This window comes from Salmo salar, chromosome ssa09, assembly GCF_905237065.1.
Source record: "Salmo salar chromosome ssa09, Ssal_v3.1, whole genome shotgun sequence".
In the NCBI taxonomy this organism is placed as follows: domain Eukaryota; kingdom Metazoa; phylum Chordata; class Actinopteri; order Salmoniformes; family Salmonidae; genus Salmo; species Salmo salar.
Window position 1 is genome coordinate 107,832,935 of NC_059450.1, and position 63,895 is coordinate 107,896,829.

The 63,895-nt window shown below is 44.3% G+C and overlaps 1 protein-coding gene and 1 pseudogene across 1 annotated transcript; one reads left to right on the forward strand and one right to left on the reverse strand.

Moving 5' to 3' along the window:
• The first annotated feature begins 8,813 nt into the window (after positions 1 to 8,813).
• On the forward strand, positions 8,814 to 22,375 carry LOC106612333 (phytanoyl-CoA dioxygenase domain-containing protein 1). The gene is made up of 7 exons (XM_014213382.2): positions 8,814 to 8,956; positions 9,779 to 9,978; positions 10,727 to 11,024; positions 19,198 to 19,289; positions 19,756 to 19,895; positions 20,325 to 20,429; positions 20,915 to 22,375. The coding sequence occupies exons 2-7, from the start codon at positions 9,849 to 9,851 to the stop codon at positions 20,996 to 20,998; spliced, it is 849 nt and encodes a 282-aa protein (XP_014068857.1). The 5' UTR covers positions 8,814 to 8,956; positions 9,779 to 9,848; the 3' UTR covers positions 20,999 to 22,375.
• A 9,536-nt stretch (positions 22,376 to 31,911) lies between these two features.
• Positions 31,912 to 59,942, reverse strand: LOC106612331 (glutamine amidotransferase-like class 1 domain-containing protein 3, mitochondrial; annotated as a pseudogene).
• Between the last annotated feature and the right edge of the window lie 3,953 nt (positions 59,943 to 63,895).

A 63,895-nucleotide genomic window follows, 5' to 3' on the forward strand; every position in this document is an offset into this window, starting at 1 on the left:
GGTCCTGTATTTGGCTCCATCCATCTTCCCATCAATTTTAACCATCTTCCCTGCCCCTGCTGAAGAAAAGCAGGCCCAAACCATGATGCTGCCACCACCATGTTTGACAGTGGGGATGGTGTGTTCAGGGTGATGCGCTGTGTTGCTTTTATGCCAAACATAACATTTTGCATTGTTGGCAAAAAGTTTGATTTTGGTTTCATCTGACCAGAGCACCTTCTTCCACATGTTTGGTGTGTCTCCCAGGTGGCTAGTGGCAAACTTGAAACAACACTTTTTATGGATATCTTTAAGAAATGGCTTTCTTCTTGCCACTCTTCCATAAAGGCCAGATTTGTGCAGTATACGACTGATTGTTGTCCTATGGACAGAGGCTCCCACCTCAGCTGTAGGTCTATGCAGTTCATCCAGAGTGATCATGGCCTCTTGGATGCATCTCTGATCAGTCTTCTCCTTGTATGAGCTGAAAGTTTAGAGGGACGGCCGGGTCTTCGTAGATTTGCAGTGGTCTGATACTCCGTCCATTTCAATATTATCACTTGCACAGTGCTCCTTGGGATGTTTAAAGCTTGGGAAATCTTGTTGTATCCAAATCCGGCTTTAAACTTCTCCACAACAGTATCTCGGACCTGCCTGGTGTGTTCCTTGTTCTTCATGATGCTCTCAGCGCTTTAAACGGACATCTGAGACTATCACAGAGCAGGTGCATTTATACGGAGACTTGATTACACACAGGTGGATTCTATTTATCATCATTAGTCATTTAGGTCAACATTGGATCATTCAGAGATCCTCACTGAACTTCTGGAGAGAGTTTGCTGCACTGAAAGTAAAGGGGCTGAATAATTTTGCCCGCCCAATTTTTCAGTTTTTTATTTGTTAAAAAAGTTTGAAATATCCAATAAATTTCGTTCCACTTCATAATTGTGTCCCACTTGTTGTTGATTCTTCACAAAAAATTACAGTTTTATATCTTTATGTTTGAAGCCTGAAATGTGGCAAAAGGTTGAAAAAAGTTCAAGGGGGCCGAATACTTTCGCAAGGCACTGTACCTGTTCTCTCTTCGAAACGTTTGAACTATTGAGGACACGGTTGATCTCCCAATATTCGGCTGCACCCTTCGACCCGCCTCAGCCATTGTAAGGCCATGATTGACAACATGGTCTACAATAGTGGCCCTCATGTCATCAGATATGCGCCTATGTCCTCTTCTGCCTCTTCCTCTGTTTTGCCTTCCACCACGCATCCTTGCTCCTCTTCTTCCTCCTCTTGGCTGTTGACCCTGTTTGTTTCCTGGTCCATCCATTTTTGGAAAATTTCAACTCTGTGTTGTGGTCTGTCTATATATGCTTGCCAATTGATTCTTCATGAGATGCACCTTTGAGCAATTTAGACAACTGGTTGATTGTTGGTTGAACTAACACTTTACATTCCTTCATGAGTGAGGGTCAATTTCACCTGCACCATTCATCAATTCACGTTTTTGTACAAAAGGTCTAATAGAAATGTGTAAAACTATGCTTGACAGTTTATGACAAATAGTTCAACAATTTTGCATGTAATGGCTTATGCAAGGAACTAATGCCTAGATGTTTTGAGGGGTAAGACTATTCAACAGAGAACCATCTACTATATTTTGATCAACATGACATGAGCAATTAAAAATGTGGAAAAAAGCTGACACTTGTACATTATCAATTGCAATATGTACAATTGCAATTTGTTCAAAGGAATAAGAAATTGCTTTAATGATGTGCACAAGTGACTAGATGATTTGGAATTTGTACAAGTAGTATCAAGAATGGCACTTTTGATCTAAGAAATGCACCAAAGCGACTGAGAAAAACTGTAATAATAACATCTTTATCTTTCAGGACCGTATTTTTAAACAGGTCAAAGGATGTGCCATGGGAGCTTGCTACAGCCCTTCCTACGCTGGTTTGTACTTGGGTAAATGGGAAAATGACTTCCTTTTGGATCCTTATAATAACCATTTCTTTGACCGGATTATATGGGGGGGACGCTATATTGATGATATTTGCCTGTTTTGGTCCGGCTCAGAAGATTAACTTATTTCCTTCCACCAATACCTTAACAGCATTAACTCTAACATCAAACTAACTATGGAGTACAACAAGGATAACATTCATTTTTTAGATCTAGTATTGTGTTTAGTCTATACTAATATATATATATAGTATTGTGTTTAGTCTGTACTAATAGATATAGTATTGTGTTTTGTCTTTAATAGTCGTCTAAGAAGTATGATGTTTCAATGCCTTCTTGTCCAGCTATTTTAGACATCAGTTAGCAATTTGTGAGTTTGTTTTACTTGCTTTTTTATAACTTGACTGCAGTACTGCTAAAGGCACTTGAAGGCTGAGTGTGGCGTTCCACTTGTTGATGGTCAGCTAACTAGCTGCTAACACACGTTGACAGTAATGAGTTCTCGTGATAATAACATGATGAACCATTTCTCAGAAGTCAGAACACTCGAGAGACAATGCACAGCTACACGCCGACATTGAACTTTTTTAATCAGGTAACGTTACATTTTCTTACCTCCACACCAGTCAGGAAATAGTGCTTTGTCCTGAAAACAAATCCCATATTGAAAACAATGATTTGCAACATTTGTCATTAGCTGGCTAGCCAGATCACCATTTCAGGATATTATTAAAACTGAGCTTCATAAATGACACATTACTGTGATAAGAATGCCTTGATGTCATCTCTCAGCTAGTTACACAACGATTATCCCAATGAATGGAGAAAGCTGCCTCTCATCTGAAGCCATGTCTTTGTGGATTGTAATACAACGACAGGTGAAAGATTTGTCTCAAAATTCAGTAAGCACATAATACAGATCAACAAGCACAGATGCACATTCCACAGTTGGAAATGTTAGAGATTGCTCAACATCTGCTCACAAATCATTCTACATTTGTTCACATTTTTGTTTGGCGTGTGAGCTATATTGAATAAATGTACAGATCATGGAATTATCTTGGATTTATGGTGAATATTTGTAGATTAGTTTTACATATTCACAGATCATAGTTTTAATTTAGCCCTTGATCATGACTCTCAGTTCTATTAGATGAAACACACCTTGATAAGGATACACGGAACCCAAACCGGCTGAGCGCATGCGCCATTGTGCGGCATCGTGCATTAATTTATTTTGTCCCCCCACACCAAACGTGAACTGCGTCAGAAATAGAACTGATTTCTATTTTAGCCCTTGGCAACGCTGATGCTCGTTGGCGTGCGCGAGCAGATTGGGTGCAATAATTGAATAACATAGATTTCTACATTTATTTTGCAACACTAGCGCACGCGTTGCGAGCGGTGTGGTCAGCCTGTTAGTGTTCCATGTTACAGCGCTTGTTTAAGACAACAGACGGACGACAAGAGGTGACCACCTCTTTAGGCTGGGTTACTGTACAGCACTTTTGAGATATCAGCTGATGTAAGAAGGGCTTTATAAATACATTTGATTTGACCACCTGTGCTAAATAGCTATCGAGCGTGCTCCAAACATCTGTGTAAGCGTAACTCGGGAAGTGTAAGCATAATTCTTTGAATGGAGGCACCCATAGCTGTATGGATCTGTGCAAAACTGCTACTGTAAGTTTATCTTTTATATTTGAAGGATTCTTTCTCGCTGATGAAAGATAAGGGCCATATGTTTCTAAAGCCCTATCATGAGCGATGATTATTGAGTTTCCTCGCACTCACGCCATCGTGCGCCATCATGCATACATTTATTTTGTCCCCCCACACCAAACACGATCACGACACGCAGGTTAAAATATCAAAACAAACTCTGAACCAATGACATTCATTTGGTGACAGGTCAAAAAGCATTAAACCGTTATGGCAATTTAGCTAGTTAGCTTAACACTTGCTAGCTAATTTGTCCTATTTAGCTAGCTTGCTGTTGCTAGCTAATTCGTCCTGGGATATAAACATTAGGTTGTTATTTTACCTGAAATGCACAAGGTCCTCTACTCCGACAATTAATCCACACATAAAACGGCCAATCCGAATCGTTTCTAGTCATCTCTCCTCCTTTCAGGCTTTTTCATCTTTGAACTTATATGGTGATTGGCATCTAAACTTTCATAGTATTACCACGACAACCAGCAACACATTTCATCATTCAATCACCCACGTGGGTATAACCAATGAGGAGATGACACGTGGGTACCTGCTTCTATAAAACAAAGAGGAGATGGGAGAGGCAGGACTTGCAGCGGGATCTGCGTCAGAAATAGAAAGGACTTCTATTTTAGCCCTTGGCAACGCAGACGCCCGTTGGCGCACGCGAGCAGTGTGGGTGCAATAGTTGAATAATATAGATTTCTAAATGTATTTTGCAACGCTAGCGCACGGGACGTGAGCGATGTAGTCAGCCTGTAAACATTAAAACACTGCGCCTGGATTGTAGTTCACATGAGGTAGTCGTGGTCGATGCTAATGGATTGCAAACTGTACGGAGAAGGCAGAATGCCGCATACAGTTTTGGAGCACTATGTTTTATTTGTGAGTTATGCTGAATATCCATATGGATCCTAGTTTTCCACCAGTTGGTTCAGATCCATGTTGGAGAGGGTGCACTGGGAGGGCTTACCACTGATTCTTGTGGCTCCCTGTTGGCCCAGGCAGCCTTGGATCGCGGAGATCATTTGAAACTCCCGTTGCGCAGAGACCTGTTGTACCAGGCTCAGGGGTAAGTTTGGAACGTGAAGGCCAGAGATTTGGTTCCTATGGACCTGGCCACTGCAAGTGCCCATCAGATGGCTAGTTTACCTCCAAATGATATTGCTACTATTCAATCTGTAAGGGCGCCCTCCTCGAGAGGGTTGTATGAGTATAAGTGGCAAGTGTTTGAGCTCTGGTGCCAACATAAAGGACTGGTTCCATTCAGGGCGCTGTGAGGGACATCCTTATGTTTCCTACAGGAGCTTTTCAAGCATTCTCCACTTTTAAATGTGTCAACATGTCATGTGGATGGATGGTCTCTGTCTCAGCGTGTCATGTGGATGGATGGTCTCTGTCTCAGCGTGACATGTGGGTGGATGGTGTCTGTCTCAGCATGTCATGTGGATGGATGGCCTCTGTCTCAGTGTGTCATATGGGAATTGACGGAAACTCACCGGGGGCTCACAGATCCTGAAAGGTGTACACCGTCTCAGACCGGTCTCTAAACCTATTGCGCCCACATGGGACTTGGCACTGGTTTTGAGGTCACTTTGTGTGGCCCTCTTTGAACCTAAGGCGTCTGTGGATCAGAAGATCCTCTCCTACAAAACCTCCCTCCTCATGGCTTTGGCCTCGGCTAAACATGTTGGTGGCCTCCAAGCGTTATCCGTACAGCCTTCCTTTACTCAGTTCACTCTAAGGTGACGTTGAGTCCAAGTGCGGCCTTCGCCCCAAAAGTCATTGCTATGTCCTACAGATCCTTAGATTTCAGCTATTTCCCTTGTCATCTCCTCCGTTTCCTTCCGACGAACAACACAGGTTACATGCCCTGTGTCCGGTGAGAGCTTTGCGCACGTACATTGAATGGATCCAGGAAATCCAGCTAGCAGCAGGGCTTTATTGTGGGAGCTATCCCACTAGCGTATAACCCCCTCCACCAGGGGTCTAGCAGCATCTTATTTATTACATTTTTTGGTTGTTGTTATTTTTACCTTTTTTCTCCCCAATTTTGTGATATCCAATTGGTAGTTACAGTCTTGTCCCATCACTGCAACTCCCGTGAGGACTCGGGAGAGGCGAACGTCCAGAACCATGCTTCCTTCGAAACACGACCCTGCCAAGCCACACTGTCTTGCTGCATCTTGGCCATTGTTTAAAGGGTTTACTATAGGAGCTACAATGAAAGTATGTGGACACCTGCTCGTCGAACATCTCTTTCCAAAAGCATGGGCATTAGTATGGAGTTGGTCCCCACTTTGCTGCTATAACAGCCTCCACTCTTCTGGGAAGGCTTTCCACAAGATGTTGGAACATTGCTGCAGGAACTTGCTTCCAATCAATTAGGCCTGGCTCACAGACAGCGTTCCAATTAATCCCAAAGGTGTTCAATGGGGTTGAGGTCAGGGCTCTATGCAGGCCAGTCAAGTTCTTTCACATGGATCTTGATAAACCATTTCTGTAACGAACCTCACTTTGTGGGAAGGGGCATTGTCATGCTGAAACAGGAAAGGGCCTTCCCCAAACTGTGGCCTCAAAGTTGGAAGCACAGAATCTGTAGCGTTAAGATTTCCCTTCACTGGAGCTAAAGGCCTAGCCTGAACCATGAAAAACAGCCACATACCATCTTTCCTCCTCCATCAAACTTTACAGTTGGCACTATGCATTGGGGCAGGTAGCATTCTCTTGGCATCTGCTAAACCCACATTCGTCTGCCATATGGTGAAGGGTGATTCATCACTCCAGAGAACGTGTTTCCACTGCTAAAGATTCCAATGACGGCGAGCTTTACACCACTCCAGCCGACACTTGGCATTGCGCAGGGTGATCTTAAGTTTGTATGCGGCTGCTCGGCCATGGAAACGAACAGTTCTTGTGCTGACGTTGCTTCCAGTGGCAGGTTGGAACTCCGTAGTGAGTGTTACCGAGGACAGACTATTTTTATGCACTATGCACTTCAGCACTTGGAACTCCCGTTCTGTGAGCTTGTGTGGCCTACCACTTCGCCGCTGAGCCGTTGTTGCTCCTAGATGTTTCCAATTCACAATAACAGCACTGACAGTTGACCGGGGCAGCTCAAACAGGGCAGAAATTTTACAAATTGATTTGTTGGAAAGGTGTCATCCTGTATCGGAGACTGCACGCCTGTGTGCTCAAGTTTTATACAGCTGTCAGAAACTTATGTGATGGTTTTATCACTTGGATGTCACTGCTCCCAGTGTAACCCACAGGTTGCTAATGGCTGGGACAGGGTTAAGTCCCTAGACAGCGCACCGTGTGCACAACACCAGACTGCCATATCTAGCAGGGTTAGGTCTGGGTGGTTTGCTTAATTTAGTATCCATAGGGGTCAGCTTTGGGCAGAAAGGATAAGTTTGGCACATTGGTTTCCAAGTGTCTGTGTACGTTCCAAACCTTACTGCATCTTAAAACCTGTTACGGCTAGACGTTCCGCTACCCCTCGACAACATCCGGTGAAATAGCAGAGCGCCAAATTCAAATTAAATTACCATAAATATAAAACGTTCATGAAATCACAAGTTCAATACATCAAATTAAAGCTTAACTTGTTGTTAATCCAGTCGCCGTGTAAGATTTCAAAAAGACTTTACGGCAAAAGCAAACCATGCAATTATCTGAGGACAGCGCCCCATCATACAAATGCATAACAAATCATTTTCAACCAGGGAGGTGCGACACGAAAGTCAGAAATAGCGATATAAAAAATGCCTTACCTTTGATGATCTTCTTCTGTTGGCACTCCAAAAGGTCCCAGTTACATCACAAATGGTCCTTTTGTTCGATAATGTCCATCTTTACATCCATAAAAACTCAGTTTAGCTGGCACGCTTCAGTCAGAAAATCCACTCACTTTCCCTCCGTCAAGATACATACAAGGAAACACTACAAGCCAAAATGGGAGCCACCTAGAAAAACTACAATTTCTGGGACATTTTTCCAAAAACCAACATGAAACTCTTTCTAAAGACTCTTGACATCTAGTGGAAGCCCTAGGAACTGCAATTTGGGAGGACAGGGGCTTATAATTATAGTACTAGACATTGAAAATAGAGGTAAGCTGAAATCTTTTTAGTTTTGGGATGGTTTGTCCTCGGGGTTTCGCCTGCCATATCAGTTCTGTTATACTCACAGACATCATTTTAACAGTTTCAGAAACTTTAGCGTGTTTTCTATCCAAATCTACCAATTATATGCATTTCCTAGCTTATGGGCCTGAGTAACAGGCAGTTTACTTTGGGCATGCTTTTCATCTGGACGTGAAAATACTGCCCCCTAGCCCAAAGAGGTTAAGAATGTCACATGACTGTCACCTGATGAGAGGAGCCACATGATGAACTCTACACCTGTACAGTCTTCCTTGATATTATGAAGTGTTTGTCTCAACACCTCCTCCTTTAAAATCTCTCCTTATTGTATTGTCACATCACTCACCTGATGGGAGCGGAAATTCACAGCGTTTTGTTTATTTTCCAGGTAAAAGGGAAATGTCATTCATTCATGGATGTGTCACCTTCTTAATTAACAATGTTCCTTTTTTAAGAACCAAGTTCAGGAGGAAGCAGAATAAACAATAAGATTGTGATGATGGGAAATACTACACTGAGTTGGTATTTATCAACAACCCTTCCTTATAAATGTGAAAGTTGCCCTGACAACAGTGAGTTCACTTCACACAGACTCCCAGAGCATCACCGTGTGATAATGAAGTGATGAGATGTGTTTAGATGAGTGTCTGTCTCTGAAATCCACTGACCAGTAGATGGGCTATAGCAGGAGAAGCCAGTATCCAGCTCTGTGTACCATCTACAGTAAAGTACGCTGTATGTTTTGGACAAAGTGTCTTTGTGTACGTTTCACACACGACTGTGTCTTAAGAATGTCAGATTACTGTCAACTGATCAGAGGTGGAAATTCAAAGAGTTTGTACTTCCTGCTAATGAACTGGGTCTGAATGATGATGAATATGACCTAGGGAATGTCACCATGGCTCAGCCTTTCACCTGTACTGTCATTCTGGATGATAAACATCTGTAGTTTCCACTTGTGGCTCAGCCCTCCTGGCAGGACCATATATAAGACATCACACAGGTTGAGGACTCCACATCACCAAGACTTCTACTACCACAGTTTCATACTGACCTACAGAGCCTCTGCTGTGACCACCATCCACACATCAGACCACCGTCCAGACAGACGGAGACCTCTGAGACTCCGGCAGAAGCAGACAGAGGTATGGAGGAGAGCAAATCATTATTTAAGACTTTGGTATGCTTTTATGGGCTTTAACCTCTCTCTCTCTCTCATTTTCTCATAAATATGAACATGTTAAAACACATTTAACCAGGTTGTTTAACTTGTCTATCTGTGGTGAGATGGTAATTCCATGATGACTGCAGTAATAACATGTACCTTCCTTGACAAACACTGGAACCTGGACACACAAACAAGACAATTACAGTTCACTCACACTGAGGGCAGCACAGGGCAGAGGAGGTGTGTGTGTGTGTGTGTGTGTGTGTGTGTGTGTGTGTGTGTGTGTGTGTGTGTGTGTGTGTGTGTGTGTGTGTGTGTGTGTGTGTGTGTGTGTGTGTGTGTGTGTGTGTGTGTGTTTAAGACAGGGACTAACAGAGCCATCAGATAAATGCTCATCCTATTCTCTGGTTAACATGAGACCCCCTGTCTCATGTAATGACTAACTCAGCCACCAGAATGTGGTTTTCCCATTAAGCTGAAAAAGCTGATCAAGCAGCACCTCTTCTGACAGAGGTACGGCCGGACTCCATAAACAACCCAAAATACATGTGACGGGAATACCAGAAGGAGGAGAGAGAGAGAGAGAGAGAGAGAGAGAGAGAGAGAAGCAATGGAGAGAGAGAGAGAGAGAGAGAGAGAGAGAGAGAGAGAGAAGCAATGGAGAGAGAGAAGCTGAGGTTTAAGAGGATAAACAGAAATACCTATGTTAGGACGACTGTTTAAGGCCTGGGCACAACTCAAAGACACACTCGCTTTGTCTCTCTATTCTCTCTCTCACCCACTCTCTCTTTCTTTCCAGGTTATAAAACAGCCTTCATCCAGTGGAGTTGACACAGTAAGGACTGGTGTGTACAGCAGCCAACCCAGAGATGAGTGTGTCAACGTGTCAGATGAAGGAACGTTACAACCAGCAGGGATTCCTCTCTGCTGTACCGGTCCTAGACGACACAGAGCTGAGGGAGGCCAGACAGGCCTTCAACCACCTGGAGAGAGAGTTCGGTGAGTGGAGGGGGAGGGAGGGAGGGAGGGAGGGAGGGAGGGAGGGAGGGAGGGAGGGAGGGAGGGAGGGAGGGAGGGTGAGGGGGGGTTAGGTTAGAGGTCAAAACGTCTGTAATATCACCATGATAATATCTTTATTTTATTTTACCTTTATTTAACTAGGCAAGTCAGTTAAGAACAAATTCTAAATTTACAACGACGGCCTAGAAACAGAGGCTTAACTGCCTTGTTCAGGGGCAGATAACCTTTATAAGGTTAAAAATGTACTTAATATGGAATCTATTGAATGTAATCTTCATCTGTCTACCTGAATTGAATGATATCTACCTGTATTGAATGATATCTAACTCTGTCTACCTGTATTGAATGATATCTACTTGTATTGAATGATATCTACATGTGTCTACCTGTATTGAATGATATATATCTGTATCTACCTGTATTGAATGATATCTATCTGTATATACCTCATTAGAATGATATCTACCTGTATTGAATGAAACCTACCTGTATTGAATGATATACTACCTGTATCTACCTGTATTGAATGATATCTACCTCTATCTACCTGTATTGAATGATATCTACCTGTATTGAATGATACCTACCTGTATCTACCTGTATTGAATGATATCTACCTGTATTGAATGATATCTACCTGTATTGAATGATATCTACCTGTATATACCAGTATTGAATGATATCTACCTGTATTGAATGATATCTACCTGTGTCTACCTGACTTCAGGTGAGGAGTACACCCAGTACAGTCTCCACAACGTGCACCTGCAGTACCCCTGGGTGATGGGCCTGGCCAAACACCCCCACATCCTACAGGTGGTACAGTCCATCCTGGGCTCTGATGTCATCTTGCTAGACTCACGCTTCATCTGCAAGTACCCAACATCCCCCACACCCCACCCCACAGCCACACAGGCAGGAAATGATGCCATCACTCTGACCAGTGAGGAGGAAGTGAGGTCATTAGAGACGGACCAACAGAATGAGACTGGGCTGCCCTTCGTGGCCTGGCACCAGGATATGAGGTGAGTATATTACTAATACTTCTACAGCTACAATAGTATTACAATACTAATACTACTGTCAGTTACAAAGCACCTCAAAAATAGTAAAATACTACTACAGTACTGCTACCGCTAACAATACCGCTTGTAGTACTGTCACTACAACTACTACAGTAGTACTACAATGCTACTACTACTACTACCACTACTACTCCTACTACTCCTACTACTACTCCTACTGCTACTACTATCACAATACGACTCCTACTCCTGCTACTACTACTCCTACTACTACTACTACTCCTACTACTACTACTCCTACTTCTACTACTACTACTGCTGCTACTACTACTCCTACTACTACTACTACTACTACTTTTACTACTACTACTCCTACTACTACTACTACTACTTCTCCTACTACCACTCCTACTACTACTACTCCTACTACTACTACTACTCCTACTACTACTATCACAATACCACTCCTACTACTACTACTCCTAAGACTACTCCTGCTACTACTACTCCTCCTACTACTACTCCTACTATCACAATACCACTCCTACAACTATGACTGCTACTACTCCTCCTACTACTACTACTACTACTACTACTCCTACTACTACTACTACTACTACTACTACTCCTACTACTACTACTACTACTACTCCTGCTACTACTACTCCTACTACTCCTACTACTACTACTATGACTCCTAATACTCCTCCTACTACTACTACTACTCCTACTCCTGCTACTACTCCTACTACTCCTACTACTACTACTCCTACTACTACTACTCCTACTACTACTACTACTACTACTACGACTACTATTACTACTACTCCTGTTACTACTGCTCCTACTACTCCTACTACTACTCCTACTACTACCACTACTCCTACTACTACTCCTACTCCTGCTACTACTACTCCTACTACTACTACTACTACTACTACTACTACTACTCTTACTACTGCTATTACTACTAATCCTACTCCTACTACTCCTACTAATTAAATTTCAAATCCAATCAAATTTATTTATATAGCCCTTCTTACATCAGCTGATATCTCAAAGTGCTGTACAGAAACCCAGCCTAAAACCCCAAACAGCAAGCAATGCAGGTGTAGAAGCACGGTGGCTAGGAAAAACTCCCTAGAAAACCTAGGAAGAAACCTAGAGAGGAACCAGGCTATGAGGGGTGGCCAGTCCTCTTCTGGCTGTGCCGGGTGGAGATTATAACAGCACATGGCCTAGATGTTCAAATGTTCATAAATGACCAGCATTGTCAAATAATGATAATCATAGTAGTTGTCGAGGGTGCAACAAGTCAGTAACACAAGAGTAAGTGTCAGTTGGCTTTTTCATAACTGATCTATGAGAGTATCTCTACCGCTCCTGCTGTCTCTATAGAGTTGAAAACAGCTGGTCTGGGACAGGTAGCACGTCCGGTGAATAGGTCAGGGTTCCAGCAGGTCTGGGACAACAGGTCTGGGACAGGTAGCACGTCCGGTGAACAGGTCAGGGTTCCATAGCTGCAGGCAGAACAGTTGGAACTGGAGCAGCAGCACGGCCAGGTGCACTGGGGACAGCAAGGAGTCATCAAGCCAGGTAGTCCTGAGGCATGGTCCTAGGGCTCAGGTCCTCCGAGAGAGAGAAAGAAAGAAAGAGAAAGAGAGAATTAGAGAGAGCATATTTAAATTCACACAGGACACCGGAAAAGACAAGAGAAATAATCCAGATGTGACAGACTGACCCTAGCCCCCCGACACATAAACTACTGCAGCATAAATACTGGAGGCTGAGACAGGAGGGGTCAGGAGACACTGTGGCCCCATCCGATGAAACCCCCAGACAGGGCCAAACAGGTAGGATATAACCCCACCCACTTTGCCAAAGCACAGCCTCCACACCACTGGAGGGATATCTCCAACCACCAACATACCATCCCGGGTAAAGGCCGAGTATAGCCCACAAAGATCTCCACCACGACACAGCCCAAGGGGGGGCGCCAACCCAGACAGGAAGACCACGTCAGTGACTCAACCCACTCAAGTGACGCACCCCTCCCAGGGACGGCATGGAAGAACACCAGTAAGCCAGTAACTCAGCCCCCGTAATAGGGCTAAAGGCAGAGAATCCCAGTGGAAAGAGGGGAACCGGCCAGGCAGAGACAGCAAGGGCGGTTCGTTGCTCCAGCCTTTCCATTCACCTTCACACCCCTGGGCCAGACTACACTTAATCATAGGACCTACTGAAGAGATGTGTCTTCAGTAAAGACTTAAAGGTTGAGACTGAGTCTGCGTCTCTCACATGGGTAGGCAGACTATTCCATAAAAATTTAGCTCTATAGGAGAAAGCCCTGCCTCCAGCTGTTTGCTTAGAAATTCTAGGAACAATTAGGAGGCCCGCGTCTTGTGACCGTAGCGTACGTGTAGGTATGTATGGCAGGACCAAATCGGAAAGATAGGTAGGAGCAAGCCCATGTAATGCTTTGTAGGTTAGCAGTAAAACCTTGAAATCAGCCCTTGCCTTAACAGGAAGCCAGTGTAGGGAGGCTAGCACTGGAGTAATATGATCAAATGTTTTGGTTCCAGTCAGGATTCTAGCAGCCGTATTTAGCACTAACTGAAGTTTATTTAGTGCTTTATCCGGGTAGCCGGAAAGTAGAGCATTGCAGTAGTCCAACCTAGAAGTAACAAAGGCATGGATTAATTTTTCTGCGTCATTTTTGGGCAGAAAGTTTCTGATTTTTGCAATGTTACGTAGATGGAAAAAAGCTGTCCTTGAAACAGTCTTGATATGTTCTTCAAAAGAGAGATCAGGGTCCAGAGTAACGCCGAGGTCCTTCACAGTTTTATTTGAGACGACTGTACAACCATCCAGATTAATTGTCAGATTCAACAGAAGATCTCTTTGTTTCTTGGGACCTAGAACAAGCATCTCTGTTTTGTCCGAGTTTAAGAGTAGAAAGTTTGCAGCCATCCACTTCCTTATGTCTGAAACACAGGCTTCTAGCGAGGGCAATTTTGGGGCTTCACCATGTTTCATTGAAATGTACAGCTGTGTGTCATCCGCATAGCAGTGAAATTTAATATTATGTTTTCGAATGACATCCCCAAGAGATAAAATATATAGTGAAAACAATAGTGGTCCTAAAACGGAACCTTGAGGAACACCGAAATTTACAGTTGATTGTCAGAGGACAAACCATTCACAGAGACAAACTGATATCTTTCCGACAGATAAGACCTAAACCAGGCCAGAACTTGTCCATGTTGACCAAATTGGGTTTCCAATCTCTCCAAAAGAATGTGGTGATCGATGGTATGAAAAGCAGCACTAAGATCTAGGAGCATGAGGACAGACGCAGAACCTCGGTCTGATGTCATTAAAAGGTCATTTACCACCTTCACAAGTGCAGTCTCAGTGCTATGATGGGGTCTAAAACCAGACTGAAGCGTTTCGTGTACATTGTTTGTCTTCAGGAAGGCAGTGAGTTGCTGCGCAACAGCTTTTTCAAATTTTTTGGAGAGGAATGGAAGATTCGATATAGGCCGATAGTTTTTTATAATTTCTGGGTCAAGATTTGGCTTTTTCAAGAGAGGCTTTAATACTGCCACTTTTAGTGAGTTTGGTACACATACGGTGGATAGAGAGCCGTTTATTATGTTCAACATAGGAGGGCCAAGCACAGAAAGCAGCTCTTTCAGTAGTTTAGTTTGAATAGGGTCCAGTATGCAGCTTGAAGGTTTAGAGGCCATGATTATTTTCATCATTGTGTCAAGAGATATAGTACTAAAACACTTTAGTGTCTCCCTTGATCCTAGGTCCTGGCAGGGTTGTGCAGACTCAGGACAACGGAGCTTTGGAGGAATACGCAGATTTAAAGAGGAGTCCGTAATTTGCTTTGTAATGATCATGATCTTTTCCTCAAAGAAGTTCATGAATTCATCACTGCTGAAGTGAGAGCCATCCTCTCTTGGGGAATGCTGCTTTTTAGTTAACTTTGCGACAGTATCAAAAAGAAATTTCGGATTGTTCTTATTTTCCTCAATTAAGTTGGAAAAATAGGATGATCGAGCAGCAGTGAGGGCTCTTCGATACTGCACGGTACTGTCTTTCCAAGCTAGTCGGACACTTCCAGTTTTGTGTGGCGCCATTTCCATTCCAATTTTCTGGAAGCTTGCTTCAGAGCTCATGTATTTTCTGTATACCAGGGAGCTAGTTTCTTCTGACAAATGTTTTTAGTTTTTAAGGGTGCAACTGCATCTAGGGTATTGCGCAAGGTTAAATTGAGTTCCTTGGTTAGGTGGTTAACTGATTATTGTCCTCTGACGTCCTTGGGTAGGCAGAGGGAGTCTGGAAGGGCATCAAGGAATCTTTGGGTTGTCTGAGAATTTATAGCACGACTTTTAATGCTTCTTGGTTGGGGTCTGAGCAGATTATTTGTTGCGATTGCGAACGTAATAAAATGGTGGTCTGATAGTCCAAGATTATGAGGAAAAACATTAAGATCCACAACATTTATTCCATGGGACAAAACTAGGTCCAGAGTATGACTGTGGCGGTGAGTAGGTCCAGAGACATGTTGGACAAAACCCACTGAGTCGATGATGGCTCCGAAAGCCTTTTGGAGTGGGTCTGTGGCCTTTTCCATTTGAATATTAAAGTCACCAAAAATGTGAATATTATCTGCGATGATTACAAGGTCCGATAGAAATTCAGGTTAACTCAGTGAGGAACGCTGCATATGGCCCAGGAGGCCTGTAAACAGTAGCTATAAAAAGTGATTGAGTAGGCTGCATTATTTTCATGACTAGAAGCTCAAAAGACGAAAACGTTGTTGTTGTTTTTTTTGTTGGTAAATTTAAATTTGCTATCATAAATGTTAGCAACACCTCCGCCTTTGCGGGATGCGCGGGGGATATGGTCACTAGTGTAACCAGGGGGTGAGGCCTCATTTAACACAGTAAATTCATCAGGCTTAAGCCATGTTTCAGTCAGGCCAATCACATCAAGATTATGATCAGTGATTAGTTAATTGACTATAACTGCCTTTGAAGTGAGTAATCCTATTTTGAGATGTGAGGTATCACAATCTCTTTCAATAATGGCAGGGATGGAGGAGGTCTTTATACTAGTTAGATTGCTAAAGCGAACACCGCCATCTTTAATTTTGCCCAACCTAGATCGAGGCACAGACACAGGCTCAATGGGGAAAGCTGAGCTGACTACGCTGACTGTGCTAGTGGCAGACACCACTAAGCTGGCAGGCTGGCTAACAGCCTGGTGCCTGGCCTGCACCCTATTTCATTGTGGAGCTAGAGGAGTTAGAGCCCTGTCTATGTTCGTAGATAAGATGAGAGCACCCCTCCAGCTAGGATGGAGTCCGTCACTCCTCAACAGGCCAGGCTTGGTCCTGTTTGTGGGTGAGTCCCAGAAAGAGGGCAAATTATCTACAAATTCTATCTTTTTGGAGGGGCAGAAAACAGTTTTCAACCAGCGATTGAGTTGTGAGACTGCTGTGGAGCTCATCACTCCCCCTAACTGGGAGGGGGCCAGAGACAATTCATCGATGCCGACACATCATTCTAGCTGATTTACACGCTGAAGCTATGTTGCGCTTGGTGACCTCTGTTTCATCCTAACAATACCGCTTGTAGTACTGTCACTACAACTACTACAGTAGTACTACAATGCTACTACTACTACTACCACTACTACTACTACTACTACTACTACTACTACTACTACTACTCCTACTACTCCTAATACTACTACTCCTACTACTACTACTATCACAATAACACTCCTACTACTACTACTACTCCTACGACTACTACTACTACTACTGCTCCTACTACTCCTACTACTACTATTACTACTACTACTGCTACTACTACACCTACTAATCCTACTACTACTATTCCTACTACTACTACTACTACTACTACTACTACTCCCTACTCCTACTATGACTACGACTCCTACTACTACTACTACTACTACTACTACTACTACTCCTGCTACTATAACCACTACTACTACTACTCCTTCTACTACTACTGCTACTCCTACTACTACTACTCCTACTACTACTACTCCTACTCCTACTACTCCTACTACTACTACTCCTACTACTACTACTACTCCTACTATTCCTACTACTACTACTACTACTCCTGCTACTACTACACCAACTAATCCTACTACTACTATACCTACTACTACTACTACTACTACTACAACTATTACTACTACTACACCTACTCCTACTACTACTCCTGCTACTATAACCACTACTTCTACTACTCCGACTACTACTCCTGCTACTACTACTCCTACTACTCCTACTACTGCTTCTCCTACTACTCCTAATAATACTACTCATAGTATTACTACTACTACTACTATCACAATACCACTCCAACTATAACTACTACTACTACTCCTTCTACTACTCCTACTACTACTACTCCTACTACTACTACTCCTAATACTACCACTACTACAATCACAATATCACTCCTACTACTACTACTACTCCTATGACTACTACTACTACTACTCCTACTACTACTACTACTACTACTCCTATTCCTACTCCTACCACTAATACTACAATTCCTACTACTACTACTATCACAATACCACTCCTACTACTACTACTACTACTACTCCTTCTACCACTCCTACTACTACTACTCCTACTATCACAATACCACTCCTACTACTACTACTACTACTACTCCTACTACTCCTACTACTACTACTCCTACTACTACTCCTACCACTACTACTACTACTACTAGTACTACTCCTCCTCCTCCTACTACTACTACTACTACTACTACTACTCTTACTACTTCTCGAACTGCTACTACTACTACTACTCCTGCTACTACTACTACACCTTCTATTACTACTACTACTGCTCCTACTACTCCTACTACTACTACTACTACTACTGCTACTACTACTCCTACTAATCCTGCTACTACTACTCCTACTACTCCTACTACTACTACTCCTACTGCTTCTCCTACTACTCCTAATACTACTACTCCTGCTACTACTACTACAACTCCTACTATTACTACTACTACTACTCCTTCTACTAGTACTACTACTATTACTACTCCTACTTCTACTACTCCTACTACTCCTACTCCTACTACTCCTACTCCTACTCCTCCTACTACTCCTACTACTATTCCGACTACTACTACTACAATACTACAGCTACTACTACTACTACTCCTACTACTCTTACTACTCCCTACTACTACTACTACTACTACTACTACTACTACTGCTACTACTACTCCTACTAATCCTACTACTACTATTCCTACTACTACTACTACTACTACTACTACTACTACTACTACTACTACTACGACTCCTCACACTACTACTACTACTACTACTACTACGACTCCTCCTACTACTACTACTACTACTCCTACTCCTACTACTACTACTACTCCTGCTACTATAACCACTACTACTACCACTCCTACTACTACTACTGCTACAACTACTATTCCTACTCCAACTCCTACTCCAACTACTCCTACTCCTACTACTACTACTCCTACTACCACTACTTCTACTAATACAACTACTACTACCACTCCTGCTACTACTACTCCTAATACTCCTGCTACTACTACTACTACTACTCCTACCACTACTACTCCTACTGCTTCTCCTACTACTCCTAATACTACTACTCCTACTACTACTACTACTACTACTCCTGCTACTACTACTACAACTCCTACTCTTACTACTACTACTACTCCTAATACTCTTACTACTCCTACTACTACTACTACTGCTACTACTACTACTGCTACTACTACTACCACTACTACTCCTACTACTCCTACTCCTACTACTCCTACTACTCCTACTCCTACTACTCCTACTACTACAATGCTACAGCTACTACTACTACTACTACTGCTACTATCACAATACCACTCATACTACTACAGTACTACTACTACTACCACTACTACTACTGCTCCTACTACTACTATCACAATACCACTCCAACTACTACAGTACTACAGTGCTCCTCCTACTATGACTACAACTACTACTTCTACAGTCAGTTATGCAGTAAGCGTTTTGAGTAATAACAAGTATTTACTCACCAGCTGTCTGATTCATCCAGGTACTGGGGAATAGCTGGGGGTCCAGTCCTGTCTGTGTGGCTGGCTCTAGACGACTCACTGGCAGAAAGCGGAGCCCTGAAGGTCATCCCAGGTACTGTAGCTCCCCTGACCACCTAAAATTCACCAAATCATTTAGTTTACAGAAACGGACAGTTCAGTTCTAATTGGTGCCACAGCTAGATAAATAAGTACTTAAATGTCTCCTCAAAATACTTAGCTGCATTTAGCCAGGTTCAGTTAATGTTCTGAAAACCTCTTTCTGTCATTCTAGCATTACATGACTGCAGTAAGTGGCTGTAATAAGGTGTCCTTTCATAGACATAAAGAAGACTAGAGTCTGTGTGGTTAGTAAAGTGTTCCCTCTCCTCTCCTCTCCTCTCCTCTCCTCTCCTCTCCTCTCCTCTCCTCTCCTCTCCTCTCCTCTCCTCTCCTCTCCTCTCCTCTCCTCTCCTCTCCTCTCCTCTCTCCTTCCTCTCTCTTCACCACTCCTCTCCTCTCCTCACCTCGCCTCGCCTCTCTCCTCCTCTCCCCTCCCCTCTCCCTCCCTCCTCCTCCAGGAAGCCACTGCTCTGGCCTGCTGCCCCACCAACTCGCCTCCCGCCCCGGCAACATGCTGTCAGTCAACCAGGAGATCCCTGAGGAGCTGGTGCAAACGGACAGCGCTCTACTCTGCCCCCTGCTGGCTGGGCAGATGTCTGTAAGTCACACTTACTTAGTCCTTCTGGACGTTCTGTATTACTGGGAGCTCCTCATCCCAAGTCCTACTGGACATTCTGTATTACAGGGAGCTCCCCATCCCAAGTCCAACTGGACATTCCGTATTACAGGGAGCTCCCCATCCCAAGTCCTGCTGGACATTCTGTATTACAGGGAGCTCCAAACCCAAGTCCTACTGTACATTCTGTATTACAGGAAGCTCCCCATCCCAAGTCCTACTGGACATTCTGTATTACTGGGAGCTCCCCACCCCAAGTCCTACTGGACATTCTGAATTACTGGGAAATACACTGGGCTTTCTCTATTCTTCTACAACTATATTATGTTTCTCACTAATAGTGCTGTACAAAGAATAAGAATTAAGGTTCCATTTGGGATTGTGACTTGATGTTGATGTTAACCAAATCAGATCCATGATGGGTTCCTGGTCCACGCCAGCGACCCCAACACATCCCAGAAGAGACGCTGTGGCTTCGTGATCCGATACATCCCTACCTGTGCCTACCCTGTACAGGTGAGAACTACTGTAGATATGGCTCTACCTGTGTGTACTCTATACAGGTGAGAACTACTGTAGATATGTCTCTACCTGTGTCTACCCTATACAGGTGAGAACTACTGTAGATATGTCTCTACCTGTATCTACCCTATACAGGTGAGAACTACTGTAGATATGTCTTTACCTGTATCTACCCTATACAGGTGAGAACTACTGTAGATATGTCTCTACCTGTGTCTACCCTATACAGGTGAGAACTATTGTAGATATGTCTCTACCAGTATCTACCCTATACATGTGAGAACTACTGTAGATATGTCTCTACCTGTGTCTACTGTAGTGACCTCTCTTTTTCTGAAGGTTATCTGTCGAATTGGAGGCCTGTTGCCTTATTATGCCTTTGGAAATAGATGGAAACTCATTTCCAGTGCTTTTGCAGAGACCAGGATCAAATCATACCTGACCACTGTGTTTCTCTCTCTCTCTCTCTCTCTCTGCAGGACCCAGACCGTCCCAGGCATTTCCATGCTACTGTGATGGCCAGTGGATCAGACCAGTTCAATCACTTCTCCACCTTGCTGTGATGAGCCTTACACCACAACTACAACCATATCCATACTGATCGCATTACTGTATTACTGTCTGCTACCTAGAGGAACCTAATGATGCTGTATTCACCTTGATGACTTACTGCTGTGTTCACCTTGATGACTTACTGCTGTATTCACCTTGATGACTTACTGCTGTATTCACCTTGATGACTTACTGCTGTATTCACTTTGATGACTTACTGCTGTGTTCACCTGTATGACTTACTGCTGTGTTCACCTGTATGACTTACTGCTGTGTTCACCTTGATGACTTACTGCTGTATTCACCTTGACGACTTACTGCTGTGTTCACCTGTATGACTTACTGCTGTGTTCACCTGTATGACTTACTGCTGTGTTCACCTGTATGACTTACTGCTGTGTTCACCTGTATGACTTACTGCTATATTCACCTTGATGACTTACTGCTGTATTCACCTTGATGAATTACTGCTGTATTCACCTTGATGACTTTGATACAAAATGCTAACCTCCCCTGTTATTGTAATGGTGAGAGGTTAGCATGTCTTGGGGGTATGATTTAAAATGCTAACCTCCCCTGTTATTGTAATGGTGAGAGGTTAGCATGTCTTGGGGGTATGATATACAATGCTAACCTCCCCTATTATTGTAATGGTGAGAGGTTAGCATGTCTTGGGGTATGATATCAAATGCTAACCTCCCCTGTTATTGTAATGGTGAGAGGTTAGCATGTTTTCGCTGTATGATTTGTGCATCTAACTTTCTCCCTCATCATGATTCCCTATTCATTCAGGACTATATGTAGTCATGGTAACATCCATGTAGAAGTGTGATGAACCATACATTCAAAATGCTGGAGTACAGAGCCAGAACAACACAGCATGTGTCACTGTCCCAATACTGGTGGAGCTCACTGTATCTGGGTCAGTCTGGGTTGGACTGGGTTGGACTGGAGTCCATCTCCTGTTTCTGTAGGATCAACCAGAACGGCCCTTAGGGCAGGAGTCCATCTCCTGTTTCTGTAGAGTGAACCAGAATGGCCCATAGGGCAGGAGTCCATCTCCTGTTTCTGTAGAGTGAACCAGAACGGCCCATAGGGCAGGAGTCCATCTCCTGTTTCTGTAGAGTGAACCAGAACGGCCCATAGGGCAGGAGTCCATCTCCTGTTTCTGTAGAGTGAACAAAAAGGCAAGCCACTCTGAACCTGACCTGAGCTGACCTGTTATTTTAGTGCATTGATAATGATAATAATAACATGTATAAAATGTGAATGGAGGACAAATGAAATGCTGTATCAACATGTAACCTAATGTATCTGGGACGTCATGCTTTATCAGATCTTAATGTGTCTTATTGTGATTTACGTGTTGAATAAACCTTCTCACTATACATTGGCATCTATATCTGTGGAACATGGTGGGCCTTACTTTGTAAGTCACAACAATCTATTTTTCCATTTGTAAAAAGTTCTGGGATTGGGATTTTAACCAGTTGAATGAAAGGGCAAAATGTAGATTTCCGCCTAAATAAACATACCCAAACATCATTATTTTTCATGAGGAGGCTACAAACAATAACGGGTAATGCTGCATAGCTTTAGAAAGGTCTGGAAGTCCCCTTTCTGGTAAAAATAGTAAGAAAATTGCTGATTTACATTGTACATTGTCCCGTGAGGCTCAGTTGGTAGAGCATGGTGTTTGCAACGCCAGGGTTGTGGGTTCGATTCCCACGGGGGACCAGTACGAAAAGAAAAAAACAATTATGAAATGTATGCATTCACTACTGTAAGTCGCTCTGGATAAGAGCGTCTGCTAAATGACTAAAATGTAAATGTACAAATATTATGAAAATCATAGATTTTTTTCAGATTCAACAAAACTGGGGCAATAGGGCATGAAATGTTGGAAATTATTTCTAAATATAGTAACAATCAAATGGTAAACGACGTACTAAAGTTTTCACATTTCTTAGAACTAAAATAAATATGATCAAACTTAGTGACAGTGCAATATTAGCGCACAACAAACTCTTCAGTTTTAAATCAACGGGCTCCCGAGTGACGCATTGGTCTAAGGCACTGCTGTATCACAACCAGTTGTGATTGGGAGTCCTATAGGGCGGCGCACAATTGGCCCAGCATCGTCTGGGTTTGGCCGGTGTAGGCCGTCATTGTAAATAAGAATTTGTTCTTAACTGACTTGCCTAGTTAAATAAAGGTTAAATTAAAAATAAAATGTCTCAAGACTTAAAAATCCTTCTTTAACCTGTCTCCTCTCTTTCATCTACACTGATTGAAGTGTATTTAACAAGTGGCATCAATAAGGGATCCTACATTTCACCTGGATTCACCTGATCAGTCTGGGTCTCGACCGAGCCCTGTGAAACTGGGTCCTGGACTTTCTGACGGGGCGGGGTATTCGATGCAGCAACCTTTCGGTTACTGGCCCAATGCTCTAACCACTAGGCTACCTGCTGGTTACTGGCCCAACACTCTAACCACTAGGCTACCTGCTGGTTACTAGTCCAACGCTCTAACCACTAGGCTACTGGCCCAACACTCTAACCACTAGGCTACCTGATGGTTACTCGTCCAACGCTCTAACCACTAGGCTACCTGCTGGTTACTAGTCCAATGCTCTAACCACTAGGCTACCTGCTGGTTACTGGCCCAACACTCTAACCACTAGGCTACCTGCTTGTTACTGGCCCAACACTCTAACCACTAGGCTACCTGCTGGTTACTGGCCCAACACTCTAACCACTAGGCTACCTGCTGGTTAATGGCCCAACGCTCTAACCACTAGGCTACCTGCTGGTTACTGGCCCAACACTCTAATCACTAGGCTACCTGTCGCCCCAAAAAGATGAAATGAACACCTGTAGTGTTATAGTAAATAATTTAGTGGTGTTGTTCTGCACTCTAATTATCAATTTGTCTCCCTCTGCCATATGGATGCATTGTATGATAGACCTGATCCCAGACTGACCCCAGACTGGATCCATTGTATGATAAACCTGACCCCAGATTGACCCCAGACTGGATCCATTGTATGATAAACCTGACCCCAGACTGACCCCAGACTGGATGCATTGTATGATAAACCGAGAGCAACTGGCAGCAAAAGAGCTGAGCACAGAACTCTGAGATTTACTGCAGCAGGTAACTTTGATTGTAAACTACATCAAACCATATCCAGTGTGCTCACGCCTGTTGGCAAAACTATGTGGAGATATGAGATCAGAGCAGTGGCAATTTTAGCATGTATATCTTGGTGCACCCCCCGCCAAACAAATTGGGATGCATGCCAGCAAAGCCTCTACACCACACAACACTAAACAATACAAGAATTGCACTATAACGGTGACAAACAGTGCCCACAAACTGTTAGGGCCTACATAAAGTCCCAACAGCAGAGTCCCAACACCTTACCACTGCTACATGTGGCTTTCAGCGGAGCCTTGTCTGGCAGCCAAACACTTAATTCAGCCTTATTTACTGCCTTTTAAAAAACATAGCTGATATGTCTGACTTGCTTAAACAAATGTGGTTTCTACTGACAATTGAGATGTACACACTATGGCATAAGGGGACGACAAGCGGATAAGAGGCAATCCGAAATTTCGATTAAGACATTAATGAGCGAGCGACGACGGACGTAGTCAATATAACTATTTGTTCAGCACTTTTGAAATGTACAGCGACATAATTCAGAACATGGGCCATTCTTACAGTGTAAGAATGGCCCAACAAGTCAGAACCGTAGAATAAATAAAGGGGGCATATAAACAGAAAATGAATGCTCTTACAATATTCAATGATTACATTTCTCTAAAACAGGTTATAGGCTACATGTGCACTACCAAGTTAGAACAGAATGCGAAATTAAGAGGTGAAAATAGACTAAATTATTAAGGTGAGGCACATTGAATGCTGTTTAATTTGACATGTCAAATAACACAGTTGTCACGGTTGTCGAAAGGAGGAGCGGACCAAAGTGCAGCATGTTTGTCTTCCACATTTTATTTTCACTGTGAAACTATGCAGTACATATAAATAAACTGAATAACAAAACAACAAACTGTGACGCAGCGGTAAAACATACACTGACTCAAAAACAATCTCCCACAAACCCAGGTGGAAAAAAACCCTACTTAAGTTTGATCTCCAATTAGAGACAACGAGGACCAGCTGCCTCTAATTGGAGATCACCCCAAACAAAACCCCAACAAAGAAATACAAAACTAGAACCTGACAACATAGAAATAGAAAACACAGAAAAAAAACTGTCACGCCCTGACCTACTCTACCATAGAAAATAACATCTTTCTATGGTCAGGACGTGACAACAATTCTATTATAGAATGTTGTGTGTGCTGAATTTGCACGTGCCAAGCGCCACCACTACTATCAGTAGCACTGTCAAAGCTGTACAAAGAAAGTTGGCAAACAAGCACACACCGGCCACGAACGATGTGTTTACAATACCGTGTTGGTTAAAATAGACCAAATTATTAGGGTGAGGCACACGGGCTACTAACAGCTTACTAAAACAACATACACTTAGTATTACTTTCTTAGCTACGGTATACATATCTCCCTGGCATATTACATCATAAAATACATTTTGGACTCACCTTGTGAAGGTGGTACGGCGGTCCCTTGTGGCCACATTTTGTCATGAAACCTTGTCATTAAAGTCTGTCATTCTCTGGATTTATGGTGGGAACTCGGGAAAAAAAACACACAGCCACTCCATTGAATAGCACGCTAACGTTAGTGGTTGCTTTGCAACACTTGCAGTTAGCCAATGATTCCTTCAAAATGACTCATTGTTGAATTTGCGATTTCCAACTTGTTGTGTTTATGTCCAATGGCCGATGAGCACCGATACGTTTTATCTATAATTTCTCTTCATTATTTCTCTTCATATGACAAGGATTTAAAAGGATTTGCCAGTTGAATGTCGACTTGATTCATGATGATGACTGCTAGCTAAGACTTTGAAAGTATGATGTTGACATGATCAGTCCAATCAAAGCTAATGTACATTTAACGTGATTTGACGTAATTTTATCTGTGGCCAATGACCTTCTTGGAAGGGCCCCTGTAATTTAACTCTATGGCAGGACCCAAAGGGCTGAAATGTTGGATGTCCATCGTTACTAAGGACTTAAACTTAAACTTGTCCACGAGTGACAGAACACTGAGCCAATCACGGCGCAATGCTCCTATTTTCTGCTGGCTTGCCCCACCACCACAGAAAGCACTGAGCTAGGTTGAAACACCTACATTTTGGAGCTGCCTTACTCAAGAAAACAAGAAAGAGACCATGTATGTATGCAGCTTTATTCACTGATTTATATTTATATTTATTTACATTGTTTGCAAACTGATATGTGACACGTATTCAGTGCTCTCATCTGCATTAATGTAAATGTAAATGTAATGTAAATGCATTAAAACCACATTTCCATCCAGGTTGGATGTGACAGAAGAGATGAGGTGCTCACTGTCGACCCCCTGACTTTGAGAATCTCCGACGCGACATGCATTCATTTTTATTTTATTTTATTTCACCTTTATTTAACCAGGTAGGCCAGTTGAGAACAAGTTGTCATTTACAATTGCGACCTGGCCAAGATAAAGCAAAGCAGTTCCACACATACAACAACACAGAGTTACACATGGAGTAAAACAAACATACAGTCAATAATACAGTAGAAAAATAAGTCTATATACAATGTGAGCAAATGAGGTGAGATAAGGGAGGTAAAGGCAAGAAAGGCCATGGTGGCAAAGTAAATACAATATAGCAAGTAAAACACTGGAATGGTAGATTTGCAGTGGAAGAAAGTGCAAAGTAGAAATAGAAATAATGGGGTGCAAAGGAGCTAAATAAATAAATAAATACAGTAGAGGAAGAGGAAGTTGTTTGGGCTAAATTATAGATGGGCTATGTACAGGTGCAGTGATCTGTGAGCTGCTCTGACAGCTGGTGCTTAAAGCTAGTGAGGGAGATAATTGTTTCCAGTTTCAGAGATTTTTGTAGTTTGTTCCAGTCATTGGCAGCAGAGAACTGGAAGGAGAGACGGCCAAAGGAGGAATTGGCTTTGGGGGTGACCAGAGAGATATACCTGCTGGAGCACGTGCTACAGGTGGGTGCTGCTATGGTGACCAGTGAGCGGAGATAAGGGGGGACTTTACCTAGCAGGGTCTTGTAGATGACCTGGAGCCAGTCGGTTTGGTGACAAGTATGAAGCGAGGGACAGCCAACGAGAGCGTACAGGTCGCACTGGTGGGTAGTATATGGGGCTTTGGTGACAAAACGGATGGCACTGTGATAGACTGCATCCAGTTTATTGAGTAGGGTATTGGAGGCTATTTTGTAAATGACATCGCCGAAGTCGAGGATCGGTACTATGGTCAGTTTTACGAGGGTATGTTTGGCAGCATGAGTGAAGGATGCTTTTGTTGCAAAATAGGAAGCCAATTCTAGATTTAACTTTGGATTGGAGATGTTTGATGTGAGTCTGAAAGGAGAGCTTACAGTCTAACCAGACACCTAGGTATTTGTAGTTGTCCACATGTTCTAAGTCAGAACCGTCCAGAGTAGTGATGCTGGACGGGCGGGCAGGTGCGGGCAGCGATCAGTTGAAGAGCATGCATTTAGTTTTACTTGTATTTAAGTGCAGTTGGAGGCCACGGAAGGAGGGTTGTATGGCATTGAAGCTCGTCTGGAGGGTAGTTAACACAGTGTCCAAAGAAGGGCCAGAAGTATACAGAATGGTGTCGTCTGCGTAAAGGTGGATCAGAAACTCACCAGCAGCAAGAGCGACATCATTGATGTATACAGAGAAAAGAGTTGGCCCAATAATTTAACCCTGTTGCACCCCCATAGAGACTACCAGAGGACTCTATCAGAGAAGTAGTTGGTGAACCAGGCGAGGCAATCATTTGAGAAACCAAGGCTATTGAGTTTGCCGATGAGGATGTGGTGATTGACAGAGTCGAAAGCCTTGGCCAGGCCAATGAATACGGCAGCACAGTATTGTTTCTTATCGATGGCAGTTACGATATCGTTTAGGACCTTGAGCGTGGCTGAGGTGCACCCATGACCAGCTCTGAAACCAGATTGCATAGCGGAGAAGGTGGTTTGAAACGGTCGGTAATCTGTTTGTTGACTTGGCTTTCGAAGACCATAGAAAGGCAGGGTAGGATAGATATAGGTCTGTAGCAGTTTGGGTCAAATGGGGAAGGCTTGGGCAAGTAGCTGTGGAGGGGTGCAGTGCTGTTGACTGCGGTAGAGGTAGCCAGGTGGAAAGCATGGCCAGCCGTAGAAAAATGCTTATTGAAATTCTCAATTATAGTGGATTTATCAGAGGTGACAGAGTTTCCTATCCTCAGTGCAGTAGGCAGCTGGGAGGAGGTGTTCTTATTCTCCATGGACTTTATAGTGTCCCAGAACTTTTTTGAATTTGTGATGCAGGAAGCTAATTTCTGCTTTATAATCTAGCCTTGGCTTTTCTAACTGCCTGTGTATATTGGTTTCTAACTTCCCTGAAAAGTTGCATATCACGGGGGCTGTTCGATGCTAATGCAGAACGCCACAGGATGTTTTTGTGTTGGTTAAGGGCAGTCAGGTCTGGAGAGAACCAAGGGCTATATCTGTTCCTGGTTCTAAATTTCTTGAATGGCGCATGCTTATTTAAGATGGTGAGGAAGGCATTTAAAAAAAATAACCAGGCATCCTCTACTGATGGGATGAGGTCAATATCCTTCCAGGATACCTGGGCCAGGTTGATTAGAAAGGCTTGCTCACTGAAATGTTTCAGGGAGCGTTTGTCAGTGATGAGTGGAGGTCGTTTGACCGCAGACCCATTACGGATGCAGACAATGAGTGATCACTGAGATCTTGGTTGAAAACAGCAGAGGTGTATTTAGAGGGCAAGTTGGTTAGGATGATATCTATGAGGGTGCCCGTGTTTACGGCTTTGGGGTGGTACCTGGTAGGTTCATTGATAATTTGTGTGAGATTGAGGGCATCAAGCTTAATTAAGCCACACCCATCTCATTAGTGGTGGTGAGATAAGAGGCATTATGTCAGACTAGTTTGTAATTGACTGTCATAGCCCCACATTAAAAGTATGTGATGGTGAGTTGAGAATACAATCATAAATACTGTTAGGATGTTTTACAATTGACTGCTGTAGTCCCAAATAAAAAAGTAAACATTGGCTGTTAACTACAACCTTTTATTCATGTGGTTGTAGTCATGAACATTTTCAGATATCAAAATGGGGTTATGGGCCAAAAAAGTTTGCGAAACCCTGCTGTGTGGTGTAAAGCATCATTTGCATATTTCCCAGGGTGCATTGTCTTTCTGAGTGAATTGTAGAGTTACTATCATTTAAATGAATCTCCATCACAATACAATACACATATCATAAGGCCTTACTTTGATGGCCTAGTTTTACCCTAACACAGTGGTGTTAGGAAACTCCTGGTATACAAGCCACATCAGGCCAGCAAGTCACATTATGCTGGTTTACAAAACAATGTGTAATTCCTATCAGAATCCACCCAGAGTCAGTAAACCTACCCAGAGTTAGGACAACCACCCAGAGTTAGGATATCCACCCAGAGTTAGAATATTCACCCAGAGGACAACCACCCAGAGTTAGGACATTCACCCAGAGTTAGAATATCCACCCAGAGAACAACCACCCAGAGTTAGAATATTCACCCAGGGGACAACTACTCAGATTTAGGACAACCACCCAGAGCAAGGATATCCAACAGTTCAGAGTTGTATTCAGCTGCATTCAGATGACTATCATGATTTGGATACTTTATTTGAAGAAAAGGAAATTACAAACTAAACTATTTAAACTGGAACAATCATTTCAGTAACGGGTGCAATAAATCTAACTGCCTGATTAGATTAGTTTAGAAAAATATATGTTATTTATCTTTGTGTAGCATAACATGTATCAATCAATTAATGCATGTAAAAACACAAGTATTAAAAACAATCCTAATAAAAAAATCATCCTGCTGTAGAGCATGCTGGGAAATATGCTAATGTAGGGTATTGTTTTGATTGGACTGTTTACTCTCCAAGTGTAGTTTTTATTTATTTTTCTATTTATTTAACCAACAAATTCTTATTTACATTGACTGCCTACCAAAAGGCAAAAGGCCTCCTGCAGGGATGGGGGTTAGGATAAAAATATATATATATATATATATATATATATATTGGACAACACACATCACGACAAGAAAGACACCACAACACTACATAAAGAGAGACCTAAGACAACAACATAGCAAGGCAGCAACACATGACAACACAGCATGATAGCAACACAACATGGCAACAGCACAAAACATGGTACAAACATTATTGGGCACAGACAACAGCACAAAGGGCAAGAAGATAGAGACAACAATACATCACGCAAAGCAGCCACAACTGTCATTAACCTTTCTGGCGCAGGGGTCCTGCTAGGGACCCACCTCGACAACATCCGGTGAAATTGCAGAGCGCCAAATTCAAAATACAGAAAATGTCATATTTAACCTTCATGATAATACAAGTGTCATACATGATTCTTTATCTTAGAACCTTGGCAATCTAACTATATTGTCAGATTTCAAAAAGGCTTTACGGCGAAAGCATTTGATTATCTGAGGTCAGCGCCCCACAACAACATATTATCCAAACAAGCACGGGCATCACAAAATGCCAAATAGTGACAAAATAAGTCACTTACCTTTGAAGATCTTCCTTTGATCGCAATCACAAGAGTCCCGGGAACACAATGAATGGACGTTTTGTTCAATAAAGTTCCATCTTTATATGCCAAATAGTCCATTTAGTAGGCGTCATTGTGTTCAGTAATCCACCCGTTCAGAATGCAGACATAGGAGTTCCAAAACTTACCAGTAATGTTTATCCAAACAAATCAAACAACGTTTCTAACTCATTATTAGGTACTCTAATGTTTAAATAAACGATAATATACGGAGCGAACAATTTTCAATAGGAAAGGAAAAGAACGCAGCGCTCCCTCGGTCACTCCTCAATGAGACTAGTTTTGCCATGGGACTTCCTCAGGATAAACAACTATTCCTCGTTGGTTTTTCAGAATAAAAGCCTGAAACCATGTATAAAGAATGTTGACATCGAGTGGAAGCCATAGGAAGTGCAATTTGGGAGGCGGAAGTCTTTGTATTCAATAGGTTAAGCTTGGAATTGGCTGGCAGGTCAACAGAAAAAAATTGGTCCTAGGGTTTTCGCCTGCCAAATCAGTTCTGTTATACTCACAGACATAATTTTAACAGTTTTAGAAACTTTAGAGTGTTTTCTACCAATTATATGCATATCCTAGCTTCTGGGCCTGAGTAACAGGCAGTTTACTTTGGGCACCTCAGTCATCCAATATTCCGAATACTGCCCCCTATCCCTATTAAGAGTGTCTACGATTGAGTCTTTGAAAGAAGAGACTTGAGGTAAAACTGTCCAGTTTGAGTGTGCAGCAAACTTGCTGCAGTGAACTGAAAAGACGAGCAACCCAGGGGGTTATTTTACAAAGTGAATTTAATTCCTGAATCAACACTATAAATGTTACACTGAAAAATCAACACTGGACAATTTGCTGTGGAGAGAGAAAACTGCATAAAAGTGAATTCCATTCTATTTACCCGCTTAACTCGGGTGGGAATTCCCTGCTATGTGCCTACAGGATGTATTCTGTCAATCTAACCTGTATGCTAAATGCACGGAGAAAGAACGAGCTGTTCATAGCCCCATATGACCATAATATACCATATCAAAACCTAGTGGTCAGCTTAAAAACTAATCAAATGAAAAGTCGTTCATTCCAGAATTTCGTTTTACTTTTAAAAACACAAGTCATCCCACAGTCAGACAAATGGATGATGCAACAGAAACACTATCTTCTTCTGTTTCTTCTGTTGTTCTGTGTGTCCATTTCATTCCGATCAGGACGGTGTCCAGGTAAACAAACAACAAAAACCGAAACAACAAACATGATTGTAAGGTCGCTTCCCAAATGGCTCCCTATTCCCATCTTTTGACAAGGTCACATCAGCACTATAAAGGGAAAAGTGTGCCTTTTGGGAAGCACAGCTAATCAGCATTCTGAATCTCAGACGTGACCTAGGCCAGTTTGAGCAGTTCTGTAACCATGACGCCCACCCGGTCAAACACCTCATGTATTGGAGCGTTACACATGAAGGCAGATGTGACCAGCTTGTTCTTCACATCGATGTGGACCTCCCCCACTTTCTTATTCACGTGTTTACAGCCCAGCTCCTTCATGGAAGTTGCCGTCTTGGCATAGGGCCATCTAGTGACAGGAGGGAGAAGAAAAGCAGCTGGGTTAAAAACATACTGCTTTGTTCTGTTAACCCCTGCGAAAAATCATATCGCCATTAGCATAACACAATTTAATAATTAAAAAAATTATAATAATAATTCAAATTATATCGTTTTATAGATACACCTCTCCTGAATCGAACCACGTTGTCCGATTTCAAAAAGGCTTTACAGCAAAACAAAACATTAGATTATGTTAGAGGAGTATATCGTAAAAGTAGCCACATAGCCATTTTCCGACCAACCACATGCATCACAAATAACCAAAAAACAGCTAAATGCAGCACTAACCTTTGACAATCTTCATCAGATGACACACCTAGGACATCATGTTACACAATACATGCATTCTTTTGTTCGATAAAGTTCATATTTATATATAAAAACAGCATTTTACATCGGTGCGTAACGTTGACTAACTATTTTCCCTCAAATGCATCCGATGAAACAGAGCTACAATTTACTATTCGAAAACATTTTTAACCTGTTAGGGCTAGGGGGCAGTATTGACACGGCTGGATAAAAAACGTACCCGATTTAATCTGGTTACTACTCCTGCCCAGTAACTAGAATATGCATATAATTATTGGCTTTGGATAGAAAACACCCTAAAGTTTCTAAAACTGATTGAATGGTGTCTGTGAGTATAACAGAACTCATATGGCAGGCCAAAACCTGAGAAGATTCCACGCAGGAAGTGGCCTGTCTGACAATTTCTTGCCCTTCTTGATTATCTCTATCCATTACAGAGGATCTCTGCTGTTACGTGACACTTCCTACGGCTCCCATGGGCTCTCAGAAGGCGGCAAAAAGCTGAATCGTGGCTTTGCAGGCTCTGGCTGAAAAAAAGGAGCGCGTTTGGGTAGTGGCTGGTTACAGTACTGTGAGACTCAGGCTCGTGCCCGCGTCGACCGAATGCTTTGTTTTCTTTCCTCTGTTTACCTAAACGCAGATTGACGGTCAGAATATTATAACTTTTTTACGAGAAAAATGGCATAAAAATGGATTTTAAACAGCGGTTGACATGCTTCGAAGTACGGTAATGGAATATTTAGAATTTTTTTGTCACGAATTGTGCCATGCTCGTGACCCTTATTTACACTTCGGATAGTGTCTTGAACGCACGAACAAAACGCCGCTATTTGGATATAACGATGGATTATTTTGGACCAAACCAACATTTGTTATTGAAGTAGCAGTCCTGGGAGTGCATTCTGACGAAGAACATCAAAGGTAATCAAACTTTTGTAATAGTAAATCGGAGTTTGGTCAGGGCTAAACTTGGTGGGTGTCTAAATAGCTAGCCGTGATGGCTGGGCTATGTACTCAGAATATTGCAAAATGTGCTTTCACCGAAAAGCTATTTTAAAATCGGACACCTCGATTGCACAAAGGAGTTCTGTATCTATAATTTAAAAATAATTGTTATGTTTTTTGTGAACGTTTATCGTGAGTAATTTAGTAAATTCACCGGAGGTTTTCGATGGGTATGCTAGTTCTGAACGTCACATGCTAATGTAAAAAGCTGGTTTTTGATATAAATATGAACTTGATTGAACAAAACATGCATGTATTGTATAACATAATGTCCTAGGTGTGTCATCTGATGAAGATCAAAGGTTAGCGCTGCATTTAGCTGTCTTCTGGGTTTTTGTGACATTATATGCTAGCTTGAAAAATGGGTGTCTGATTATTTCTGGCTGGGTACTCTGCTGACATAATCTAATGTTTTGCTTTCGTTGTAAAGCCTTTTTGAAATCGGACAGTGTGGTTAGATTAACGAGAGTCTTGTCTTTAAAATGGTGTAAAATAGTCATATGTTTGAGAAATTGAAGTAATAGCATTTCTAAGGTATTTGAAAATCGCGCCACGGGATTACACTGGCTGTTGCGTAGGTGGGACGATTTCGTCCCGCCTAGCCCAGAGAGGTTAAAATGTAATATTGTCATTCTAAGATTTATAGATGAATATCTCTTGAAAGCACCTGTAATGCCAGATTTAAAAATAACTTTACTGGGTAATCACACTTTGCGATAAAAGGGGATGCGATACTCAGAACAATAGGCTAGTAATAGCAATAGGCTAGCCATCTTGGAACAATCGCATATCACATCTACTCTTGTATACTATTGTCAATAATCCCTTACCTTTGGTTGTCTTCATCAGAAAGCACTTCCAGGGATTCCAGGTCCACAACAAATGTATTTTAGTTCGAAAAAATGACTCCTTTATGTTCCAAGAGCTTGTTCTTGTTAGCGCGTCTGAAGGCTGATCCAAATGCTTCGTCGGCCACGGGACAGCCATTTCGAGAAAATGCATTTTTTTCCCCATTTAGGTTCGTTCAAACATGTCAAACGTTGTATAACATAAATCTTCAGGGCGTTTTTCAACAAGAGAGCCAATAAGATTCGAGGGGGACGATTGCATTGTGTTTCAAAACGTTTCGAAAGGGGAGGGTAACCAGGGGCGCCGGCGTCATAATGGTGATTGCCCTCTCCGTGTGACCACGTTCCACAGCGTCTCATTCATTCAATTTTAACAGTAGAAGGCTCAAACCAATTTGTGAAGACTAGGGACATCTAGTGGAAGCAATAGGAAGTGCTCAATGAACCATAGCTCACGGTGTGATTAATAGGCAACGTGATGAAGTTGAGTTCGCAATTCAGAATTCCACTTCCTGTTTCCATCTGTCTCGGGGTTTTGACTGCCATATGAGTTCTGTTATACTCACAGACACCGTTCAAACAGTTTTAGAAACTTTAGGGTGTTTTCTATCCACTAGTATTAATTATATGCATATCCTAGCTTCTGAGTTTGAGTAGGAGGCCGTTTAAAATGGGCACGAATTTTTTTCTAAAATCGCTTTAGCGCCCCCTATCCTAGGGGAACGCCAAGAGGTTAAAACAGAGACATATCAGCACACTCTCTCTCTCTCTCTCTCTCTCTCTCTCTCTTTCTCTCTCTCTCTCACACACACACAAATACGTTGCCCTGTTCACACACACCTGTGACATTGTAACCCACCTCTCACACTCCTTGTCCTGTCCCACGGTGATCTCACACCCCGGCAGGGCCTTAGCAGCTAGGACAGGGGAGATGCAGCACATTACCTGCAGCGTGGAACCACTTAATCAGCTTCTCTACTTGGGGTTGAACTGTTTAAAGGAGTGGTGACATTGTAACAGAGATAGAGAATAAAGGAGTGGTGATATAGTGTCACGCTCGTCATACGAACTGGAAGCATACTCGGACCAACGTGCAGCATGATCTGGGTTCCACATATTTCATTTAAGTGAAACGCACAAAACAATAAAGAATAATTGATACGTGAAGCTCAAGCAGTGCTCACAGGCAAGTACACAGAAACAAGATCCCACAAAACACTGTGGGGAAATGGCTGCCTAAATATGATCCCCAATCAGAGACAACGATAAACAGCTGCCTCTGACTGGGAACCATACCAGGTCAACATAGGAACAGAGGTTCCGGACTGGAATGTACGCCGCACCCGGACTGGGCACCGGAACCGAGAAAGGCTCCTGCCATGGAGCTGAGTTGGCCGCCATGCCTGGACTGGGCATCGGCGCAGAGGAAGGCTCCGGCCTTGGAGCGGGAATGGACGCCGTGCCTGGACTAGGCACCGGCGCAGAGAAAGGCTCTGGCCTTGGAGCTGGACTAGACGCCGTGCCTGGACTGGGCACCGGCGCAGAGGAGGGCTCTGGCCTGTGGACCGTCATAGGAGGTTCCGGACTGTGGGCCGTCGTAGGAGGTTCCGGACTGTGAGCCGTCGTAGGAGGTTCCGGACTGTGAACCGTCGCCGGAAGCTCTGGACTGTGAACCGTCGCCGGAAGCTCTGGACTGCGGACCGAACTGTCGCCGGAAGCTCTGGACTGGGGACCGTCGCCGGAGGCTCTGGACTGGGGACCGTCGCCGAACTGGGGAGGCGCACTGGAGGCCTGATGCGTGGGGCCGGCACAGGTTGCACCGAACTGGTGACACGCACTTCAGGGCGAGTGCGAGGAGCAGGCACAGGACGTACCGGACTGGGGAGGCACACTGGAGGCCTGATGCGTGGGGCCGGTAAAGGTTGCACCAGACTGGTGACACGCTCTTCAGGGCGAGTGCGAGGAGCAGGCACAGGACGTTCCGGACTGTGGAGGTGTACTGGAGGTCTTGTGCGTAGAGCCGGCATAAATTGTCCCGGACAGATGACACACTCCGCACGGCCAGTGCGGTGAGCTGGCACAGAATGTACTGGGCTGTGGAGGCGCACTGGAGACCTGGTGTGTAGAACTGGCACAAATTGTACCGGAACGGTGACACACACCTCAGGGCGAGTGCGTGGAGGAGACACAGGACGTACTGGACTGGGGAGGCGCACTGGAGGCCAGATGCATGAAACCGGTGCAGATGACACTGGACTGGTGTCACGCTCCTCAGTACGCCTACGCTGCAGCACTCTCATTGCCACCACCTCTCGCCGGAATCTTTCATCGAGTTCCTCCTTCGACTTCCTGAAAAAAAACAATTCTGGGCTGTCTTTTGGGCTTTCCTTGTGGCCGCAAACCCCGGCGTCATCGCTGTCCTCCCTTCTCTTCCTGCGTCTGCTTCCACAGAAGGCTTTCATGTCCTGACAAGATTTCCTCCCAAGTCCAGGATATTTTCTCCTCGATCTCCTCCCTAGCCCAGGATGCCATCTCCTCCTGGGCACGCTGCTTGGTCCTGGTGTGGTGGGATCTTCTGTCACGCTCGTCGTACGAACTGGATGCATACTCGGACCAACGTGCAGCATGATCTGGGTTCCACATATTTCATTTAATTAAGTGAAACGCACAAAACAATAAAGAATAAACAATATGTGACGCTCAAGCAGTGCTCACAGGCAACTACACAGAAACAAGATCCCACAAAACACAGTGGGGAAATGGCTGCCTAAATATGATCCCCAATCAGAGACAACGATTAACAGCTGCCTCTGATTGGGAACCATACCAGGTCCACATAGAAACAGAACAACCTAGATACCCACCCTAGTCACAACCCGACCTAACCAACATAGAGAAAAAACAGGCTCTCTATGGTCAGGGCGTGACATATAGTAACAGATATAGAATAAAGGAGTGGTGATATATTAGAGAGATAGAGAATAAAGGAGTGTTGATGTAGTAACAGAGATAGAGAATAAAGGAGTGGTGATATAGTAACAGAGATAGAGTATAAAGTAGTGGTGACATAGTAACAGAGATAGAGAATAAAGGAGTGGTGATATAATGTCATATTGATAACAGATAAAGACAGGAGTGTGTTAGTCAGTTCCAGCATCATATAATCAATGTGCTGGTTCTAGATGAAGGAGTAATGCTCACCTGGGATAACGAGGGCGTCGAAGGCGGTGACCTCTAGCTTGGCAAGGTCAGACACATCGCCGCGGGCGATACGAGCACTCTCCTCCAGGACGTTGCGTTTCTCAGCAATGGGTTTCCCCTCACAGTGGTTCACTACATGCATTTGGTCCACGTTGGGGGCAAACATCTGGACCTGGGAGAGGGAAGCGGAAAGGAAGGGGAGGAGAAGAGAGGAGAGGGGAGAGGAGGGGGAGGAGGGGGGAGGAGAGGAAGTGAGAGGAGTGGGGAGGAGGGGGAGGAGGTGGGAGGGGAGGAGGGAGAGACTATTATCTTCTCTTATCCCCAGCCCTAACCCTAATGTAGACTAACCCTACCTTATCCCCAGCCCTAACCCTAATGTAGACTAACCCTACCTTATCCCCAGCCCTAACCCTAATGTAGACTAACCCTACCTTAGCTCCAGCCCTAACCCTAATGTGGACTACCCTACCTTATCCCCAGCCCTAACCCTAACGTAGACTAACCCTACCTTAGCCCCAGCCCTAACCTTAATGTAGACTGGATAGGCAGATAATATAATAACCGTAGTCTGGTAGCCTACCTACTGTTTATTACCCATAATAACCCTACTCTGGTAGCCTACCTGCTGTTTATTACTCATAATAACCCTACTCTAGTAGCCTACCTACTGTTTATTACTCATAATAACCCTACTCTGGTAGGCTACCTACTGTTTATTACCCATAATAACCCTACTCTGGTAGACTACCTACTGTATATTACCCATAATAACCCTACTCTGGTAGACTACCTACTGTTTATTACCCATAATAACCCTACTCTGGTATTCTACCTGCTTTTAATTACTCATAATAACCCTATTCTGGTAGACTACCAACTGGTCAATTAACCTGTTGAGGACAGACGTTCCGCTAGCGGAACCCCGTTCCGTCTGCGGAACCCCTAGCCAACAGCCAATGGCATCGCACGGCGAGAAATACAAAACCAACTAAAATACCACAATTCAATTTTCTCAAACAATGAACTATTTTACACCATTTTAAAGATAAGACTCTCGTTAATCTAACCACATTGTCCGATTTCAAAAAGGCTTTACAGCGAAAGCAAAACATTAGATTATGTTAGGAGAGTACATAGACACAAATAATCATACAGCCATTTTCAAAGCAAGCATATATGTCACATAAACCCAAACCACAGCTAAATGCAGCACTAACCTTTGATGATCTTCATCAGATGACACTCCTAGGACATTATGTTATACAATACATGCATGTTTTGTTCAATAACGATCATATTTATATCAAAAACCAGCTTTTTACATTAGCATGTGATGTTCAGAACTAGCATACCCATCGAAAACTTCCGGTGAATTTACTAAATTACTCATGATAAACGTTGACAAAATACATAACAATTATTTTATGAATTATAGATACAGAACTCCTTTATGCAATCGCGGTGTCAGATTTTAAAATAGCTTTTCTGCGAAAGCATTTTGAAATATTCTGATTACATAGCTCGGCCATCACGGCTAGCTATTTTGTCACCCACCATGTTTGGGGCTCACTAAACTCAGAATTACTATTAGAAAAATTGGATTACCTTTGCTGTTCTTCGTCAGAATGCACTCCCAGGACTTCTACTTGTCACACTCTTCGTCGTCTGATAATGAGAAATCACTGTCGAACAAATACGCAGCGGGTTGCGTGCTCAACATCATATTTATTAAATACGTTGAACACGAAAAAAACAAGAAATGCAGAAAACACGACAGGAGACAGTTTTGCAGGCTATGACAACTAGCAGTGCAAAAATCAACTACCCACAAAACCCCAGGTGAAAACAAGCTCCTAATATATGACTCTCAATCAGGAACAACGAAGTACAGCTGTTCCTGATCGAGAGCCACACAGACAAAGAAATACACAAACCAGAAAACCCCTAGACAACCAAAAACCAGAACATACACCCAAACCCCGGAACACATAAATATAACACCCCTTTAACCTACACATAACCCCCGGACCACATAGAACAAATACCCTCTGCCACGTCCTGACCAAACTACAATTACAAATAATCCCTAATACTGGTCAGGACGTGACACTACTTCAACAACAAATGTTGTTTTGGTTCCAAATAATCCCTAGTTATATTCAAATAGCTCCGTTTTGTTCGTGCGTTCAGGTCACTATCTGAAGGGTGACGCGCGAGCACATTTCGTGACAAAAAAAATCAAAATATTCCATTACCGTACTTAGAATCATGTCAAACGCTGTTTAAAATAAATGTTTATGCTATTTTTCTCGTAAAATAGCGATAATATTCCAACTGTTGTATTCATTCAAAGGCTGAAAGAAAAAAATGGAGTAGTCTCGTGACCGCACATCTCCAGTCTCACTGTCCCCAGGCTGACCACTTACAAATTCTGCTGCTGTTCTTTGCCCAGAGACAGCAGACACCCCATTCCACTTTCTGGCGGCTTTAGAGAGCCAATGGAAGCCTTAGAAAATGTCACGTTACAGCACAGATGCTGTATTTTCGATAGAGATGCAACGGAAGGACAACAAATTGTCAGACAGGGCACTTCCTGTATGGAATCTTCTCAGGTTTTGGCCTGCCATATGAGTTCTGTTATACTCACAGACACCATTCAAACAGTTTTAGAAACTTTAGAGTGTTTTCTATCCAAATCTACTAATAATATGCATATTCTAGTTTCTGGGCAGGAGTAGTAACCAGATTAAATCGGGTACGTTTTTTATCCGGCAGTGAAAATACTGCCCCCTAGCCATAACAGGTTAACAACTTGACGAAGAATTCTAACAAGGCACCCCGACCCCCGACCTCATGTATTTCCGTCTTTTCCTCACGCCAATGATGGGGATTTGGGTCTGGCCCATCGTCTCTCCAGCTAAATCAACTTACTGTTCTACTCAGCCCTTATGTTCCTTCACTACCTCCGAGCGAGAGGAGTGAGAGAGGGGTGAGAGGGGAGTGACAGAGGGGTGAAAGAGGGGTGAAAGGAGTGAGAGAGGGGTGAGAGAGGATTGAGAGGAGGGAGAGAGGACTGAGAGAGGGGTGAAAGAGGGGTGACAGAGGGGTGAGAGGACTGAGAGAGGACTGAAAGAGGGGTGAGAGAGGAGGTGAGAAGTGAGAGGGGTGAAGAGGAGTGAGAGGGGCGAGAGAGGAGCGAGAGAGGGGTGAGAGAGGGCCGAGAGAGGGGTGAGAGAGGGGGGAGAGAGGGGTGATAGAGGCTCATTGGATGGTATTGTCATGTAAAACCTACATAACCCTTTTTTTATGAGCATTCTTGATGCTCCAGATAGAGGAATGAGAGCGCCACATTTACCGGCACCACTCTGTGTCACTCTCTGTCACTCTCTGTCACTCTCTGTCACTCTTCATCATTCTTGATGCTCCAGACAGAGGAAGTAGAGCTTGTCCTTCTAGGAAGATTCACAGTGTCATTGTGAAATGGTTGACAATGTCACCATTGTGAACACTAGTGAGGTGTGTATGAGAATGTGTTTGAGCAACTTCTGAGTAAAAACAATCAGATGATAAAGAGGAATGAGGAAGAGAAGAGAAGAGAAAACACTAATGTGAATATTCAGACAACACAACAATGTCCTCCTCTACGTTGTTCTCAGGCTCCTCCTGATGAGGTTCACCTGAAGGAAGCAAAAATAAACTAAATGTCACCTGTCAATATTAGATGCCTCAGTTTTGACTCACACCAGGTAGCTTCACAGCAGAATGTCCTGAATCACCCCACATTGAGTTCTGTCATGAAGTTATGAGAGGTAGGCTAACTTCCTTGACCCCTCTCCAAGAGAAACACACAGCATTACATCACAATGTCCTAAATCACAACGTTGATGTCAAAGTGCATTACGCCATGCATAGCTGCCCTCACGGAATGACATGTAGAACAACTTGTTTGACCCCTCTCAAAGATAGACTAAAACACTATAAAGGTGTCTTCTGTTAGCCCTGGTTGGACATTTCCCAGATCAACCTCTAACCCTCTCCTGGGTACCTTCACAACCGTTTCCTTACTGCTTTTATCTTATCTTGTTTATATCTTTCTCATTAACCTAAAACATGTTGATAAGTAGGCTAATTTGGATGTGAGGAATTTTGGTACCTGCAAAGAGTGATGACTGCACAGTACAGTATGTTTCACTGGTAGGAAGTAATCTAAAGATGAGACAATGGAGCTGTTGTTCACCCAACACCTGTTCTCTCTCACCAGAGACATTGTTTAGTTAGTGTTTAATTAACAGGTTCTTTCTTCTGGGGTTAGTTTATTCTGGTGTGTCACCTCGATGCTTTTTGACAGATCTCTGTCTTCCTTCAGGTGGATCTCATCTGGAGATGCCTCAGTCTTGACTCACACCACGTAGTTTCACACTAGAATTTCCTGAATTAAGCCACAATGAGTTCTGTATTACTCTTCCTGGGGTCAGGCATAATTAAGGCAGTTATACAATTTTAAAAACATTACAATACATTCACAACAGACTTCACAGCACACTGGGGGTGTGCCCTCAGGCCTATACTCCACGACCACATATCTACAATGCAAAATGCATGTGTGCGTGCCTCCTCCGCTTTGAGCCATGAGAGATTGACACGCATATCATTATTGTTAGCTCTCCGTGTACTTTCAAGGGCCAGCCGTGCTGTCCTGTTCTGAGACAACTGCAATTTTCCCAAGTCCCTCTTTGTGGCACCTGGCCAAACTACTGAACAGTATTCCAGGTGCGACAAAAACAGGGCCTGTAGGACCTGCCTTGTTGATAGTGTTGTTAAGAAGGCAGAGCTGCACTTTATTATGGACAGACTTCTCCCCATCTTAGCTACTGTTGCATCAATATGTTTTGACCATGACAGTTTACAATCCAGGGTTACTCCAAGCAGTTTAGTCACCTCAACTTGCTCAATTTAAACATTATTCATTACGAGATGTAGTTGAGGTTTAGGGTTTAGTGAATGATTTATCCCAAATACAATGCTTTTAGTTTTGGAAATATTTAGGACTAACTTTTCCATATTACCCATTCCGAAACAAACTGCAGCTCTTTATTAAGTGTTGCAGTCATTTCAGTGGCTGTAGTAGCTGACGTGTATAGTGTTGAGTCATCCTCATACATAGACACACTGGCTTTACTCAAATCCAGTAGCATGTCGTTAGTAAAGATTGAGAAAAGCAAGGGGCCTAAACAGCTACCCTGGGGAATTCCTGATTCTACCTGGATTATGTTTGAGAGGCTTCCATTAAAGAACACCGTCTGTGTTCTGTTAGACAGGTAACTCTTTATCCACAACATAGCAGGGGGTGTAAAGCCATAACACATATGTTTTTTTTTTCCAGCAGCAGACTATGATCCATACTGTCAAAAGCTGCACTGAAGTCTAACAAGACAGCCCCCACAATCATTTGATCATCAATTTCTCTCAGCCAATCATCAGGCATTTGTGTGAGTGCAGTGCTTGTTGAGTGTCCTTCTCTATAATATGCTGAAAGTTTAAGCGTCTTGATCATCAATATTTGCGCTGATATCGCCTTGTTGGTGTTGTTCCTACGACATCATAATTAATGTTGCTCCAGGACCATCATTGCAACTGACCAGTAGTTAGTTGGTTATGAATAATGACATCACAACAGTCTAATCTTAACTTCTATGGGTGAGCGTCCCACCCTAGTCAACAGCCAGTGGAATGGCGTGGCGCGAAATACAAATACCTCAAAAATGCTATAACTTCAATTTCTCAAACATATGACTATTTTACACCATTTTAACCTGTTGGGGATAGGGGGCAGTATTTGCACGGCTGGATAAAAAACGTACCCGATTTAATCTGGTTACTACTCCTGCCCAGTAACTAGAATATGCATATAATTGTTTGATTTGGTTAGAAAACACCATTCAAACAGTTTTAGAAACTTTAGGGTGTTTTCTATCCAAATCAAACAATTATACCAAAACAGGGGATCTCTGGCATAACGTGACATTTTCTAACGCTCCCATAGTCTCTCAGAAGGCGCCAGAACAATGAATGGTGGCTTTGCAGGCCATGGCTGAAAAACATTAGCGCATTTGGATAGTGGTTGATCTGAGGACAATGAGACTGGAGGCGCGTGCACGAGCCGACACCATGTTTACTTTCTCTCTCTTTGAACGAAAACAACGACTCACGGTCGGAATATTATCGCTTTTTTACGAGAAAAATAGCATAAAAATTGATTTTAAACAGCGGTTGACATGCTTCGAAGCACGGTAATGGAATATTTAGAATTTTTTTGTAACGAAACGCGTCGGGCGCGTCACCCTTCTTTACCCTTCGGATAGTGTCTTGAACGCACGAACAAAACGCCGCTATTTGGATATAACTATGGATTATTTGGAACCAAACCAACATTTGTTATTGAAGTAGAAGTCCTGGGAGTGCATTCTGACGAAGAACAGCAAAGGTAATCAAACTTTTCTAATAGTAAATCGGAGTTTGGTGAGTACCACACTTGGTGGGTGTCAAAATAGCTAGCCGGAGCCGGAGCCAATAAAGGAGTCAAGCGTTGAGTTCGACACGAGATTCCGGGAAATGGTACTGGCAGAAAGAGCACTGAGGAGCGGGTGTGCAGAGGGGCAAGAAATGCATTACGGGGTGATGCGCACTATCTCGCCCATCCGCACACACAGTCCGGTGCGGTCGGTACGGGCTCCGCTGCGTTGCCATGCGAGAGTTGGCCGGCAGCCAGGAAGAAGTGCGCCGGCTCAACGCATCTGGCCTCCAGTGCGTCTCCTTGGCCCAGTTTATCCTGCGCCTGCTCTACGCACGGCAGCCTTCATTCCCCAGCACAGCCCAGTACGCCCTGTGCCAGTGCTCCGCCCGTGCCGGGCTACAGTGACCATCCAGCCAGGACAGGGTGTGCCAGCCCTGAGCCCCAGACCTCCGGTGCGCCTCCACGGCCCAGTGTGCCCCATGCCTGCTATGCGCACCCAGTCTCCTGTAAGTCTCCCCAGTCCGGGGAGACCGGTCCCACCTCCACGCAGGAGGCCTCCAGTGACGCTCCTCAGCCCGGAGCCTCCAGTGACGCCCCTCAGCCCGGAGCCTCCAGCGATGCCCCTCAGCCCGGAGCCTCCAGCGATGCCCCTCAGCCCGGAGCCTCCAGGGACACCCCTCAGCACAGAGCCTCCAGCGACGCCCCTCAGCCCGGAGCCCCTAGCGATGCCCCTCAACCCGGGGCCTCCAGCGATGCCTCTCAGCCCGGTGCCTCCAGCGACGCCCCTCAGTCCGGAGCCTCCAGCGACGCCCCTCAGCCCGGGGCCTCCAGCAACACTCCTCAGCCCGGGGCCTCCAGCGACACTCCTCAGCCCGGGGCCTCCAGCGACACCCTTCAGCCCGGGGCCTCCAGCAATACGCCTCTCAGCCCGGGGCCTCCAGCGACGGCTCTCAGCCCGGGGCCTCCAGCGACGCCCCTCAGCCCGGTGCCTCCAGCTACGCCTCTCAGCCCGGCACACCTAGCGACGGTCTGCAGCCCAGAGTCTTCAGCGACGGTCTGCAGCCCAGAGTCTTCAGCGACGGTCTGCAGCCCGGAGCCGCCAGCGGTGGTCGGCAGCGCAGAACGGGAGCTATGCCCGGAGCCAGAGCCACCTCCATAGCTGGAGGATTGGCGGAAGGGCTTGGGGTGTAGCACAGGAACCATCGTAGATGGTGGCCACCCTCCCTTCCCTCCCTTTAGGTTTGGGGTTGATTTTGTGGTTTTTTTGTTTAGGGTGCAGTCGGGGTCTGCACCTTTGGGGGGAGTACTGTCACGTCCTGACGAGTGAAAGGGTCATTTTGCCATAGTAGAATGGTCAGAGCATGGCAGGGGGGTTGTTTTGTGTGTTTTGGGGTTGGTTTGTTTCTAGGGTAATTTGTTCTAGTTTTCTGTTTCTATGTTTCATTTTCCATGTGTGGCCGGGTATGGTTTCCAATCAGAGGCAGGTGTTTTTCGTTGTCTCTGATTGGAAGCCATACTTAGGCAGCCTGTTTCCTTTTGGGTTTTGTGGGTGGTTGTTTTCTGTTTAGGATACCTGACAGAACTGTTTGGCTTTCGTTTTCTTTGTGAAGTGCTTTTTCATAAAAAACAATAAAAGATGAGCACTCAACACGCTGCGCCTTGGTCTGTTCAATACGACGCCTGTGACAACAACAGTCTTATTGTTTGGGGTTCTAGTCAAGATGCTAAAAACCGCTGCTAGAATCCTTACTAGAACAAAAACACTGTTCATATTACTCCAGTGCTAGCCTCTCTACACTGGCTTCCTGTTAAGGGTAGGACTGATTTCAAGGTTTTACTGCTAACCTACAAAGCATTACATGGGCTTGCTCCTACCTATCTTTCCAATTTGGTCCTGCCGTACATACCTACATGTACGCTACGGTCACAAGACGCAGGCCTCCTTACTGTCCCTGGATTTTCTAAGCAAACAGCTGGAGGCAGGGCTTTCTCCTATTGAGCTCCATTTTTATGGAATGGTCTGCCTATCCATGTGAGAGACGCAGACTCGATTTTGACCTTTAAGTCTTTATTGAAGACTAATCTCTTCAGTGGGTCCTATGATTGAGTGTAGTCTGGCCCAGGGGTGTGAAGGTGAATGGAAAGGCACTGAAGCGATGAACCACCCTTGCTGTCTCTGCCTGGCCGGTTCCCCTCTCCCCAGTGGGATTCTCTGCCTCTAACCCTATTACGGGGGCTGAGTCACTGGCTTACTAGAGATCTTCCTGGCCTATACTCGGCCTTGTCTCAGGGTAGTAAGTTGGTGGTTGAAGATATCCCTCTAATGGTTAGGGGCTGTGCTTTGGCAAAGTGGGTGGGGTTATATCCTGCCTGGTTGGCCCTGTCCGGGAGTATAGTCGGACGGGTCCACAGTGTCTCCCGACCCCTCCTGTCTCAGCCTCAAGTAATTATTCTGCAATAGTTTATGTGTCGGGGGGCTAGGGTCAGTCTGTTATATCTGGAGTATTTCTCCAGTCTTATCCGGTGTCCTGTGTGAATTTAAGTAAGCTCCCTCAAATTCTCTCTCTCTCTTTCTCCTTCTCTTTCTCTCTTTCTCCTTCTCTTTCTCTTTCTCTTGCTCTTTCTCGATCTGTCTCTTTCTCTGTTTGTCTCTTTCTCTTCTCTCAGAGGACCTGAGCCGTAGGGCCATGCCTCAGGACAACCTGGCCTGATGACTCCTTGCTGTCCCCAGTCCACCTGGTCGTGCTGCTGCTCCAGTTTCAACTGTTCTGCCTGTGGCTAAGGAACCCTAACCTGTTCACCCGTTTGTTTTTGACTCTCTCTCTCTACCGCACCTGCTGTCTCTAACTCTGAATGATCGGCTATTAAAAGCCAACTGACATTTACTCCTGAGGTGCTGACCTGTTGCACCCTCTACAACCACTGTGATTATTATTATTTGACCCTGCTGGTCATCTATGAACGTTTGAACATCTTGGCCATGTACTGTTATAATCTCCACCCGGCACAGCCAGAAGGCCACCCCTCAGAGCCTGGGTCCTCTCTAGGTTTCTTCCTAGGTTCCTGCCATTCTAGGGAGTTTTCCTAGCCACCGTGCTTCTATACCTGCATTGCTTGCTGTTTGGGGTTTTAGGCTGGATTTCTGTCTAGCACTTTGTGACAACGGCTGATGTAAAAAGGGCATTATAAATACATTTCATATAAATTTGATTGACTAATTCGTCCCACCTACGTAACAGCCACTTGAAGCCTGTGGCGCGATTTTCAAAACCTTAAAAATCCTATTACTTCAATTTCTCAAACATATGACTATTTTACAGCTATTTAAAGACAAGACTCTCGTTAATCTAACCACACTGTCCGATTTCAAAAAGGCTTTACAACGAAAGCAAAACATTAGATTATGTCAGCAGAGTACCAAGCCAGAAATAATCAGACACCCATTTTTCAAGCTAGCATATAATGTCACAAAAACCCAGAAGACAGCTAAATGCAGCACTCACCTTTGATGATCTTCATCAGATGACAACCCTAGGACATTATGTTATACAATACATGCATGTTTTGTTCAATCAAGTTCATATTTATATCAAAAACCAGCTTTTTACATTAGCATGTGACGTTCAGAACTAGCATACCCCCGCAAACTTCCGGGGCATTCGCTAACATTTTACTAAATTACTCACGATAAACGTTCACAAAAAGCATAACAATTATTTTAAGAATTATAGATACAGACCTCCTCTATGCACTCGATATGTCCGATTTTAAAATAGCTTTTTGGTGAAAGCACATTTTGCAATATTCTAAGTACATAGCCCAGGCATCACGGGCTAGCTATTTAGACACCCGGCAAGTTTAGCACTCACCATAATCAGATTTACTATTATAAAAGTTTGATTACCTTTTGTTGTCTTCGTCAGAATGCACTCCCAGGACTGCTACTTCAATAACAAATGTTGGTTTGGTCCAAAATAATCCATCGTTATATCCGAATAGCGGCGTTTTGTTCGTGCGTTCCAGACACTATCCGAAATGGTAAAGAAGGGTCGTGCGCATGGCGCAATTCGTGACAAAAAAATTCTAAATATTCCATTACCGTACTTCGAAGCATGTCAACCGCTGTTTAAAATCAATTTTTACGCCATTTTTCTCGTAGAAAAGCGATAATATTCCGACAGGGAATCTCCTTTTCGGCAAACAGAGGAAAAAATCACAAAGGCGGGGGCGGTCGGGTCACGCGCCTAAGCCCAGAGTCCCTTGATCGGCCACTTGAGAAAGGCGATAATGTGTTTCAGCCTGGGGCTGGGATGACGACATTCAGGTTTTTCCCGGGCTCTGAGCGCCTATGGACGACGTAGGAAGTGTCACGTTAGAGCAGAGATCCTTAGTAAAAGATAGAGATGGAAAAGAAGTTCAAGAAATGGTCAGACAGGCCACTTCCTGTAAAGGAATCTCTCAGGTTTTGACCTGCCATTTGAGTTCTGTTATACTCACAGACACCATTCAAACAGTTTTAGAAACTTTAGGGTGTTTTCTATCCATATGTAATAAGTATATGCATATTCTAGTTACTGGGTAGGAGTGGTAACCAGATTAAATCGGGTATGTTTTTTATCCAGCCGTGTCAATACTGCCCCCTAGCCCTAACAGGTTAAGATGAGATAGTCCTCTAAGTATGGCTTTTCATGTGTATTTCAGATAATACAATCAAGCAGGGAGAGAGAGTTGGAGACAATGACAGACAGAGAGAGAGAAGACAGGCAGGCGAAGATGAAGGTGCAGGAGAGGGAAGGGGGAGCTTGGACCTCGCCCAAATCAGCCAAATGTGAATGTCATACCTAATCAATCCCTATCAAATAGGACACTCTACTAGGATACCCTACTTTCAGGATTAATGGTTTAAATATTATACTTGGCTCCATTACAGCCCCTCCTTAAAGGGGGTCCTCTGTTTCTATTGTACTTTGCAACACAAAAGTCTAAGCTTGCATCATCCATGAGTCAAACAAGGATGAAATAAGTGGACATGTGGCACGTGCACTAGGAGAAACTGGACAGACTGGACCTTGAAGGAATATGCCAGTCTTTTATCGGTGTCAACCATAAGCGCAAAAAGGCCTTTGGATCCTTTGCTTGAAGAATGGCAAGTCAAAACACATGTCATTGCCTGGAGAGGAGATGAGAGGATAGGAGAGGAGAGCAGAGGAAAGGAGAAGAGATGACTGGAGAGGAGAAGAGAATATAGGACGAGAGGAGAGAAGGAGAGAGGGCTGGAGAGGAGAAGATAGTACGAGAGGAGAGAAGGAGAGAGGGCTGGAGAGGAGAAGAGAATATACGATTTCAAAAAGGCTTTACAGCGAAAACAAAACATTAGATTATGTCAGGAGAGTACCCTCCCAAAAATAATCACACAGCCATTTTCCAAGCAAGCATATATGTCACAAAAACCAAAACCACAGCTAAATGCAGCACTAACCTTTGATGATCTTCATCAGATGACACTCCTAGGACATTATGTTATACAATACATGCATGTTTTGTTCAATCAAGTTCATATTTATATCAAAAACCAGCTTTTTACATTAGCATATGGTGCTCAGAACTAGCATACCCACCAAAAACTTCCGGTGAATTTACTAAATTACTCACGATAAACGTTGACAAAAAACATAACAATTATTTTAAGAATTATAGATACAGAACTCCTTTATGCAATCGCGGTGTCCGATTTTAAAATAGCTTTTCGGTGAAAGCACATTTTGCAATATTCTGAGTACATAGCCCGGCCATCACGGCTAGCTATTTTGACACCCACCAAGTTTGGCACTCACCAAACTCAGATTTACTATAAGAAAAATTGGATTACCTTTGCTGTTCTTCATCAGAATGCACTCCCAGGACTTCTACTTCAACAACAAATGTTGTTTTGGTTCGAAATAATCCATAGTTATATTCAAATAGCTCCATTTTGTTCGTGCGTTCAGGTAACTATCCGAAGGGTGACGCACCGGCGCATTTCGTGACAAAAAATTACAAAATATTCCATTACCGTACTTCGAAGCATGTCAAACGCTGTTTAAAATACATTTTTATGCGATTTTTCTCATAAAATAGCGATAATATTCCAACCGGGAGACGTTCTACCCATTCAAACAGTGAAAGAAAAAAATGGACTAGTGCGCCAGTGTCATTGTCCTCAGAAGGACCACTCACAAAAACTCCTGCTGTTTTTCGCCCAGAGACTGGAGAGCTATCATTCCACTTTCTGGCGCCTTCCTAGAGCCAATGGAAGCCTTAGAAATTGTCACGTTACAGCAGAGATGCTGTATTTTTTATAGAGAGGCTACAGAAGGCCAAGAAATGGTCAGACAGGGCACTTCCTGTAAGGAATCTTCTCAGGTTTTGGCCAGCCATATGAGTTCTGTTATACTCACAGACACCATTGAAACAGTTTTAGAAACTTTAGAGTGGTTTCTATCCAAATCTACTAATCATATGCATATTCTAGTTTCTGGGCAGGAGTAGTAACCAGATTAAATCGAGTACGTTTTTTATCCGGCCGTGAAAATACTCCCCCCTATCCCTAACAGGTTTTAACTACCTGGTACCCCACCTACATTATATTACCTCCACTACCTGGTACCCCTACCTACATTATATTACATACAAGTACCTGGTACCCCTACCTACATTATATTACCTCAACTATCTGTTACCCCTACCTACATTATATTACCTCAGCTACCTGGTAACCCCACCTACATTACATTACCTCAACTACCTGGTACCCCTGCCTACATTATATTACCTACAACTACCTGGTACCCCTACCTACGTTATATTACCTACAACTACCTGGTACCCCTACCTACATTATATTACTTCAACTACCTGGTACCCCTACCTACATTACATTACCTACACTACCTGGTACCCCTACCTACATTATATTACCTACAACTACCTGGTATGCCTATCTACATTATATTTTCTCAACTACCTGGTACCCCTACCTACATTACATTACCTACACTACCTGGTACCCCTACCTACATTACATTACCTACACTACCTGGTACCCCTACCTACATTATATTACCTCCACTACCTGGTACCCCTACCTACATTATATTACCTACAACTACCTGGTACCCCTACCTACATTATATTACCTCAACTACCTACATTATATGTTACTACCTGGTACTCCTGCAGATTGACTAGGTACTGGTACTCCTTGTATATAGCCATGTTACTACCTGGTACCCCTGCATATTGACTGGGTTCTGGTACTCCTTGTATATAGCCATGTTACTACCTGGTACCCCTGCATACTGACTAGGTACTGGTACTCTTTGTAGCCTCATTATTGTTTACATTGTCTTACTATTTCCTTTTTAATTTAGCAAATATTTGTCTTACTTTGTAACTGCACTGTTGGTTAAGGGCTCGTAAATAAGCATTTCACGGTAAAGTCTACACCTGTTGTATTTGGCACATGTGGAAAATAACATTTGATTTGATGATCTGAAATATTGGTTTCAGAGCAGAACAAAAGTGGAGAAATAAGTATATTTAATTTGAGATTTATTCTGAAAGTATAACTTCACTATATACATGGATCTATTACAGTAAATTGCCAAAGCAAAAAATACTTTTCAATTTTGCATGTATGCAATTGGCCTTTGTCAAGCTCCCATATTAAACAATATATAAATTCCCAGTTATACAGTACTTCACAATAATTTATTATTAATTTATACCCAGCAGCATCGTACATTCACATACATCATCCTTCATAAATCCCTCATTTAGAGTACTACATCATCTTCATAAATCCCTCATTTAGAGTACTACATCATCCTTCATAAATCCCTAATTTAGAGTACTACATCATTGTCGTGTCTTTGGCTATGCCAGATTAAGTGATATTTCATGCTAACCTATAAAATTCTTTCTCTGTAATTAATATTACCTGATTAAGCTAATCATGTAAATGTAATTAACTAGAAAGTCGGGGCACCACGGAAGAACGTTTATAGAGCCGTTATCTTCCGAATAAACTCTTAAAATACTTAGTAATATTTTACATCGATAGCAGTCAATATTAACCCTTATCTTATTTTCAGTCTCATAATGAAAGTTGTAAATTATTGGTTATCTTCACGAACCCTGGCTAACAAGTTGAATCAGCAATACAAAATTGGGTTTAATTATTTATTTACTAAATACCTAACTAATCACACAGAATTACAAATACACAGAATACAAATGATGTCATACAGAAAACGTTCCTGGTGGACGGAACCTGTATGAAAGCTGGTTACACAAAGGAAAGGGGGTTGGGCTTGAATGAAAGAGCGGGAAGACTTAGGAACAAAGAAACAGCAGCTATGCTATCGTAAATACAGTATCTTATGCATTCTAAATTACCGCCCATTTGGAAAAGGAAAATGCAATAAATATTTACTCTGAGCTGCGCTTCGGTAGATTGGTCGTAGATGCTGGCCGGGTTGGCCAACAGATCTTCCTGTCCTCGGAAGAATGTCTCTGGTGGTACATTTGATACATGGTGGTATCTTCGTCTGTTCGTTGTTAGACTGGATCCGTCGTCCGTCCTTTCCTAGCCCACGTCTACAGCGGCCGCTGCTAACTCAACGGCTAGGAAGTATCACTTCTGTAGTGAATAAGCTCAAAGTTCATACCATTCGCCACCAAAGCTCACGCCGAGGTTGGCTTAGTTCTGTACTTGACGTGTGTCCTTCTAACGTAGAGGCTGCAGACCTCACGTACTGGAACATGTGTTTATCTTTTCGTCAAAGGCTTATATAGTGGAGAGGGGGAAGGATGTGTTTCATCGTTTATAACCCCTGTCTCTTCACAGGGGTGGGCCACTGATCAAGCAGGGCACTTTCCTTATGAAAACCCAATTCTCTCATTTGGAAGCTAAAATGACATTTAATCTCCTAACAAACAATTTCAATATCAAACATTTCAATTGCATAACAATTCCATGTGACTCTGATAACTAGAGGGTGTATACTTTCCCAGGTACAGTTTATGTCGTCCTGTCATCAGTTATAATGTCTCAGATGACAACCGAACTGACATCCATACTCATTAAGTTCCAAAGCATATTTCCAACTGGTTTTATTACCAAAATATGGTTCCTTTCACCATTTGTTTGATGTTCCCAGACTCTCTATATTTAACAGGAAAGCAGTCATTCAGGACCGCAGTCCTTCAGTAGGGTCAGAAAGAGAGGGGAAGGGATAAAGGTATTTATGGGGGGGTCATAAACCTTACCCACAGGCCAACATCATGACATCCTCCTTCATAAATCCCTCATTTAGAGTACTACATTATCCTTCATAAATCCCTCATTTAGAGTACTACATCATCCTTCATAAATCCCACATTTAGAGTACTACATCATCCTTCATAAATCCCTCGTTTAGAGTACTACATCTTCCTTCATAAATCCCTCATTTAGAGTACTACATCATCCTTCATAAATCCCTCATTTGGAGTACTACATCATCCTTCATAAATCCCTAATTTGGAGTACTACATCATCCTTCATAAATCCCTCATTTAGAGTACTACATCATCCTTCATAAATCCCTCATTTAGAGTACTACATCATCCTTCATAAATCCCTCATTTAGAGTACTACATCATCCTTCATAAATCCCTCATTTAGAGTACTATATCATCCTTCATAAATCCCTAATTTAGAGTACTACATCATTAGAGTATAATTTCTGTTACCACTTCATTTTACATAATCAAATCATACAGAACAAAACAAAACATACTTATGTTCCTAAAATCAAATCTAAAATGCACATATTTACATATGATTACATCTACAACATACATACAGAATAAATATGTAACAACTGTTCCTCAACATGTTTGAGAGACATATTGGATGGTGGCCTGAGGTGGGTGGGTCCAGTATCTGATCTGAGTGTCATCATTGGTCAACAGAGGATGGAGGGAGAGAATGGGGAGAGGGGAGCTGGATGGAAGAGAGGATAGAGGAGGGATGGAGGGAGGGGTCCTCCTCACAACATACTGGTCTTCACCCTCTCAAAGATCTGTCAGACCTTCACCGCCGGGACGCAGCCTTCCCTCACAATACTAATCGTACCTGGAGGAGGAGGAGGAAACACAATATTGACTGAGTGATCATTGATACACAGTGAATCATAGGGTGGGACTAGGGTTGTAATGTCCCGGTATCTTTCCCAGGTTTTCCAGAAATCCTGGTCAGAGGATTCTTTGAAATCCAGGAATCTTTCAACCTGGATTTCTGGAAAGCCTGGGAATTTGGGGAAAGTTTCCAGAGTGTTCCATCCCTAGACAGGACAACACAACCTAAGTTGTTAGTAATTAGTTATTGTAGTGTGCTTCTGTTCTGTAACATCATACCTTCATCTATCTTGAGGCAGTTCACCACAGTTGAGGCTACGACCTCGTTGGAATCCCCGTCACACAGAACCCCCTGGATCTTATGGCCCAGCCGACTAGGATACACATAGAGACAGACAGTGTCAGAGTAGGTTCAGGTTCAGGTTAGGTTTAGACTGGCCCAGCCAACTAGGATACACATAGAGACAGACAGTGTCAGAGTAGGTTCAAGTTCAGGTTTGGTTTAGGTTAGGTTTAGACTGTCCCAACTGACTAGAACACAGACAGATACAGATCAACACAGATACATCAGTATAAATGGATGTTTACACAACAGGATAGATCTGTTCAGATACTGGTCTTATGGGTTACAGGAAGGAAACCAGTCTGACAGGAAAGGAAAGTGTCATGTTCAGGGTAGGTTAAGGTTCAAAAACTGATAATAATAATAATAATAATCTAATAGTTGAGGAATCCTCAGTGAATTTCACAAAAATAAAAATAGTGAAACATTTAAAAGTGATCCTTTCTAGATAAAACTAATATAAATATATTCAGTTCTCCAAATCATTGATTGAAACACTCTGTTTTGCAGTGAAGGTCTACAGTAGCCTCAACAGCACTCTGTAGGGTAGTACCATGGTGTAGCCGGAGGACAGCTAGTTTCTGTCCTCCTCTTGGTACATTGACTTTAATACAAAACCTAGGAGGCTCATGGTTCTCACCCCCTTCCATAGACTTACACGGTAATTATGACAATTTCCATAGGATGTCCTCCAACCTATCTGTCTATCCGACACTGAAACTCTTCCAAATGAAGGTAACCTTTTGGTTTTATAAATGTATTGCCATCGGGACCCGCCGGTGTAACTGCTAAACTGCTTGCTGTACAGTGTACTGCATGATGGTGTAAGGGCTGTCTTCAGGAATGGACCAAAATGCAGCGGAGTTAGTATTCATCTTTCAATTTAATTAGAAAGAACACTATAACAAACAAAACAAGGAAACTGACAGCCAACAGTCCTGTCAGGTGCAAACACACTAAACAAGAAACAATTACCCACAAACCCCAGTGACAAACAACTCCTACATATGTGACTCCCAATCAGGAACAACGATTCCCAGCTGTTCCTGATCAGGAGTCACAAGACACACACCAGACTGCCACGTCCTGACCCCCAAACTACTACACCAGCTCCATCTGCTGGTCAGGACATGACAGTACCCCCCCCTCAAGGTGCAGACCCCGGAATGCACCTAACCACAACAACAAAAAACCAACAACAAACAAAATCCCCAACAAAACCCTAAAACAGTAACCCTAAACAATAAGGGAGGGAAGGGAGGGTGGCTGCCGTCAACGACGGCACTGTGCTACACCCTCCCTCCCCAACCCACCTATCCTGGAGGCGGCTCAGGCTCTGGCCGTTCCAGGCAGTCGGGACAGTCTGCAGCTCGGTACCGTCGGGGCAGTCTGGGCAGTCTGGGCAGTCTGGCAGCTCGGGACAGTCTGGGCAGTCTGGCAGCTCGGGACAGTCTGGGCAGTCTGGCAGCTCGGGACAGTCTGGGCAGTCTGGCAGCTCGGGGCAGTCTGGGCAGTCCGGCAGCTCGGGGCAGTCTGGGCAGTCCGGCAGCTCGGGGCAGTCTGGGCAGTCCGGCAGCTCGGGGCAGTCTGGGCAGTCCGGCAGCTCGGGGCAGTCTGGGCAGTCCGGCAGCTCGGGGCAGTCTGGGCAGTCCGGCAGCTCGGGGCAGTCTGGGCAGTCCGGCAGCTCGGGGCAGTCTGGCCACTCCAGCAGCTCGGGGCAGTCTGGCCACTCCGGCAGCTCGGGGCAGTCTGGCCACTCCGGCAGCTCGGGGCAGTCTGGCCACTCCGGCAGTTCAGCGCAGTCTGGCCACTCCGGCAGTTCAACGCAGTCTGGCCACTCCGGCAGTTCAGCGCAGTCTGACCTCTCTGGCGACTGTTGACTGGCGGGCAGCTCTGACGACTGTTGACTGGCGGGCAGCTCTGACGACTGTTGACTGGCGGGCAGCTCTGACGACTGTTGACTGGCGGGCAGCTCTGACGACTGTTGACTGGCGGGCAGCTCTGACGACGACTGTTGACTGGCGGGCAGCTCTGATGACGACTGTTGACTGGCGAGGCTGGGTTGACACACTAGACTCCTGGTGCGTGGTGCTGGTACTGGGCGTACCAGATTGCGAACACGCACCTCCATGCTAGTGCGGGGAGCTGGCCTGGGGCTCCATTCTTGCCCCGCAAAACTCCCCTTGTGTCCCCCCCCAAAAAATGATTGGGGCTGCCTCTCGAATTTTCTAAACTCTTCCATCGCCCTGAAAACAGTCCTCCTTAATTCGGCCCATGTCCATCCTTCCTCCTCGTTCCTCTGCTGCTTGGTCCTTAGTTGGTGGGTGATTCTGTAAGGGCTGTCTTCAGGAATGGACCAAAATGCAGCGGAGTTAGTATTCATCTTTCAATTTAATTAGAAAGAACACTATAACAAACAAAACAAGGAAACTGACAGCCAACAGTCCTGTCAGGTGCAAACACACTAAACAAGAAACAATTACCCACAAACCCCAGTGACAAACAACTCCTACATATGTGACTCCCAATCAGGAACAACGATTCCCAGCTGTTCCTGATCAGGAGTCACAAGACACACACCAGACTGCCACGTCCTGACCCCCAAACTACTACACCAGCTCCATCTGCTGGTCAGGACGTGACAGATGGTAGTAGGTTTTCTAACGCGTTAGTTCTAGTAGCTATGTTGATTGACTATGACGTTAGCTAATATGGTGATAACGATTTAGGCTGCGTGTAGCGGTTAGCGGTTATGGTATGAAGGTTTGACTTGGAGAGGTTTTCTCACCTGGTCACAGAATAGCGAGTAGATACGAGAAGGAATTGTACAACGAGCAAAGAGATCCTGCTGTTTGAACGTGACTGCTATGAAAGTGAACTGTGGTGTTGATCAGGGCTGTATTAATTCCGCTGATTCTGTAAAAACGTTTCTTAATAAAAGGAAGTAAACAGAACAAAACGGGGATAAACATACATGAATTTTCCAACAGAAACGAATGTTTGCAACGAGAGTTTAAAAGACTCCAGCCACCCTAGTCATAGACTGTTCTCTCTGCTATCGCACGGCAAGCGGTAGCGGAGCACCAAGTCTATGTCCAAAAGACCTCTTTACAGCTTCTACCCCCAAACCATGAGACTCCTGAACAGCTAATCAAATGGCTACCCAGACTATTTGCATTGCCCTCCCTTTTAGACTGCTGGTACGCTCTGTTTTTTATCTATGCATATTCACTTTAACTCTACCAACATGTACGTATTACCTCAATTACCTCAACAAACCGGTGCCCCCGCACATTCTGTACTGGTACCGGTATCCCCGGGAATATAGCCTCCACATTGACTCTGTACTGGTACCCCCTGTATATAGCCTCCACATTGACTCTGTACCGGTACCCCCTGTATATAGCCTCTACATTGACTCTGAACCGGTACCCCCTGTATATAGCCTCCACATTGACTCTGTACCTGTACACCCTGTATATAGCCTCCACATTGACTCTGTACCGGTACCCCCTGTATATAGCCTCCACATTGACTCTGTACCGGTACCCCCTGTATATAGCCTCCACATTGACTCTGTACCGGTACCCCCTGTATATAGCCTCCACATTGACTCTGTACCGGTACCCCCTGTATATAGCCTTCACACTGACTCTGTACCGGTACCCCCTGTATATAGACTCCACACTGACTCTGTACCGGTACCCCTCTGAATATAGACTCCACTCTGACTCTGTACCGGCACCCCCTGTATATAGCCTCCACATTGTACCGTAACACCCTGGATATAGCCTCCACATTGACTCTGTACCGGTACCCCCTGTATATAGCCTCCACATTGACTCTGTACTGGTACCCCCTGTATATAGCCTCCACATTGACTCTGTACCGGTACCCCCTGTATATAGCCTCCACATTGACTCTGTACCGGTACCCCCTGTATATAGCCTCGCTATTGTTATTTTACTGCTACTCTTGGATTATTTGTTACTTCTATTTTTGTTTTTTTACTTATTTTTTTTTCTCCTTGTTCTTAAAACTGCATTGTTGGTTAAGGGCTTGTAAGTAAGCATTTCACTGTAAGGTCCACACCTGTTGGCGCATTTGAGAAATAACATTTGATTTGATTTGATTTTGTTCGGACGAGTGATTCCACCCTCGATCAGCTAGATGCTGGCAGGAGTGTGAATGGCGGTATTGAATGTGTCACTGTCTGTCACCTTGATTACACGACCTGTGCACCTACGTTGTAAAGGTTCATTCGTAGGCTAGGTTGTAGCAACCTCATGATGGGTAGATGGAAAATTAGACTATCATGTAGTAGCCTAAACCTATCACTGTTACATTGAACTGGGTGAATGGAATAATGAATTCCAGTCATTCAATATGCTGTAATAGAATTAAGGCCAAGCTCTTAGAAGAATAATCGTCCTCACTAATGTTAAACGGCACCTACCACCACTGGAATCTAATCATCATAACCCTACAGCCAGCAGGACACAAGGAAGAGGACTGATTAACACAGATACGTTAGTAGAACTGGATATTTACACAGCAGGCTGACTGATATAAAACCAGTCTGACAGGAAAGATCAGACCAGTTTACAATACAACCAGCAATCCACGAAAGAAAAATACTTCAATACTGACATCACGATCAGCATGAAGGCAGCCTAGCTGTTCAAACTATCTGGTGAAGGCAGCCTAGCTGTTCAAACTATCTGATGAAGGCAGCATAGCACACCAACAGGCTTAAGTACAGGTGACTACAGGCAAGTACATGTGAGTTCAGTAGGGCAGAGGTGAGTACAGTAGGGCAGAAGTGAGTACTGGTGAGTACATTTTACATGTGTGTCATTTAGCAGACACTCTTATCCAGAGTGACTTACAATGCATACATTTCATAATTTTTTTTTCTCCGTACTGGTCCCCCGTGGGAATCGAACCCACAGCCCTGGCGTTGCAAACACCATGCTCTACCAACTGAGCCACACGGGACCGGTGGGTACAGGTGGGTACAGGTGAGTGTTATGATAGGCCGTTACCTGATGACCATGTCGTGGTGCGTGCTGTCGGGTTCTCCACTGGGATTGGCTGAGGTGATGGCAAGCGGTCCGGTGATGTCAGACAGGTGTCCGGTAACGGTGTGGTCAGGGACTCGGATCATGATGCTGTCATTGGTCCCCCCCCCCCCAGTCTGAGGAGCCAGTCTCCCTTGCTGATGATGCAGCTGATCTCTCCAGACTAACCCTAACCCCCTCCTCCCCTCTCCTCCCCTCCTCCTCACCCCTTACCCAGTCTGAGTAGCCAGTCTCCCTTGCTGACGATGCAGCTGATCCCTCCAGGGTAGACGTTCCTCATGAACTCCCAGAGTAGAGAGCTGAATGGGGGCTTGGCTGCCACCAGCTGCTCCACACTGGAGATACAGATACAGATGGGCTTCTCTGCTGGGCGATCCTTGATGTTGTAGATGTTCTCGATGGCCTGAGGGTTCTTGCAGGATGCGGCCAGGGCGTAGACCGTATCGGTGGGGATTCCACAGACCCCCTGTCGTCCAGCAGTCTGGAGATCTTCAGGAGACCGCTGGTCAGTCTGGAGTCTGCCACGGGACAGGGAAGGGCAGGGGCGGACTTCTGCTGCTGATTCACATCCTGAGACACAACAACACAGGGTGAGAGACACGATATGGAACACAATAGAAAGGAATTACCTGGATTGGAGAAAAGTAGAATGAAATGGAATGAAACACATGAACCCACTCCATTCTACTTGTCAGCTCATCCAGTGGAATGCAACAGAATGGAATAGTGCCTTGTTCTCACCTTAACCAGCGGAGGCCCCATGAGCATCACACTCTGACGGAAGGTACAGTTGACCAGTGATGCCAGGGTTCCATATAGACAGATGACAGAGAACACAGCTAGCATGGCAACTACAAGAACAACAGCAGAAATGTGTTAGAACAGTAACACAGCTGACATCTAGATAGCAAAATAATGTGTACATTATACAAGTATTGTTTGAGCAGCAAACGTATTGATATACGGTCACGATGGATACCACATAACACTGGCTGAATCACAAACCCAACACTTCAACCACTTTGATCACTCGATAAAGGGCAGATGGCCAAGTGTTGGTTTTGGGATTCAGCCTTACTGTATATCACAAGAGGTTGCTGGAACCTTCATTGGGGAGAAAGGGCTTGTTCTATTGACTGGAGTGGAATCAGTGGAATGGAAGCAAATACATCAAACACATAGTTTCCAGGTGTTTGATGCCATTCCATTTGCTCCGTTCCGGACATTATTATGAGCCGTTCTCCCCTCAGTAGCCTCCTGAGCCGTTTATGTAGAATATGAGTCCTGTCAATGTAGGGAGGTGAAAAGCAGGTTACTTACTCTCCAGCTGGTAGGGGAGCTGTTGCAGGGTGGACAGGAGGAAACACACCAGGACAGCCTCCATGACCACGGTCAGAGACAAGAGGACCAGGTTACCATACGCAGCTGGAGGGGACATGGAGAGGGTTAGGACCAGGTTACCATGGAGAGGGTTAGGACCAGGTTACCATGGAGAGGGTTAGGACCAGGTTACCATGGAGAGGGTTAGGACCAGGTTACCATGGAGAGGGAACACAGGATGAGATACTGCATGCATCCCAAATTACACCCTATTCCCTATATAGTGCACTACTTTTGACCAGGGCCCTATTCTCTATATAGTGCACTACTTTTGACCAGGGCCCCATTCTCTATATAGTGCACTACTTTTGACTAGGGCCCATGGGGCTGTATAGGGAATAGGATGCCATTAGGGAAACAACCACTACCGTCAGTTCTTCTCTCCCTCTGTGTTGCAGCAGGAGATGAGGTAGATAGAGGTGATGTCATGTAAAGACTGACCAATGAGCATGAGGAAAGCGTTGATGACCAGGAAAGGGAATGCTCCAGCTGTAAACCCATAGGATCCTACTGGAGAGATCGGCAGCAAGGGGCCTGAGAAAGAACACAGAGATGTTTTACTGAAACAGGCAACAGAGCATGGAGACAGCAACAACAACATGAACAACAACATTAATAACAACCACATCAACAACAACAACAACAGCAACAACATCAGCAACAACAACAACATCAACAACATCGACAACATCAACAACAGCATCAACATCAACAACAACAACATCAACAACAACAGCAACAACATCAACAACAACATCAACAGCAACAGCAACAACATTAACAACAACATCAACAGCAACATCATCAACAACAAAAACATCAACAACAACAACATCAACATAAACAGTAACAACATCAACAACAACACAGACAACAACAACATCAACAACATCAACATCAACAACAACAACAACAACAACAACAACAACATCAACAACATAAACAACAACAACAACATCAACATCAACAACAGGGTACCAGATAATAACATGGCTATGTATACAGGGTACCAGGTAATAACATGGCTATATATACAGGGTACCAGGTAATAACATGGCTATATATACAGGGTACCAGGTAATAACATGGCTATATATACAGGATACCAGGTAATAACATGGCTATATACACAGGGAAGAAGAGGTAGAAGCTGTTCAGGGTCCTGTTGGTTCCAGACTTGGTGCATCGGTACCGCTTGCCGTGCGCTAGCAGAGAGAACATTCTCTGACCTGTCCTCCTCTGACCTGCAGCCTGCTGACGAACCCCTGTACCACCGCTCCAGATACCAGAACCCAGGGAACACTCAGCCGCAGGAAGGTCACGCTCTGAATGGATGAGGCCGTGTGGAGCGCCGAGAGAGCGGCCACGCCGTTAGTCAGGTAGAACAGAGCGTCAGGGATCTGATTGGTCGGGGATGATGCTGATGATGATGATGATGAAGGCAGCGCCCCCTGGAGTTTCCCCGGGGAGCAACAACAGGACAGGATGGAGCGAAGACGATCGGAGGAGATGGGCTGAGGACCCACCGGGATCAGACTCTTCTCAGCGATGGTGTTGATGAGGCGGCAAAATGTCCCGTAGATCGAAGCGGTGGCGAACAGGGAACAGGACACCCCAAAGAACACATAGTACCCCTGGAGGGGGATCTGGGGGACCGTGCAGACAGACAGCAGCAGGAACAGAGCATTATGGGTAACCTCCAGGGCGTCATTACTCAGACTGACCACTAGGAGGAGGAGCGCCACCGCCACAAAGAAGCAATCACCAACCATCGCCTGTCTCCCAGTAGCCACCTCTCCCTCCGGCTCCGACATGATCACAGCCGACAACACAAACTCCTCCCACGCCTTGGTAAGCCAGTAGGTGGCATGCAGGCCGGCCTTGGTGACCAGGTAGCCATCTTGCCGCAGGTGTGCGTAGTAGCTAGAGAGGAGTTGAGCAGCAGAGATGATGGAGACCCACACAGCACCCAGGGAGAAGGACGTGACGTATCCAAAGCTGTAGAACAACATGATGAAGGGAGATACCGTGTCACAGAAGAAGAAGAGCGCCTGGGGTTCAGCATACTTGGTGTTCTTCTTCTTCTCCTGTCCCAGGTTCTGGGCACTGGCCGCAGGGCTGTTGGTCTCCAGCAGGAGCACGTTGAACAGGGGCGTGCCGAACCCCTTGAGGACATAGCGCTGCGCCAGACCTTTCATCAACAGGGCGGCGCTGCTGTACACGGCGAAAAGGAGGATGAGGAGTTCTAGAATGCCAGAGACGACCAGTGGCCAGGCCGAGGACACGCCCACCACCACAGCCTCAAACAGCAGGGTCAGCGTGATGGCGCGAACACGAAGGGCATGATGACATTTACCGTGGCAGAGCAGAAGGCCAATAGGAAGGATAGAAGGATGTAGGGGACCAATCCCGCGATGGCGGACTGGGGGATGGGCAGGAGAGACAGCCACTCTGCAAGGTGCTGTTCCAGAGTTCAGCCGACAGGGATAGGTTGGTTGTGAGGGCAGTAGGCGGGGTCATGTTACTCATCAGGTCATGTGACAGTGTCAGATTAGTTGTGATTGGTTGGGACGCACCCAGGAAGATGCGTGTGGCACCATAGCTGCCCCAGAGAGCTGCATAGCCAATGAAGGCGGTGCCACTCAGGTGGTCATATTTA

Excerpts from the sequence above, each read along its gene's own strand:
- LOC106612333 (XM_014213382.2), top strand. The coding sequence starts at position 9,849 with ATGAGTGTGTCAACGTGTCAGATGAAGGAACGTTACAACCAGCAGGGA. Across the intron at positions 19,290-19,755 it reads AGCCCTGAAGGTCATCCCAG|GAAGCCACTGCTCTGGCCTG; the intron begins GTACTGTAGCTC and ends CTCCTCCTCCAG. Across the intron at positions 19,896-20,324 it reads TGCTGGCTGGGCAGATGTCT|ATCCATGATGGGTTCCTGGT; the intron begins GTAAGTCACACT and ends TAACCAAATCAG.